The 72089-nt window shown below is 37.6% G+C and overlaps 3 protein-coding genes across 4 annotated transcripts; 2 read left to right on the forward strand and 1 right to left on the reverse strand.

Annotated features, from left to right (window-relative positions):
• The first annotated feature begins 747 nt into the window (after positions 1-747).
• On the forward strand, positions 748-4598 carry LOC134226049 (KH domain-containing, RNA-binding, signal transduction-associated protein 2-like). 2 transcript variants are annotated; one of them, XM_062706565.1, is made up of 4 exons: positions 748-1213; positions 1386-1989; positions 2096-2271; positions 4380-4598. In XM_062706565.1, exons 1-4 carry the CDS (start codon positions 1000-1002, stop codon positions 4532-4534), a joined length of 1149 nt encoding a protein of 382 aa, XP_062562549.1. In that variant the 5' UTR covers positions 748-999; the 3' UTR covers positions 4535-4598. The 2 variants fall into 2 exon arrangements, with proteins under 2 accessions (XP_062562549.1, XP_062562547.1); XM_062706563.1 differs by lacking the exon at positions 4380-4598 and adding an exon at positions 3207-3853.
• An 18620-nt stretch (positions 4599-23218) lies between these two features.
• Positions 23219-45309, forward strand: LOC134219707 (sugar transporter SWEET1-like). The gene is made up of 4 exons (XM_062698545.1): positions 23219-23547; positions 43426-43711; positions 43777-43896; positions 44937-45309. Exons 1-4 carry the CDS (start codon positions 23378-23380, stop codon positions 45027-45029), a joined length of 669 nt encoding a protein of 222 aa, XP_062554529.1. The 5' UTR covers positions 23219-23377; the 3' UTR covers positions 45030-45309.
• Positions 45310-56254: 10945 nt separating this feature from the next.
• LOC134219828 (sugar transporter SWEET1-like) lies at positions 56255-57869 on the reverse strand. The gene is made up of 4 exons (XM_062698698.1): positions 57425-57869; positions 57079-57364; positions 56895-57014; positions 56255-56780 (listed from the first exon to the last, which is right to left on the reverse strand). The coding sequence occupies exons 1-4, from the start codon at positions 57592-57594 to the stop codon at positions 56673-56675; spliced, it is 684 nt and encodes a 227-aa protein (XP_062554682.1). The 5' UTR covers positions 57595-57869; the 3' UTR covers positions 56255-56672.
• Positions 57870-72089: the final 14220 nt, after the last annotated feature.

The following is a 72089-nucleotide window of genomic DNA, read 5'->3' on the forward strand; positions in this document are numbered from 1 at the left end:
ACTAAGGTATGAAAATCTATATATTGTGTGCGTGTCTTTTGTGTATGGCGAACACGGTTAGATGACTTTACCCATTAATGGGTACTGTGTTGTTGATATTATTCACTGTGAAAAATTCACCCATTTTCTTTCAAAAGCGCCACTACTCATTAAAATGGGTAGTGGCACTTTTCAAGAAAATGGGTGAATTTTTCACGGTGGGAATAATATCAACAATAACACAGTAGCCATTAATGGGTAAAGTCATCTAACAGTGAAAAAGCTTTTACTACTACATTCGAACGAGCTTCCATAAGAAGCCATGCAAGTATGTACGTCACCATTTGCTGTTTACCTTTTTCATCATCCACAAACACTTGCATTTGGTCTTTTTCCTCACCTTCTATCTATTTTCATTGCGTGTGTATATTTATCAATCAAGACAAAATTTTTAAAACGACTTATCTGCTTTTGTAAACAAAGATTCAAACGACGATTTGACGAATCAGATAGCTCTCTCACGCAAACCAACACCATCAATAGGTATGTGAAGGTTTCCGCTACCTGTTGATGGTGTTGGTTTGCATGCAGAAGCTATCAGATTCGTCAAATCGTCGTTTGAATCTTTGTTTACAAAAGCAGATAAGTCGTTATGAAAATTTTGTCTTGCATTGATGTGTCATCATCGACATCATCAAACGTCGCCATCATCATTGAAATTGACAGTTTTCGTTGGCGTTAGCGTTAGCGAGATTTCAGATCAGATCAGTTCAGTGCAGTCCGTGCAGCGAAAAAGAAACACCGTGTCGGGTAAAAATGTCGGTTCGTTTGTGAAAGTTGGTGCATTATTATTGATTTAATTGAGATACAACCAAAGTTTTTTCGTTTCTTGCGCTCTTAAAGTAAAGATCTACTTGGTAGCATTAAAACGCGGCTAAATCTTCATCAATAAATATCGCATTTGCTGCCGAAAACAAGGAACACTTTTTCCATTACATACATCGCATTGCAATAGAAAAGATGGCCGACCAGGACGCGAACGGGTACAATGACGAGGCCAGTGATTTCAAGCGAAAGCACAACAAACCACAGCAAGACCAAGAGGGCGACATGGAAGACGACCGGGAGAGCCAACAGCAATCTCAAAAGGCACAGGAATACATTAAGGGAATGATGACCGAGCGGCAGGACCTCGAACGAAAGTATCCAATCGCCGACCGGCTGCTGGAAGTGGGTGAGTCGAGAGTGTTGGGAAAGGGGGTTGGTTGTAGCAGGGCTGGTGTTGGACTACATTTCACTTGTCAGTTTTCATCTCGAGGTTGTTTCTATTAACGAATGAATTTGTTTCTTTATTATTGTTATAAATATAAATCATATACAAAACCTTAAAATTGTGTTCTTTGCAGAAATTGAAAATGTGCAAAAGACTGGAAAACCACCCGCGCGGCGTTACATCGATATCTACAGAGAGAAACACATCAAGGTGTCGGTGAAAATTTTAGTTCCGGTTAAGGAGCATCCCCGGTTCAACTTCGTAGGAAAGTTATTGGGTCCGAAAGGAAACACATTGAAGCGCCTGCAGGAAGATACGATGTGTAAAATGGCCATTTTGGGCCGAGGATCGATGAAAGATCGCAAGAAGGAGGAAGAATTGAGGTCCGGAATGGACCCAAAATACGCTCACCTGATGGACGATTTACATGTGGAAGTTAACGCCAACGGGCCACCGGCGGAAGTTTATGCCAGAATTGCGTACGCAATGGCTGAACTACGAAAGTACCTGATTCCGGACAGCAACGATTTTATCCGGCAGGAGCAGATGCGTGAATTGATGGAGGATTCCGAGACTGAAGTTCCACCGAAGAAGCCTTACAAGAAACCAGCACCAGTGGAACCAGCTCCGCCGCCGCCGCCGACTATTTCCGTGGCCCGACCAATGCCGGCGCAGAAGAAGGTTCTTTCAATTTTGGACAAGGCACGGGCGGCGATGGAGGACATCCATGGACCTAGGTAACTTTGCTTTTGGTCAATTTCTGCAATTCTGCTAAACATAACCGCTAAAACTTTTGTGAAAGTTATGTTATAATTTAATAAATATCACACAAAACACTTTCAGACCAATGCCTCCGCAGCGCTATGAGGAACCGGCTTACGAACACGGTTACGAAACGGGCTACGCTTATCATCAGCCTGGACCACCGCCACCCCGTGCCAAGTATGCCCCTCCAGAAGCGCCCGAATACGAGCAGGAGTACCGTCGTGAGTACTACCGAGAGCCAGCCCCGTACGCAGGTAATTTATATGCTCCTTCCTCGTACTATCGTCCTCCCTATTGATGACGCTGATAGTGGTCTTTGATGTTGGAGCAGCGCGATGGGTTGCAGCGTTGCAACGAAACCATCGTCGTCGGTAGCAACGGAGGCCCGGAACCGGTTCTCTCCGATGCCGTCGGGGGACTTGTCTCCCCGAACAATCCGGAATCGGTTCCTCTGTTGTACTCGCGTTGTAATTAGTAGCGTTGTACATACTTTACTCTCATCCCGACTGATTAACGCGAAATTCGGTGATCGGTTCTTTGTGATAAATCGTTAGATATGTCTTGAAAACATCACTAACAAAGTGATTATTAAAAACGGGATGAGGTGGATTGAGATTTAAAATTTTAAACGTTACTTACAAAAGTTTAAGACGTATAAAATTTTAAACCGATAAATTTGTAACAAAACATTTCTTTTGCAACTGTGGTTAAATCAGTCAACTATTGCAACAACACAAATTCTAATGCAAACTCAAACGCGTTAAAACAGTAAACTTGATAGAAAAAGATCGACGGAGACGCTTACTTATAATTGTTAAAGCTCGACAGTATAGAACAGAAGTAAACCTAAAATTATAAATGCAGAATAAAGAATAGAACTGTTTATTCAATGCCGTACTTGTGCTCATTACGAGCAAATTATTTGGTACAGCTTAAATGGTCCTTATTTAGTGAAATTCTTTTCGTGTACATACGAGCTGAATTTTCAAAACAAAACTAACAAAATGCGATTATTTACATAAAAGTAACATTCTATCGGACTTTACGGTAAAGTAGCTTCTCTACTACGATCAAATCTGTCAAGTTTTCTACTAAAACTGTAAAATCAACATTCATAAACTAAACAACCCTGGTCTATATAAATAACCAAACCCAAATGTCAAAAAAATGCTTGTTGTGTTCGAAACAGCTGCACCGAAGCCGGCCACCGTCAACCCGAGTGGTCGCCCCTGGAAGCCCTCGTATGCAGCACCCCCGCGCAGCGCCCATCCCGCCGAAGAGATTCCAATGAAGCATGGCGTCCGCGAAGTAATGCCGCGCTACCGACATGCTCCATACTCTCGTCCAGCAAAGTAAAACTGCGAAAGTTCGATAAACTCTGAGCACCGGAACAGGCAGCCCAAACTCCATAAATCTGAATTCTAACAACAAAGAGAAAACATCGTAATAAAGAACCAGTAAACAGGGGAATTTAGTAAACGAAACAATAAAAAAAAAAAACGAAAGGCAAAGATCTTTTATCGGGTTGAAAGTAAAGCTTAACAAAATATGAAAAATGATTAAATGAACTTGAACCTATTGATAAAATTGTAACAAAAACTCTGAGTGGAGATTTAATGAATTAAAATATTACATAAATCTTATAATAATCGATTGAATAATGTTGACAAAAGGCAATTATTATAAACAACAATTTGCAAATGTCCGCTTCAATGAGGTAAAGTTAATTACATAATATCATAAAAATATAAATATGAAAAATATATGTAACTGAAAGGCAAATGAAATAATTACAAAAATAAAATGAATTTGAATGATTCAAAATTTCGTTTCTTAGTCCAGGATTTTATTTTTCAAATTTTAAATAAAAATGTATCACATAATCTTTGAAATCTATGTTCCTACATGGATGGAATTATAAAAATAAATCAGTTGCACTTGTTTGTAGTTTGTTAAATTAGAAAACAACAATTTAAATAAAACAGACATTGATGAACGAAATAATATGAACAAACAATCTCATAGATCCAATAATCGAACGTAATAAATAAAATATAAATCCTACGCATTAAAATACATACATTTCTGGTAAGCTAATCTATAAATATCAGTAATCGAACATCGTAATATTCTTCAAAACAGAAATAATCAATACAAAAAGGGAAATTCTTCAAAATATTAACAAGTCAAAGACACTGCAAATAAACGTCTCCCATCTCGGAAGAACGACACAAAAAAACGTTTGGGTACATTTTTACTACTGTAGTTGTGAAACTAACCCTCCCACCATTGAGAAAGACTAACCAACCTCCAGTACTCGAGCTCAGCGATAGATTGTCCCATTCTTGTTGTATTGTTTCAGCACGTGGATCTCCGCGAGTTATCGTTGTTAGACCCGCCGCAGCTAGAAAATCTGCATGGCCATACCAATCGAATCCGGGGGCCGCGACGACGACGACAGCACCGACGATGGTACTCAAAAGGGCTCCAAGACATGAACCGTATTCAAATTTTTAAAATTTATGTTTTACGTATAGTTTAAGTTAGGTTATTTCTACAAGATACAATATTTTTTCCATTATTTATTGAATTCTTCAATTATTATTTCAAGAGAAATCAAAAAGAAACTTAAGAACATTAAATTAACTTCGATTATTTTTACGAAACTCTTCTAAATTGTCCTTATCATCATCCATCATTGATTTATTGGAACGAATTATTAGCCGTCGCTGCCAGCATCCAGAAATTTGTATGGCGAGGACATCTAACGCGGGTTTGCTCGAAAGGAGAAACTTTTTCGTGAAAAATGACGAGATCACATTTTTTTCTCTATAAATTCATCTATTGGGGGATCAATATGTGAAATCAACTCCATTGTCGAAGCGTCGTATCAAAAATTTATTGGCATCGGCACATGCAGCGAATATATTGGTGTCGGAAAATTTCCCGAACATATGTTTTTTCCATTCCCTAACGTCTTGTGTAGACGCTAGGAGTTGGACATGTGGAACTAGAAGTGGATTATCGTTGCGTTTGCAGGGCAAACACTACCTAAACATATCGAGATAAATAGAGTGTTCTACCCAATTAAGCATTATGTGTATCCTCAACGCCAATGCACCAAATGTTGGCGTTTTGGTCACGGGGAGAAAAATTGTAAAGGCAAAGTTCGGTGCAATAGATGTAACGAATCTGATGTTAGTGCTGAATCGGAACATGGATGTGACGTTGGGAATCCCAAATGTGTAAACTGTAACGAAACTCAGGAATTCAGCGAATGACACTAAGAACTGCCCGTATGCAACTAGTCGTCGATAAGCGGATCGTAAAAGAAACGAGACACATTCTCAAGGACCTAAGGATTGGTTATCTTCTATGTAAGCATATGCGGTATTTCGAAAAATTTCGTTTCAGTTGGTTCGAAACGAAATTCCGCGGAATTTCGCGGAATTTGAGCATGGCGAAATCTGATTTCTTGATTTCGTTTCGTTTCGTAAAATTACAAAAATTTCGCTAGAAAAAACTAACCTCTAACGAAATTTAACGGAAATCCGCGGAATTTCGAAACAAATTTTAACTTAAACCATACTTCATATTATCAAAAATGTTGGCTGCGCCGCTAAACATAATCGTAAAGTTGTTTTCAAAACTTTAGGTTATACAATATTACTACACAACCTCATTCTTAGTCGACAAATTCGTATGTAGTTTTCTTCTATATGAATGCGGAAACGATCATGTGAATGCTGGTCAAAGTCCGGGAGAACGTGAAGTGAAAAAAATCTACCTCGCGTAGCAGAAATTTGTTTAACCAGTGTGCAATCGATCGTCTTGATGCTGATCACGCCAACTAGTGTGGAAGAACGTGAAGTGATAAAACTAATGTCTGCATCGAAGAGCACAAAATTATTTAGTGCGGGATCGATCGTGTTGTAGAAGATTATTAGGCGAAACACATTGATCTTGCGTTGAATTGATTTGAAACACAGTTTTCGTCTTCTTGTTTTCAAAAATAACTTACTAATACATATGTTGTCGCTTACCAAGAGGTTTCACACTAATTACTTTCTCAACTAACCAACGATTCCTTTCGCATAGCGCTCACGGAGATGCAGAGCATTCCTTGGTCTCTTATAACAATGAGTGTTAAACTAATTTTCCTCTCCTAATCCTAAATTTTATAGTCAAAATTTTATAGCACGTGACCAGCATCATTATTGGTCATGAATTGGAAACACCGAAGCAAGTATACAATAAGCATAACGAAACCATGATTTGGCGCCCCTCTTTTTATTATAAAAATGGGAAAATTTGACAACAATTTGACAATTTGAAATGCATCAACATTAAAATTAGAATGTTTAGTGGTTCAAAGATGCTTTAAACATCATTCAATACTGTGAAGAGAACAAGAACTTTTGTTCCTGAAGTTCATTTGAATTGCAGAATGTCCATTTGTTTCCATTTAGTGATACTTTTTTGATTATTTCACAAGTTATTTAAGCGACTTTCCAGAGCCGTGCTGGAAGTTCATTAAAAATGTTAAGGGTTTTTTCAGAGCCTACGCACTGCTGGGTCTAGTTGGGTCAATAAAATCCAGCTATGAAATGCGTCGGTCGATTATCGGAGTCGTTATCGGACCTATTCGCGTCAGGGAAAATCGAATTCCGGAGTGGGTCTAACGGTGTTTTGAAACCAGTTCTGGACTTGACAGAGTTAATAAAATTCCACTCTGGGGTGAGATGGTTGAAGGTCAGAGTTTCTACCGGATCTAGTCGAATCAGGGAAAACCATTTTTTGGAGTGGGTTTTGTTGGTGGCCGGGAGTTGCCATTGAACCTATTTGGATCAAGTAAAATGTAGTGTCAAGTAAAATACAGTGTACCACTGAACCCAGTTACGACAAATTAAATCTAAAATAGCTGTATGGTGTGTAGATTGATTGGTGGTCGAAATCACCAACGGATCTGTTTGGATCAAGGAAACTTAACTCAGGACTGTGTCTGTCGATAGTTTGAAGTCACTTCCTGTACATATTTGTGTTGATAAAACTCAGCAGTGGGTTGTTCAATGGTCGGAATTGCGTTCACCTCAGGACCAATATACATTTGATTATAATAAGAAGAAATACAAAAAAAAACAAAAAACGGGAAATTTACCTGAACTATAAATTACACAAAATTCATACCACTACTTCCGGATATAAGAACAAAAGGCACTTCTAAATTTTGTCAATCGGTTTATTATGAATGTAACCTTTTAAAGATGTCCACAAATGAATTTGAGTGTGAATTGTTCTTTTTTAGTTAATTAAGTTATTTATTTATCTCATATATTATTCATTGTATAGCGTCATTGTATAGAGTTACCTAATAATCGGACCACAATACAATAAAATTTTAAAGCTTAGCAAAGCTGCTAGTTTCGGATAATCCTTTTGAATTGCGAAAGCTCCATAAAAATGTCCACTTCGTTGTAGCCCTCGTTGTAAGTCTGGCATAAACGAGAAAGAGGTGCAGCTTTTCCCAGGTTTGTCCTTGATCTAGGGATGTAGAATAGATCCAACTGACGTAGACCATGTGTGGGAAACCAAAACTGGAGTTCACTAGTAATGCTGCAGTGAATAGAACCATGTACAAGTCGATGAAGCGTAGACATATCAAGGACGCGCCGACGATCAGTTAATGATATGATCTGCATGCGACTTATTCTTCTCTGATATGGTTCATAAGTGTAATAGAATTTTCTATACAAAAAACGCTTGAATGTATGCTGCACTGCTTCAATAAGTTCTACATTTCGCGAATAGTCACTGCTATCAAACATTATGGCTCCGGAAATCCCTCGGTGGCCCTAATATGTAATAGCTAAAATTTTAACCTGGCCAACCGCACGCTACGGCGCTGTATGTAAGGAACATTGCAGATTTGTGGGCATTTCTAGATCTTCGCATGGAATTTGCAAAAATAAAATCCAGAACGGGTTGAAAGATCATTAACATTGCTGGAAGTTCTTTACTTAAGATTGCTTTCAGCTTATACTGACCATAAAAGCTGTTCTCATATGTCAAGGACACACAGAAAATAGAAATCACGTTAATAAAGATTTAAAAGAAAAGAACACAGACAATAGCTCAGTTTGTCGAGCTGATTGTATATAAGACTATGGGTCTGTTGAATTCAATCGGAAATACATATCTTCGTACATTTTAGGAAGGTGCACAGGATTCTTCTAGTGAGCAAATGTATGCTATATATGTAGACGAAGAATAAGAAGGAATACATTTTGGCTGATACGCTATTTCAAATGTTGGTCTAGTAATATTAATTCTCTTTCTGTGTATACGTCTGGCAGATGTGGATACATAATTGAGTATCCCAGTAAATAAACAATAAATCCAAGCATTCATTTTCTAATTTTGACTAAGTCAGTACTTAGTCCACGCTGACAAGAAAATATGAAGTATGCTTTAGCATAATTACATAATTCTTAAGTGAACTAAGGTTTTAAACAAAATTTGAATCCGTAGGTATATAAAAAATCCCAGAATTTCTTTATTTTTATATACTTACTGATATAAAACTGATATAAAATTGATCAGATTCGGGAGCACACGGTCCACGATGAATTTCTTTGAAAGCGAAACAAATGCTGGGGTATTGTCTTATTGCCAATATTATGCGGCGAGAATGTGGCGATTTATGTGGCGATTTATCGCCTTTTCTGTTATTGTAACTCTTTTGGTCGCAAAACAGTTATTCGACTTCGAAAAAGTGAAATCAGAATTGCGTACATAATGTAAAAACAATTTAATAAAAATTCCGCGGAAAAAAAATTTAAATTTCGTTTCGTTTCGAAAAATTTCGAATTAAATGAACCTTGATTTCGTATCGTTTCGAAGTATCGAAAGAAATCTTTATTTCGTTTCGTTCCGATCCGAATCAACATAGACATTTTAAATTTCGTTTCGTTTCGTTTCGTTAGGAAAAACTGTGTTATCGCATACCCTTACTTCTATGACTCATGCATCTAACCCGATTAGTATTCCTTTCATCGTTACACAAGCATCTTTAGACGACAGTCAATAGGGAAATGAAGCTTATTCAAATTATCAACTTTCTCCGGCTCCGACAGCAAGCGTCGGCGTCCGACTACCAGCTTGGAGGAGGAGTGTCCTACTCTGGAACAACACGTAGAAAGCAGTGTGCGCTTAGTCGTGGAGGAAACCTTCAAATCTCAAGAAGTAATTGAAGTGGTCAAAGATATTATCGGAGCGTCGGCAGAAGAAAAAGCAGAAGCAGAAGCTAGCTACTATCAGCAATATTGTGAGCCAGAGGGTGCAAATCCTCATGAAATCCTTACGATTATAGCGCCATCAGCAGCCCAACTCAAGTATAATGCCTCTACATATCCTGCAATGGAATTGTAGAGGAGTAAGCAGTAAACAAGCAAATATTATCCATCTAATCAACACACTCCACTCCTCGGTCATCTGCTTATCAGAAACTCACCTTGATGCTCAAACAAGCTTCGTCATCCCAGGATTCATTATTTTTCGAAATTCCAAAGGCTGCTGCTGCAAGACAGGAATTGGACCTTGAAGAATTGACGCTCGAACTGACGCGAAACACTCTACGTGGGGAAATGCTCGCCATAATCAAAGAGGGAATTATTTACACGCCACTTTAGATCACATCCGATTTTTTTTTTACACGGAGGATGCGTTCCGTAACCCGTGTAAAAAAATTTGAAAATCCGTGTAAAAAAAGTTTTATGATTTTTCGACGAATCATGCAAAATGGAGCAACTTTGCAAAAATTTTGTATGGGATTTTTTTACACGGCCGTGTAAAAAAAATCCGTGTAAAAACAGAATCGGGTGTTCTCCGATCTGGTATAATATAGTATCACAACACTCAGCGAACTGGACTAGCGAAATTCATAACTGGCGCCTTATGAAGCTTCGACTGAATATTCCGCCAACAGTGCTTTTTATACGCAGTTACCTTCACAAGTCTTCGAGCGTCGATGGGCGTGTAGTCTACATACCGGCCTCCCGATCCTGACGTCCGTGGTTCGAACCCAGTCTGCCGAACTTTACTTTTTTTTAATGTAAATCATCATTCATAAGGCAACATATTGAAATTCATACCGATTCCTTGTGGCAAATTTTCATAAGGCGTTTGATTGGAAATCATACGTCCAGTTTCCTCAGTGAAGGTTCAACCCTTCAGAGTACTACTCTTCGAGCTCTTTAACAGAAAAATGGAAAACATGCATGTTGTAAAATGGCTGTTACGTCACTTTTCCAGATTACCGCAGTTTTGTTCTGCCGTTGGACGCATAAATGTCACATGTTACATTTTAACATTTTTGAGGTTTTGATGTCTAACGTCATAATTCCATACGTATTTTTGAAATATTTTATCATAACAAAGGGGGGAATTGCTTATCTAATCTTCCGGTCAATGTCATCATATAGTGCATATACTCCTGTATATATACGATTGTGATGCATCACCAGTGCTACGATGTGCACGTATTACCTGGCAATCTAACTGCATTGATTGTCTGCCTTTTCAGAATTCCCAATAACATTCCGTTGAAATATCACAAATGATGGTAATTGTTTGTGGAAAGGGAAAGAAAAGTGCAGTGGGTATCGGCCAAGTTCCCCCTGGCGGTGCTAAAATGATAAGCGGGAACAATACCTAATTCCATTTAAATCTTTTAGTATCATTCGTGATTAGCACACGTTATTATTTTTTGTGGGGGGCACGCAAGGAACATATACGCGGGTGTCAGGCGGCTGACCCATGCTCGACCAAAATAGTAAAATTTAGTCAGAATATATTAATTTTGTTTGATTTCTTATTTTATTTTTATTTTTTGCCATCAAATGATTAGGAGCTTATTTTCAGCATCACATAACGCAAGAGAGGGTAAAACTCTGCGTTGCATAGAACAGTTCAGGAGGTCCCCGATTCGGTGCATTGTTGCACTGTCGTGTGGAGCATGGTTGACCCATGGTTGTCGTTTATGGCGATGTCGTTCCCGCATCTATGACGCCTTTTAACTGTTTATATTGACTTTCCGCTGGTTGTTCAGCCAGTGAACCTCAAAGTGTAGATGAGTGAATAAATATTTCCCTACCATTAGCCAGACATTCATGAACACTAGCAGGAATTTCATACGCTCCGTTCTAACTAAGATATTGTTCGTCTTTACTTTTGCAATAAACATGTCGGGAATTATTGATTCCAGGAGATTTATAAATATTTACATATTATGAAATCTCATATATAGTTCTCCATCAGTAGCTAATGAATAGCTCAGAAAATTAGGTTTAGAGAATGACTCAAACCACTCAAGCCCCAAACGCATTTCAGCGGAATGGCGACGGAAACGGTAAAATTTGACAGGAAATATATGAGCGAACTGTTAAATCCTTCCGTTACCGTTGTGCTGCATTGCATTGGGGGTTTTATTCATTACTCCTTTGAAAAGTTAATTAAATGAGCTCAAATGGTTATAAATAAAGTCGAAGTTATTACCAATAAATGTATTTTGACCATACCCTTTGAGCGCATAGTTCAGTCTGACCCATTTTCAATAGGAAACGATGGGACTAGATTTCCCGTCGAATGAAACTTGTTGCGAGAAAATCGGACACAAATAAGTGTCTAAATGGCGATTGCGTTCTTTTGCGCACATACATACAGACGCGCATGCACACACATACAGACATCACCTCAATTCTTCGCGCTGAGTTAGTTGATATATACCACTAGGGGTCTCCGGGCCTTCTATCAAACATTCGTTTTGGAGTGAGCATTAACCTTGGAGTACGAGAGAGGAAAAATACGGTAAAAAACAAATGAAAAAAAAATCAGAGTGACTTAACTCTGTTAATTGCAAATACTGGCAAGAAATTCTTTCGGGACATTTTAGTCGAAGCTTTGTCCTTGATGTGTATCATAAAAGAACCTGGGATTCCTGAGGAAAAAAGTTCTTCACTATCAAAGTTGAAAATAGCGTCGTTTTTGAAAAATATTGCTTCCGCATTTTTTCAATTTTTTTCACAGTGTAACCATTAGTTTTTGCACACCATTTAAAAGCTTATACAATAACCTTTGTAATGATGTATTAACATTGAAGAAAAACATTTAAAAATATTTCAATAAATAGTTGAAAATAAAATATTTTTCAGAAAATTTGCTAACTTTTTCCCCACTTCTGTCTTTGCCCCGTTATATCTTTGGAACTAGTGCACCTAGAGACTTCAAATTCAGAATTTCTCTTAATTAGAGTATTGACAATGGAGAGAAAATATTTTAAAATAATTCGGAAGACATGACATTTTCGATTAATGACCGCCCGAAATCCTATAGTGCTTTGCTTGAACAAATCATTTTATGTAATGGCTGGACATGTTGATAATTCATTCTAGTTCTCAAATCTTTTGGTACATACTTCTGGAGGCTGTCAAGGCGGTGGGAGGGACATTGCCTATGAGTGGCAGAGGCGGCTGTGCTCGGGGCGGCAGTATGGTGAAAGCAGTTTCGGGACAGTTAGGATTCAGTTTTCATACTTAAGAGAATATCTAGAATAATACTATATTTTGATGAGCCAACTATCTTGTATCAGTACTCGTAATATACTTATTTCGGTGGGCACGCTTGGAACACATTTTTAACTCAAGTTCGACCAAAAGTGTAAAATTTAATTCAGTTTAATTATTTTAATCTTTCTGCATTAAATGGTTAGGTATTTGTTCCCCCGCCCCTCCTGCTCCCTCCTTTTCTATTTTATGTTTCCAAATTTAAACCAACGTGATCATGGTAATCCCAAACTGCACGTACCTCTATCATATCAGTCTACATAGCTTTTTCGACAATCATCAGAAAACGGATTTCAATCATTTCCTTCTACCATAAGTATAAATCATCTGAAAAATTTCTAAGCTATAACAAACTCTATCCCGAATGTCTGAACATCTATCATGTACATAAACACAACCGTTTCTATCTCTACAAACAATTCTCTAATAAATAGGTTCCATAGCAGTCGCTAGAGCCGGAAGCGGTCAACAAGCCGCTTCACACTCTCCTCCTCTATCTTCTATTCTCTCACAAGTTTACTACCCTGAAACTGAACTGTTTCGGACCCCTTTTGGGTCTGAAGCAGAGGACGGGACGCTCGAGCCTACCATACAGTGGATGGAAAGGTCCGTTGTGATAAAGGGTCTATCACAAGCCTCGGATAACCTGGAATAAGTTTTCCACGAGTCGAGTTCACATTGATTTCATGAGTTCTATATATTAATCGTCACGTTGAAAATTTAAGCCAGCAGTGTAAACGTATTGCCTAGTGTCATACAACGTAGATTGGCCACGGCCCGGGGATACGTTGAGTATAACAAGAATAACAAGAATAACAAGAATAACAAAGGTTTTATTCTAGAAAACTCGAAAAAAATCTTAAGTCAATTTGTCACATTCGAACAAATGGGCGCATACTTGTCACACTGGAATAAATGGACGTATATTTGTCACACTAAAAATAGAGATATAACTATCACACAAAAAGACACATAGCACTGGGTGATGTGTCCTGAGGACCGTCCAAAAAATGTACCATGCTTTTAGGGTCATCTAAAAACCACGTGCATAGTTTAGAAGGGTGGCTGGTAAGTGTACAAGGTCTTTCCCTACTTTCAGAATTTATATTAGAGGCCTGAATAAGAGAAACGCGGATAGGTATGTGCCGCCAATTGAACCGTCAAAAAACCAGAGGCGTCGCGTGATCAATTCTTCAACATGTACATTATTTCGAGAAAAACACATAAAAGGGACCTGAAATGATAAACAAATCATTTTCCAGCGCGTTGCTCAATATGTTTGCTTATTTTGTTGCATCTAACTGGTTCTTAGCTTCTTCTTATTTTCTGAATTAACTCAAACTTAACTAAGCTTCAAAGTGATTTAAGTAAAATAAAAATTCAAGCTCTATCTGGAATAAGGGCGAATGTCGCAAGAGAGGATTCTCTTCGTCGACTTCCTCTCTTTTTAATAAAAGTGACAAGCAACGGATTTCTTTGTGGTTTATCACCTCAGCACGATAGAAAACAATGCGAACTTGCATTCTGAGGTGATAAACTGCAAAGAAATCCGTTGCTTGTCACTTTTATTCAAAAGAGGGGAAGTCGACGAAGAGAATTCTCTCTTGCGACATTCGCCCATTTACCAGATAGAGCTTGAATTACTATCATCAGAATCGTTTTCAATGTGACAAATAAGCAATATATCTATTCGGAAATTATTGAGCTGTGTTGGAATATATCATTCATGCAAAGGCTCAAGTCTCTAATAATAATTTGTAATTAGCATGTCATATCAGAAAAATAAAGTCTGTACAATAAAGCGAACAATGAAGTTCATAGCCCTTACTCTTCTCAATTATTAATTATTCTGTTTACAATTTATATCTTTGATCAATATTCTGGACTGGACAGACAGATCAGCATGGAAACTTGCTCATAAAAAAAATCATAAATTTGTGTGGACCATTGACATTTGACGTACCCCCCTCCCTAACTAAATATATTGGATTTCTCGAAAAAAAAAACTTCAAAAATAAATTTCTTTAAAAGTGTTGACCCGTTTCATATTCGCTAATTCTGCGACAATTTAGATTTTCATCAGAAGATGAAATGTCTGTTAACAATATGTTAATATTGTCGGATACTTCAATGTCTAATACAATAGGCGTATTTGTAACTCGCGATTGCGGTTAGAGCAGATGAACCACACATACAAAATAATGCGTGTATGATGCATGACAAAACGTTCTCGGCTGAAAGTTCCGTGTTGATACAACATGTGGTGTCGGTGGGTCGGTTCGGTATCGTAGAGAAAAATATAACGCGTCTCCATCGCAGCATTTGGTTGCCTCCTCACATCACATGCCGCCTATAAAAAAAACATGCATATTTTCCGTTTATGTATCTAATAGTCAAATTTGCATGAAACATCTTTCAAATACATGCTTGGATTAGAAAGACAAGAAATCTATCTAGAGTTTAAATGTTGGGGATAAAATTGCAAGGTTGCACATGCGAACGCGACGCCTCTGCAAAAAACAGCAGCCAATCGAGCAGGAGACCTGTCAAGCAGCCAATATGTTGGCTCAAATACTGGAAACGGCTAAATTCGATTTTATTTATTTATAAACAAATTTTAATTAATTTAACATTAGTTTGCAAAAAAATATGAAAGTAATTTATAGATGATGAAATAAAATTGCTTTGTTTATTGGATTCCATTGTTATGTGATGTGGACACATTAAATAGCGGATTGTAAGATTTTATCTACATAAACCATTTCATTCTTTTCATGTGTTGGTATTTGATGAAGAAGATTAACTGCAGTGTTGGCAGAATCGTATTTTCTATCCGCGTTTCTCTTATTCAGGCCTCTAATTTATATGGACGGTTGTTCATGAAAAAAGAGGGAAGGTATTATATTGTCTAAAACCTCTCCAAGTGTATCGTGAACGGCGTCTTAGGAGAAGGCGATATGAAACTGGGGCATAATTAAAACATTCAAGGCCCGTAAAAAGTGATAAAGAGGAACCCTTTAGCAGACTCTTTTTTTATGTCTTTATTAGGGAGACTTTCAGCCCGAGGCTGGCTCGTCTCCATTCTGGCTTTAGCAAACTCATTATTTTTGTAAAACTCATAGTCATAAATTATTGTGACATGTTATTATGTTATGGCGATAAAATTTATTCAAAGTATGAAACAAGTTCAAAGATTAATCAGAAGCTTCTTGCTTCGTCGGAAGATGACTGAAAAACGATTAATTTTTCCTCTTCGATAACATGTAACAACAGGTTGAACCACTTTCATTAGAGAAGTTTTCTTTTCTTCTTAAGTTCCTTGAGAAGCTTTTCTCCAACGTACATTTGTATCAAAAGAGGACGATTCCTTTACAATCAACTTAAATTGCTTCTTGAAAAACCACTGGAAGTATTTAAGGTCTTTACTGTTGATGCTGTTTGCGTATCCAAGTTCATAACGGCCTTTTTCAAACAGCACTTCTCGCATGAAGTCCACGTACCTGCGTGGCTTGCAGTGGTTTATCGTTTCCAGTATTTTGCGCTCGATAATGGCGGCCTAGTGAGTGCCTTTTTAACATTCAAGAGGTAGAAAATATTTACAAATTTTTATCAATGTAGGCCTTGTAGGATTAGTTGAAAAATATTGGCACTCATCCGGAAAAATGCACAAATGTCAAATATTCTCCATTATGTTGTTCAAAAATCATATAGTTTTCCCATGTTTATTTTGTAATTATTTTATTTAATTTTATAAGAATGTGAAAGACATCAAGATAAGGACGAATCTATAATGATTATGATTGATGGTTTTATAAGAGGAAAGGAAATCTGCCACCAGACACTTCGGTGAAGTGATACTATTTTTGATTTCTCCAAAGCCAGAATCACCAACACTAATGTCACTGTGTAGGATGTGTAAAATAAAAGTGGGTGGTAATCCAGTTGCAGCAAAACTATCACAAACACTTTGAGAGGAATACTGCGGAATCACGCATACTTCTATTCATTTGGAAAAGTCAATAGTGTAAGGCTGAATGGACTAGGCTAGACTCACTAAAACCAACTCCCTTTTCAGTAACCAATTCCATTTGACCTAAAAACTATATTCTATGCTATTGTCCACCTAGGCCATCTTGGTTAACTTGGAGCCACTAAGCAGAAGAATATGTTCACATACTTGATACACTTGTTGTTATCCCGTAGTATATTCATTGTCATTGCCACTAAGGGTCAGCAAGTCTCATTCAGTTTAAGGTCACTCCTGACGGAATCCAAGATTAAAAGTGCTCGCGTTTTCGGGGGCACACCACTTGATTCAGAGGCGGCGCACAACTGTCATTTTTGTTGATTTAGCTTTGCTGCGTCGCAGCATGCGTGAAATAATAAAAATGACAGTTGTGCGTTGCTTCCGTATCGAGTGGTGTGCCCCCGAAAACGCGAGCACTTTTAATCTTGGATTCCGTCAGGAGTGACCTTAAGTGGTCTGCCAAAGGTGGCGACATGTCGGTAGTAAGATGCCTTAAGACCTGTAACCTGCCCATCGGCAGGGGACACTTCAGCCGCCCTGGTAGAGGAGTTGTGTAGCACAGTTAGTGTCGAAATGCTTTTGGGCACATGTAGTGTATAGGGCTCTTAAAGAATTGCCGGGGGAATTGGCAAAGAGAGGGTGCAAAGGATGTTAGTTTCGGGGGATTTCAGTGAGTCGAGGGTAGTGTATCCAGCCGTAAACTATCTGGGTATCGTCTCATCTAGGTGTCTGGTTGCAGATTTCTTTTCCTCGAGAAAAAAACACTGGTCATAATTATTATAGATTTATCTTTACCTTGTGGCTTCCATATTGCTAGAAAATAAAATAAAATATATGATTATAATTAATGCATGAGAAAATTGGTGGTGGCTGGCCCAATTATTACTTCCGGTCTTTTACTATACTTAGTATAGTAATAGTCAAGCATTCGTTCTACATATTACTAATATGGGGGTAAGCGTGGTCAATTGTTATAGAATTTAAAAAGAAAACGAATGCTAAGACCAAGTGCCACTGGATGACTCCAAACGGGCCAGTATAATGTGGGGTAGTCAGGGTTTAACTAAATTAGCTAATAGTATAACTTATTTTGCCACGCACCAATCTCAGTATAATTTGTTTCTACGAATCAAATTCCTAGAAGTTAGGTTTTCAGCATTACTTAGCGCAAGAGAGGGTTTAAACTCTGCGTTAATTTATTTATTTATTTTCAGACTAAGGCCGGAGTGGCCTGTGCTGCACATAAAAGTCTTCTCCATTCAGTTCGGTCCATGGCTGCACTTCGCCAACCACGCAGTCTGCGGAGGGTCCGCAAATCGTCCTCCACCTGATCGATCCACCTTGCCCGCTGTGCACCTCGCCTTCTTGTTCCCGTCGGATCGTTGTCGAGAACCATTTTCACCGGATTACTGTCCGACATTCTGGCTACGTGCCCGGTCCACCGCAGTCTTCCGATTTTCGCGGTGTGAACGATGGATGGTTCTCCCAACAGCTGATGCAACTCGTGGTTCAATCGCCTCCTCCACGTACCGTCTGCCATCTGCACCCCACCATAGATGGTACGTAACACTTTCCTGTCGAAAACTCCCAGTGCGCGTTGGTCCTCCACGAGCATCGTCCAGGTCTCGTGTTCGTAGAGAACTACCGGTCTTATAAGCGTTTTGTAGATAGTCAGTTTGGTACGGCGGCGAACTCTATTCGATCGGAGCGTCTTGCGGAGTCCAAAGTACGTACGATTTCCAGCCACTATGCGTCTTCTTCTTTTCAAGTCCCAAGTCCTGGTGTTAGGTGGGACGCTAAACAGCCCTGTCACGACGGCCCTCCGACGAGACAGGAGGTTTGCGCAGGCCCAATAAGCCGCCTTTAAAAACAACCATTACGAACGACATAGAAGATAAAACTCTGCGTTAAACTGCATTTTATTCGCCGATTCGGGGCGTTATCATGAGTGATCAGCACTCATGGAACACATTGTTTAACGCGAATGTCAGCCGGGTTCGATCAAAAGTGTAATATTTAGTGTAATTAGTTTAATTATTTTTATTTTTTAGGCATCAAACGTTAGGAGCATGTTTTCAGCGTCGCACAGCCCAGGAGAGGATGTAAGCTCACAACGGTATAGTGTAGGACGTCCTCGATTGGGGTCTGTGGGTCGCATGTAGTGGCTGTGCTCGGGGCAGTTATGTGTCGAAAGCGGAGCTGTTAGGATTGAGTTTTAATATAAACAGATGTAGGATTGAAAAAAGTTATAACCTTCAGGGTTCATATTGTGGAGACTATTGACAGCCAAAGCGTTGAGGATAACCTTTTAGTTAGGAACTGAATTAATTTATCCGATTTGGAATCCTAGATTAAATAGCAGGTATATATGGACAATAATAGAAACTATATATAGTTATCGTTTTATTAAGTATTGAGGATATGTTTTATAGTTAAGTTAAATATCAGATATGCATGTATGATAATCATTAATAAGACAGAATTATTAGAACTGTATTTTTGTCTTTGTAGTAAGATTAATTACTTACTAATGTTTTGCGGGCCGGCGAGTGAAAGCGGCCCAATTCTTTTATCTACCTCTTTCCAGACGACCAATGATGAAGAAAATCTCATAGTTTCGGTATCAGCAGTGGTATTCATATTCATAACAACCACCGTCAATACAGGAAGTCTGTGTTCACAACGTGATTACTTCAAGGACAATCCCAACATCTTCTGTGAATTGCAGATAAGTATTGCGTTTATATTTTAATTGCACTGAGCTCGTTCTAATCTGATCGATGAGTGAATTTACTTGTCACATATTTAGATACATCGTGAATAATCAAGATCTTTAGTAAATTTAAATATTCCCGTAGATTAGAAAATTAATAAAAAATAAATTAATAAAATTCTATTTTATTGCAACATATCACAACGAAACGGGACCCTTCGGAGCCTTAAGTATGACTCGGACCAAATGCACGCAGACAATGGGAATGCTCGTATGTAGAGGCCAGCAGGTGCAAAGCTCTTATTAAAGACCAGCAGCATTTACGAGAAAATAATGCTATTGAAGCAATTCAACCGTGGAAGCCGTATGACCTAGAAAATAAGTTCATAACTTTTAAATAATTGAGAACTTACTTTTTGCAAATCCACAGAAAAAACTTCTGCACCTGGTAGCACTTTGTCACCATCATCTCGATAAGACAGTCGTGCTTCCTTTGGATGTTGAAGATGTAGTGCATGTCCTTGTCTCGGGCAAGGAAACTATGTCACTGCCGCCAAGAACCGGTTGGTCAACATCTGGGACCGGTAATGGAACGTTTGCCGGCTCCGCAAACGGAAATAATCCATTTCCGGTTCCAGTTCTACCGGTAGCGAAAAATCACACCAAAGAAATACAATCGTCACTCGCGAAATGTAAAAACAAATTAACAACAACTATCTCTCAGTTCACGATGTGACAAATATGCATACATTTTTTGCCTGGCCAGTGAATTTTGCGGCTAAAAAAAACGCGATTAAAAAAAATGTGGGAAAAATAGTTGTTTTTGGCAATGTTTGAGTCCGGCCCAACGAATATGAATATTCTTCAATAAAGTTTATTGCGTTAAAGTCAATAAAAAAGCGAAATTTAGCGATGAATAGCATGAATGCATTTTGAAAATTCTAATGCATTTTTCTCATTTTTCTCGTTTGTAACATGCGACATTTATTCGTCCGACGGCATTGTACTCCTAGTGCAATAGACATCACCTTAATATCCTCTGCGGTTGTATGACAAACTGCGGAATGCCATTCCGCGGAATTCCATTTCGCGGAATCCGATTCCGCGGAATGCGACATATCACGGTACATTGCGCGGAAACTGACCATTTCGCGGAATTCCATATCGCGGAATGACCCATTTCGCCGAAAATTTAATTGGGACATAATTTTTTTAGCTGAATTACAAATGCCACCTCGTTTGTACTTTGTATGTAAGGCTGTCGAGGTTTTTCACAGTGTTTTATTTGCCGTCAGACTATGAGCCACATATAATACTTGATATACCGAATGCTTAAATTAGTCGTCATATGCATTACATATATCCAGTGAAATCTTGAAAATGAGATTTAAGAACATTTACATCAAGTTACTCTATCAAGTGATATAGCTCGTAGTCTGGGCGGCACATTATAGAATATAAGTGATAAAACGAACCTGACCAAAAACTTTGCCTCTCTGCCTTTTTAGCATGTATGCATTTTACCGACATACGACAAAACACTGAATTCACCCTTCTTTAAATGCGCGTATTAGGAAATCCAATATTTGTATAACATGCTCGCGTTACTTCGGTATAAGGCAAACGACGAAACGGGTTCTGATTTCTTAAAATACTGCATTTTTTAAATGAAGGCATTTGTAAAAACAGAAAAGACAGAATCGCCGTCTTCGATCAGAGGTCGCACATACTGAAGAACCCTCAACATCTTAGCATGAGACAATGGGCAGGAGCATTCACACAACACCCAGTGAACCAGTGGAGAACTTTTCGCTTTACGAAAAGTTCTCTCGTTATCGAGGCGGGAAACGAAGGCGGAAAACCATATTCCACAGCACATGGGTCTAGCTAGACGATTGTACTATGGGGAAGAGGGTAGCCATTAATCGAAAAATTTACTATCTCCTATTTGTCTAATTTGTATATCATATGAAAGTATATACCCTAGATAAGAGAATCGGAAAATATTGAAGCGCTATATTTATTCAGTCAAAAGATATGGGCTGGCGAAGTGAAAAAAGCTGATTAAAATAAAAAATCGTTCCTTACTTTGATTTGTATGTTATGAAGTCATTTTTTCTCCAAATATAAAGTTTTATATACCACTAGTCGACCCGGCAGACGTTGTCCTGCATAGTAGGCGATAAAAAGCGTTGTGAACTGCCCTTGCAAAATTTCGATATAAATCATAATTTTAGTTTTTCACTATTTTCTCAACTTTTCCCGTGATTTTCGCATGAGGAAATATCATATAAACCCGTCGGAAACGATAACCAACATACTTGCTGAAAGAATGATGAAAATCCATCCAGCCGTTTTCGAGTTATGCGGATACGAACACAGACCATTTCATTTTTATATATAAGATTTCAAAGCTGAAAATCATAGCTTTTCGATAGTCTGGCTTATTTTACACGCAAAGAATAATATCAAAAAGTTGTAGAAGAAAAACTTTAATTACCATAACTCTTCACCATAAAATGGTCCCGCAAACCTAATGTCCCCAAATGTCCCCTCATCTGTAAGTTGGGGATTGAAATATAACCCTAGTACCACGTTTTAGTGAGTTATTTGCTTGCGCATATTTGCGCTTTTACGAGAACGCTGCAATTAAACTTTACTTGGAAATTGTGGTTTTTATTCTCTATACCTCGTAATGATTAGAAAATGAGCAACATTATTACTTGAAATATGGTTGTTTGCTATCTTATGCAAGCTGTATTAGAAACAAAAAAAAAAGAAACCCAAAAAAAATTGAAAAAAAAATTTTTTTTTTCGCCGGTGACATTTTTTGAAGGGTTGACGATGGTCTTTAAAGGGTTAAAAAAAGGTTCTTAAATATTCCTTCACATAATATATGTTGCATAGAAACAGTTTCCATTGAAAAAATATTTTTGGCCGCCCATTTGTATGAGAATTCCCCATAGTGGATTGACGTCGCTAGCCGCACGGCTACGTTGTCCACGTGTATTAAAAATCTTTGGATTGGCCTTCTTTACATACACGCGCTCTCTCGATACAAGACATAAACTGGGTTCTGCGTTCTTTAAAGAAACTTGTTCGTGCTGTCTTCTTCTTCTTGAATGGATCTACATTCTTACTGGAACATGGCCGGCTTTTCAACTAAGTATTCTATTAGCATTTCCTCAGTTATTAATTGAATGCTTTTTCTATGCCCGCCATTGCATGAGTATGTGTCGAGAATGTTTCCCACCCGAAAACATCGGCCAAAACCAGGCCAAGAATCGAACTCGCCATCTCCGGATTGACAATTCTACGCCTTTGCACGAGAGGCTAACTTGAGCCCACATGTTGCACCTTATATGAATGTTCAATATATTATTTCAAGAAAAAAATATTCCAGAATTGGATACGTTTCAAACCAAGTCGTTCATGTGACGTAAGTGATGAACTAGTCGCTCCTAATCGAAATCCATGTTCTTTCTTTCAACGCCACTGAAAAATAAACCGACAGATACGTATAATCAAAGCAAATATTCAATATTCAAAATATATCCATAACAGTATTCATGCAACATCATAGGTCTTCCCGATATTGCATAACGTATTTAAATTCATTCCATAGCGATATCAACAATACGTGAACGGTAACTCACCACTCCCAAAGAAAATCGCAAAGTCACTCCGTTCTGTCCAATCAACGTGGCTCCAATGCGCGAATCACAACACATCGCGTCTCGCGACCGCGACGTCATCATTCTTGAACAGACAGAGATACCCCAATCAAGATAACACAGAGCGCAACTCATTTCATTATTTGAGTATTTACAATACACATCTATCGCAATTTTCATTCAGTATAGTTTGACCGGCCGTCGAATGCGGCGCGGCGTTTTAGCACACGAGTAGTTCCCTGATCTGAATTCAAGGTCATCTACGCGCGATCTCAGTACGGTGATTTTTGATATTAAATTCGACCGGACAGCTCAATCACCTAAACCATGGAGGCATTGTCGCAGTCCCTACAACCCTACAAGGAGCTGGTGGGAAATGTGGCCGCCGGAGTTACAGTCCTTCAGATGTTCAGTGGGGCTTTCGTGTGCAACGATATTCGCCGGAAGGGAACCTCGGACGGCTTCTCGCCTATGCCATTCATCGGCGGTATTGCACTGTAAGTAGCGGTCAATCGGGTAGCATAGATTTTGTAATGAATGGGGTACTATTAGTATTATGATATGGCATTTATGCAGGTTTCAGTCCATCTCATAGGAAACGATAACGCAATTGCTCTCTTATATAGAAAACAGGAATCACTGTCTGTAGTTAGTGACAACGAAAGCTGCAGATATCGCGGAATCCTTGAAATTTATGAATAACTAATTAAGGAAAAGGTATTCGTCTTAAGTCTCGTTAATGTTAGGAAGAAGTTTTATTTTCACAATTCTTGGAAATGTGAAGCAATAACTTTGTAATTGACAGAAGGCAAAGTTATAGTGCCCAAAAAAACATTATTGCATCATTAAATTCTAATAACTGAAAATATTTGTTTTTACGAATTATATATCCAACTAATGTTTGAAATTTATTAAGTTAATGTAATCTAAAGATAATTGTAATCAACAAACGCATGTGAATCGTCCTCACCAAATTAATTACCTACTTCTGAATTACTTCAGATATGTAAGTCACCTAGATTTCGTCACCACCGATTCAAACTCGCGGTGGGTGGCTCACATTGTCTTCACTTGACCCTCTTCCTATCATATATTTCGTCTTAGACGTGTTAGTAGGCAATTCTATTTTTTAAGATCTGCTTCACCATATATTTTTCAATCGTTTGATTCTTTTCGAAACATTAATTAATCGAAATCATCCACTGTAAAAGAACGACGACAATAAAAGTAATGTATAAATCATAAATATTTTAAGACACATCAGGAGCTTGTCTTCAAATTTCGCTTCCATATGTGTGGGCGGGATTTATGGGATTCTGTTGTAGAAAATTAGAATTTAAAATACAATCCAGCAGAAATCCGAGCTGTATGTAATTAGCCAGGATTTGTTTCATTTTTCGCGACGAAATTACATGAGCTTTTTAGAAGCACATGGGAATTAAATTAGATTTGACATTTATTCACATGCGCCAACCACATTCAAGGAAATAATTAAATTACATTTTATTAATGTTCTTTCCATGTTAAGATTCTTGTTATTCTTATTCGCAGCTTTATTCTCACTATTGCTCTTTTGGCATTTGTCTTTGGATTTCTTTTTCATAAAATTCTTTCTTCTTATGTCTTTGATGCCCAGCCCGGCTGTAATGCTGATTTATAGTGCGGAAAACGTGTCACGGGATTTGGTCCCTCACGAATTTTTAAAGGGGTGAGATTTACGGGATTTGGGCACGGAAAACGAAATGCCCGCCCCTTTGGAAATACATGGGGGACCAAATCCCGTGACACGTTTTCCGAACTGCAAACCAGCCTTTAGGCAGGATACTTTGACTTTTTTTTGTAATTTTCAATTTGTCAGATTTGGAAAGTGTTTGATATTGGATTAAAATAAAATTTCAAAACTCCACGTCTTTTGATATTAAGAAAAATGCCCCTTTGAATAGTGAAATATTTGTAGTTTAGTGTTTTTCCACAACTAACTTAATACAATAGAAGGTTATGTTGGTGAATAACTCACTCTAAATTTTTTCTCTAATTTCTTACACTGAAACTGAAAATGAAGCCCATATATTTAAAATTTTCCACAGTTCTTGAATTTTGTCACAAGGTTTTTCGACATGTCCCGTTTTGCAAGTGCGTTTGTCCCGGTTTTTCACCCAAAAGATCTGGTCAGCCTACGTGTTGATGACTATAGTTCGATCCGCTTAGCTTCCCTCTTCTGTCTGATGTAGGCTTCCTCCATATTCTCAAAGTTACATGCCATAATATCTATGTCGTCGGCGAAGCCAAATAGCTGGATGGACTTATTGAAAATTGTACCACTCGTGTTAATCCCTGCTCTTCGTATTACCCCTTCCAAACCGATGTTGAATAGCATACACGAAAGTCCATCACCTTGTCGTAATCCTCTGCGCATTTCAAAGGGACTCGAGAATGGCCCTGAAACTCGAACTACGCACATCATCCGATCCATAGTCGCCTTGATCAACCGTATCAGTTTATCCGGAAAACCGTGTTGCTGCATTAGCTGCCATAGCTGGTCCCGATCGATTGTATCATATGCGGTTTTGAAGTCGATGAATAGATGATGTGTGGGCATGTTGTATTCGCGGCATTTCTGCAGTACTTGGCTAATGACTATCATCTGGTCCGTAGTGGAGCGTTCGCCCATAAAACCCGCCTGGTACTGCATGAGGATACATGCAACTTTTTATAGAAGTAACAGTATAACAGTATAACAGAGCTCACTGTCAAACTCCACCACATTCTTGGCAAGCCACACAAATTGCCTGAGTAGAGATTTGTCAATCCCTTGGACATAGTCCATTGCTTACGATATATTCAAAAAGATTTTCAATTCAGATTATTTTTCACTATTTGTGCACACGTTTATTTTAATATGAAACCCTTGTGAACGTTTTTCGTTGAATCTACAATAATAAAGAGAGCAAGAAAACCAGTGCAAAGATGAGCCAGCTTAGGGCTGTAAATCTCTTTAATAAAGATCAGTTCTGAAGAACAAACTGCAGAACAAAATATATTGATATACAGAAGACCATTTTCACCATGCGTCACCCCAGGCCACAAGTAATAGGTAAAAGCTGTATCAATGGAGTCACAATCTAATCGACTGGAGAGGATAGTCAATTTTATAATTGTATACCTAGTAGCCGGAACATGCTACAGTCCGCATTGCATTGGCTGATAAACTCAAAACAAAAAATCTTCAGACCAAATAAGGGCATAGTAAGATATAATAGTAACTTACCAAATTTATCAATGAACCGAACTCTCCAAATAAATGATAAGACTCAATAGCTTCAAATTAGTGATAAGATCCAATGAGGCTAGACAAATATAACAAAAAGAAGGGGTATGAGTCAAACGGCTGATTAAGAACCTTGCTAAAAAAGGAAAGTCGCCAGTGAAGTCAACAGTTATAGCCGAGAAAAAATAATTGATTTCGTAATGATGATGTGGTAGTACCAACACGTTTCGTCTTTTCATATTCAAATAAATAATTATAGATAAAGGTGTGGTCTAAATTGAGAGTTAATAATATGTACTAGGACGCATTTCTGTACATCGATATAAATAATGTTATTCAGTACAGAAATGGGAGATTAGGCAGATATGTTTTAGATATGGAAAAAAATTCTTCTAATGTTTAGATGGGACCATTATGAATGTGTTTTTTCGCTTATATAATTTTGAGAAGGGGGCCAAACTAGGTCTGGAGGGAGTCACGTCAAAAAAATGAAAAAAAAGCTTTGTTCATTTCTCACCTGATTTTTGAAAACATCGAATGTCCAAAAAAATGCCCTCTTTTTCTTTCTAACATTACAAGTCATTGTAACATTTGAGTCGGATTTCTTAGCATAGATGCGAAGAAAAAAGCTTTGTCCAGTGTGCTGTGATAAAAATATTGCAACACATGCAAAACTAACTTAGGGAGTGAGTGTTAGTTATGAACCCCTTAACGATTAAAATTTACTTTAGTCGCTCCGCAAGCCTCTTGACAAATTGTAGCTCTGCTACACCAGATGCAGTGACATGCATCAGGTATCAGCTTCGCGTTTCTTACATAAAACTAGCCAAAATATTATTTTTTACTACTAAAGCAAGCATTTTATAATGATGTAGCTAGCATTCCTATTATGGCCACCCGGGTTCATAATACGCAACGTCGAGTTTGTTTATATACGTATTATATTATACCCCCCATTTGATATACATGTTCCATTCCCACATGTTCCTTGTGCCCATTATGGACCCCCGCTTGTGCGCTAGTAATGGACCCACTCTTATCATTATAAGGGTAGACCCCGAAAAAGAGTACTCTGTGATAAACAGTCAAAATTTACAAAAATTAACTTGGGACAATTATGCGTAGAAAGGTATTGTAGGTACCGCCATCGGAGGTGCCAATGGGTCTGGGGGGTAAGAATGGGTCATCGCTCTTACCGGCAGTCTGGAGGTCGAAGAACAAAATCGTTCAAAGAGGTCTCTTATATTTTAGTCTTCTTGCCCTCAAGTGGTTGAAACAGTGACCCATTCTCACCCCCATTTGACCCATTGTCACCCCCGTCGACGGTACCAATATTTTTAAACATCCTATAATTATATTACTGAAAACATATGATTAGCATGCTGATCTTCAAAAGCCCGGACAAAACAGGGATTTAAAATCAGCAATTTAAAACGCACCAAGAGAATTATAAATTTGCCTGAATTAGTAAATTCTGATGATGTAATTATTATGTAATGTGTATCAGGTATCAGGATATCACCTCTTCGATGCATCAGAATACGAAAAATTTATATAGGGGAAGGTGGGTAGACTTGATCCCCGGGGAGACTTGATCACCCCCTGTTTTATCGAGAACTAAAGTAGTTTTGTTCTAGCGTATTTTTTAGTATGGATCCTCTAGACAAATGACCTTTATGTGGTGAGTTATTTTTTGGATTGACAACCTTATTTATTCTGCAGGGCGGTTTGTATGTTTTGACCTTCCCAAAGATTTTTTTATTGGCCACGCAAAATTTGAACAACTTTTCATAACAATGCCCAAATGCTTTCGTTTTTTCACAGCACAAAACCATAAATATGCTTAATGATCTGTACTGATGAAAATGTCAACATTCCATCAAAGTTTTAAGATATTTGGATTTGAAGATATTGCCTCAATATGGGGACACTTGATCCCCCATTAGTCATCCATACAAAAATATGGCGAAAAAATTAAAAAAATATAAATCTGTTTTCAGGCTTCTTAGTTTTTTGTAGATTTGACAGATTTGATGGTTGGCAGGAAAAAATATTTATAGCGTAGATATCATAGAAAGGGGATCAAGTCTCCCCAAATTTTAAAATTGCATGTGCTGTCGAATTCAATAACAAAAATCGTTCGTAATCGCGTATTTTGAAAGGAAAATATTTTAAAAATCTGAGGGCACCTTTCTAATTTTATCAAAGCAAGTTCTTGGAAAGGGATCAATTTCCCCCAAATATTTTAAAGGTCGAGTTTTGACAGCACTCCAAAAAATTGATTGCGTATCAATAACAACAATAATTAAAGGACTGCCATACATCAGTAAAGTTAAATACTATATTTCTTAGAGAGTCTGTGTGGAAATCGCGTATGTTTATTTATTTTTGGCTGTGATACATCGGAAATCAGAAAAGGGGATCAAGTCTACCCAGTCTCCCCTACATTCGCGAATAAGTTTTAAGAGTTCCGAGAAAAATCTGTTTTGGTTTAGTAATTTTCCGAAATATCTCTAGAGTCCTAAGAGTATTTGGGGCCTTCCGTAGCTTTGGATGTACTGGAAATTCTTAAGATATATTATTCCGAGAAGCTCCTGAATTTTGTTTGTCAGAGTCCATAAATGTTTCAGAAATCACAGGGTTAAAATATAATCTTAGAGATGCAAATATACTCTCACTGTTGTTTCTTCTAGTAGTATTTTTGTAAAAATTCCAGTAGTGTGTTGAGAATCAACATTTCCTTGCATTGATGTTGATGATAACATTGATATCTGATGATATTTCCAGATTTATATACTGAGCTTCAAACTCCGTCTAGGTTTTCTTTGTAATTTCTGCTTTTTAGCATAATTTAGAACATCCTAATTGGTCATCGGGATTATCATTAAATAAACAGGCTTCTTGGGGAATTGCCAAAATTATTACATTTTTTGCTTGGATTTTGAAATCCCATCATCGCAAGATTTCTTGTCGACACCTATGTTTGCTTCATATTAATGCAGCTTCCCATTCGAATTGATTAATTTGGTGTAAACTTAATAATACCTTCAGAGTTGGAGAGTATTATTGGAGCAATTCATTTACAGCAGGGGAGTTGATCGGTTGTCGGCACCCTTTTTCTTGATTCATAACTTAGAATCCAATTGAACAAAGTGATGTTATTTGCATACCAATGGTAGCCTATAGACATAAGCTAATAACTGGTAAAAAAATTGATTTTTTTTTATTTACTAGCTGTATGTACTCGGCCTTGCTCGGAGTTGCCAGTTTAATTCGCAGTTTTTTCACAATCGGAAAATGAGTAAACCAATTGGTCAAAAGGATAATTGTGTTTTCTTATTGATACCAGAGACGTTGTTTATAGATAATACCATATAGATATATATGGATATATATATAATACCATATAGATAATACCATCGTCTCTTATTGATACTTCATCATTTGATTAAAAGAAGGCAGATTACATTTGAAAACATTGACTGATTTTGAAAAAGGGATCAAACCCAAAATCGCCTTATTACGGGCAAACGTCTATTTCTAAAGAAGGAAAAACATACACCGATGCCTTATTCCGGAAAAAAACGTCTATTTTTAAAGAAATGATCACATTTACCATCCAGAAGGAAACACTTTAATCATTGCTTTTCACTGGACAAACCATGATTTCGATGAAGTGTTGAGTTGATCGATAACTAAACAATACAACTCCCCCACACCCTCCCCTTTTCCATCCTTAACCCACTATCGTCGTCTCCTTAATATGAAGAATGTGTGATCCAAATTTGACTGAAATCGGCTAAAGGGAGATCAGAAGTTACACTGAGGTGATTGAGAGCTGAACAGTGCCAGTCCCTCCACAACCTTCCCGTTTTCAAAATATCATCCCTATCATCTTCGCCTTTTTAAGAAAAAGAATGTTTCTTCCCTATTTGGTTGAAATCAGGCAAGGGGTGGACCTGTGCGCCGAAGTATTTGTGAACGGCGGCGGCGTAAGGCCATTTTCACACCGGCGGCGGCGGCGTCACGCCGTAAGCAATGTTCGGCGGCGGCGGCGTGAATCGGCGTGAAGAACTTTGAGCAGAGAAAAAAAAATTACGCGGCATATGATGCTTTTCATGAGTTTTAGGTTTTTTTGTACAATTGCTACCTCCAGTCAGACTGATGGGGTGGACATCCTAATAGATTGTATCTTCATAGCAAAAATTTGCATTACATCCTCCACTACGACATTGCCGCTTCACAGTACATAAGCTCATTGAAAAGTAATTACAAATAAATCCAGAAATTCGTTTGGAAATTCCTCAAGATATTCCTCAGAAAAATTGAATAAGGAATTATAAGAATTAATTTAGAATTTTCCCAATGAGTTCCTTCTTAACTACCTCTAAGAATTTCCTTCGATAATTTATTTGGGTATTTATTCGGAAATTCGTTCCGAAATCTATCCAAAAGTTCCTTCAAGAATTTCCATAGAAATTACTTTGAGGATTGCATCGGAAATTCCTTTACGGGGTCTTTTGGGAATTCGAAAACCTTTTTTTAAGGTTTCCTTTGAAAATTCCTTCAAGAATTCCTTAGAAATGAATTTCTGGAGGAATGCCCGAAAGAATTCCTATAGAAAGATCGGAAAGAATTCCTGGAGAAAGTTCTAAATAAATTCCAGAGAGAAATTAAGAAAGAAAATCAAAAATACCAATTGAAAATCTTTCAAGATTTTCTACAGGAATACCTACGGACACTGGTTTAGGAATACATTCGGCAATCCTTTTAGGAGCAAAACTTTGAAATTTGAGTTAGGAATTTTTTAGAATTTTTTTTATGATTTTTTTTAGAAATTCCGCCGGGAATTTCTTCTAGGAATTTCCAATAAATATTTTCCAGTAATTCATAAAAGAATCTAGGAAGACTCTAGGAAGATATTTTTGATTTTCTTTCTAAATATCTCTCTGGAATTTATTTAGAACTTTCTCCAGGAATTCCTGGAAAACTTTCTATAGGAATTCTTTCGGGCATTCCTCCAGAAATTCATGTCATTTCAAAAGGTATCAAAAATTCGACTGGTCAGGCCAAGATCACGATTTTTATGCTAAAATAAGCCTGCTGTCGAACAATGAAGCATGGGAAATCTTCGGAAATTTCGTTTGTAAATTGCTTCAATTTTTTTGAACCGTTGTTTGAGTCAATTGAAAATAGTTTAACACTCAAATAACTTCTTCGAAAATTCATTTAAAAGTTTCTCTAAATTAGAATTCGCTCCGGAATTATTCCTGCAGGAATTTTATATGGTTTACTGAAGAAGTTTCCTAAGGATTTAGGAATTTCTTAAGGATTTCCTGGAGGAAGCTCCAAAGAAATTTCTGAAAAAAATGGCCTTTCCGGAGGGTATTCTGACGAATGTCTAAATTAATTCCTGGCTTTTCTGAAGAGATTTTCCAAGAAATTCCTAGAGGAATTCCCGAACTCCGAAAGAAAACCTGAAAAGATTTTCGAACAGAATTTTTAATTGAATTTCTGAAGGAATAGGGGTAAAGGCTCAAACCTTGGCCCATTATGCTACGGTTGAGCACATTTATCGTTATAAATCTTCATATATTGCATTTCCAACCAGAATTATTCCACCAGCCGGCTTGCTTACATTTGGTGTTGACGCCAAATAGCAAAAAACGGCGATGAATGTCCGCAATATCTTATTTAAACCAGCGAAAGTCTCGAGAGAAATTGACAAAATGTCGGCATCCTTGTCCCTATCAGGTGGATCATTTTTCAGCCCACTTGGGACGAGTGATTGTTGATTTCTAACATACGAAAGATAAAGATGGGTTGCTGTTTGTAGTACCAGTCATTTTGCTTGCGTTGAATAAAGGCAGCATGCAAACAAATAGAGAAAATCAAATCATCTTATTGAGCGTGAATTCTAATTGGTTGCATGTAAAATACTACCGCACTGATTGTGAGAGTGCGTTTTTGATTCCCCCAATAGCACGCTTACCAAGGACATGCTAACGAAAATACTATTATATGAATCATTTATTTCCCAAATATTTACCATATTTGCAAGTGAAGAAGTTTAGAAAAATGAAAACTGTATTAAAAATTGCAATTGCAAAAAGGCTACATGTTCTAGCCCTCATGTTGTGCCTTCAAACAAATTGCATACGTTAATTATTGGCTGCCGCATAATTTTGAGATTTACTGCTAGTTGAAACCATGGCAGTTGTGTTGCTCTCGCTCTCGCTTTACTCTCAAAGAAACTTTTTTCCAAAACGTAAACAATGGTTTAGGTGGGGATGATGCATAACGCACTACTGAAGAAAGCCAATTGTAAAACTTATTCTAGGCAATTCCTTGCTTTGTACTGTGCATAAACAGTTATAACTGAGCCAACTACCTGATATTATTACACAATTATTCATAAATACAATTATTGGATGCTTGTTTTCAACTCTGCCTGCATTGAAGTTTCATGATTGTTACGTGCGTTTGACTCCACTCCTCTCTATATCGATCAGCTGTTGTGAATCCTCTCAAATCTCTCACGTGTTTCAAGTTCCCGAGTTGAAGGAATACTTTTTCGGTATCATTTTACAGATCAAAATACTTTTTGCAAGCAATAGTAGATCTAAATTATGATGAAGGAATTTGTCAAGTAATTTGACTTGAAATTATTCACATGAAATGACGTTGAAAATTTATCTAATGAAATATACGATCCATTGTATCTTTCGATTATTAAATGAGAAAATGTTTGTAGGATTCGTGCGAAAGAAGATATTCATACACTAATTGAATCATTTATTTGCGAAATTATGAAGAAAATGGTGTATCGAACCCAAAAGGTTGATGCTTAAATCTCTTTCGCTTGAATCGTGTTTGGAAGCCGTAAGGTAGGCAATTATTTTTGGTATGTTCTGCGAATGAAAGCGATTATATCGTGTTTCGAGAAAAGCATCATGAGGCCCATTCACAAACTACATGACGTTTTAGGTTGTGGGAGGGTACTTGTCTGAGTGTTAAGGACTTTATAAATTTCAGAACCCTACAATACATTAAGCATTACTAGAGGCTTGGTGTGGGATGATTTTAGCGTATTGTAATGTGTGAATGAAACTTAACCGCTGAGTGGATTAACCTGTTTTTACAAAAATTCTCAGCATCTCAATCGCAAGCATCGGATATTCTATCTGCAGCTTTCGGTTATTTTCTCCAGTCCGGGTTATTGGTGAGAATGTTTGGATTTTAGAGTTTCACCTATACTAACGTAGTGCTACAAATCGAAAGCGCATGCCAACATTTGACTACGGGTGCCCCCAGTATTGTCCAGAAAAGTTTTGGTTGATAATGTCGCTATACTAATAGAAATTGTGAAATAAAAATGATAGCTGACATTGTGTGGTTGTTATCCATTCATCTGATGTGCGAACGCAGGTATGTTCATTCAGAAAACTCTTTTATTGGGCAAAAGAAAAACTCTAGTACAGCCAGCCTGCATAAGTCAACGAAACATGGCTGCTAAAAAACCGAGTCAATGTGATTTTTCACGCAACATAATTGCTGTTAATAGTTTAAGAAGTGTATAAATCTAGAGTAATGAAGGAGATATATGTTTGATACACTTTTCTAAAGAAGCAGTGGTTAATATCTCCCTACTAATCGACGTATTATCGCTGAAATATTGATTAATTTGCGTGATGAGCCAATGTTACATCCAGGGCCAACATTACCGCCAACATTACGCCGGTAAGGAATTCTAAAATGAAGTTACGAAGAAATTTTCGATGGATTTTCCAAACAGATAGCTATTGGAATGTAAATAAAAATTCCTATATTTCTCCAAAAGTTTCTTTGAAATTACAGATACAGTCAAACCTCCATGAGTCGATGTTCTATGACTCGGTATCGACTCATGGAAGCAAATTATGTCGTTACAAAAAATATACAAGTTGATAAGTCGAGTCAAGTACGAGACACTGAAGACGACCACACAGCTGTGGTCGAAATACGTATCTGCAAAGATATCGAAATAATTGGTGGAATTAAATGGAGAGTACTTAACTCTTCTTAGACGGTCAAGAAATTTATTTGGGAATACTTTATCAAAATAAAGTATTGTGAACCTATTTATTATTCTGTTGGATTACACTGTTGAAAGGAAATTCGCTCTATCCCGCGGGCTTCGCGTAAGTGTCTCTGCTCTGCTTCGGAATTTTCTCCGCCATTTCCTTTCAAAATTCATGGACGAATTTTCGGATATCTCCGTTCGAATTCCTAGAGCAATGTCCAAAGGAACTCCTAAAGAAATTACCGAAATTCTTTTAAAAAAATCTTTGGACATTCCTCTAAGAATTTCTTCGGAATTTTCTCCAGGGATTCCATCAAAAAATCCTCCAAAAATTACTACGGGGATAAATCCAGAAATTCCTCAAGACTCTAAGAATTTTCTTCATGTATTTCTTCAGATCTTTTTTCTCCAGGACTTCTTTCGGAAATTATTTCAGGAAAACCAAGAAATTTCTTTGGGAATTGTTTATCCATACCAACAACACCCTCCTTAGCCGTGCGGTAAAACGCGCGGCTACAAAGCAAGACCATGCTGAGGGTGGCTGGGTTCGATTCCCGGTGCCGGTCTAGGCAATTTTCGGATTGGAAATTGTCTCGACTTCCTTGGGCATAAAAGTATCATCGTGTTAGCCCTCACGATATACGAATGCAAAAATGGTAACTTGGCTTAGAAACCTTGTAGTTAATAACTGTGGAAGTGCTTAATGAACACTAAGCTGCGAGGCGGCTCTGTCCCAGTGTGGGGATGTAATGCCAATAAGAAGAAGAAGAAGAAGAAGAACACCCAAAAAACAAATCTATATAATTCTGTAAGCTTTTCATACAGATATTGTATTCAAATAATACAAATCTGTAAGATTTCTATACAACAATTGTATTAAAAATCTTCCGAAATTGTATATGCCAAATTATTATACAGTTTCTGTAAGGCTCTTATTCAGAACTGTATTAAAATCTGCCATCCCCTGGTTTGGAGATAAATTGAAACCAGTTTGTTTTCAATTAAAGTACAAAGTACAATGAGGAGTTAAAAAAATGGTAAATTTGGTGGGTCACATGCCCCATCGTGCTCCTGCTCCAGAAGCCAAGTTACCATTCGCATATCCCGAGGCCATCACAATGATACTCCATGCCCAGGGAAGTTTAAAAAAAATCCTACCAGACTGAGAATCTAAATCCAACATTCATACCCGAGTAGAAGAAAATAGCTCAATATCAAGATAGCAAAATGATATATGCACATGATTGATATAAGAATTAAAAGATCAGTCGACAATATCAATATTTTGCACTAAAATATTATGAGGAGATCAAGTTATGTTAATTGTAAGAAGTGATTAATATCATGTGCCATTCTTATCCATAGCATATCTTGATATTTAAATGATATTTCGGTGCAATTTCTGATATTATTGCCTGTTCTTTTATCTCTTATATAAATCAAGTCCATATCATGTTTTGTTATTTTGTTCATAGCTTCTGCCCGGGTAGTGTTGACTTGAAGCTGCGTATATAAGCACTAGACCAATCAAGATATGTAACATTAAAACCTTTAAAAAGATGATGAACCACCCAATACGACAAGAATGAGGTTATTCCACATGAAGTTACATATGAGATTAGAACTGCATCGCTACGCTCGTTGATTTGTAGGTCTGTAACCAAGAAGTTCTTAGATGACCTAACATTTAACACGCCAATGCGGGTAAAAGTGACAGAGTTAAAAGCAAACACATCTGCTAAAGGTATACTGCCGCTACTCGCATATCAGTCCCATTTCGGTATTCTTCACTTTCGAGTTAACATAATAAAAAATTAGACTTTGTTCGGGAGAATTGTGAAAAAATACCAAACCAACCTTGTCCCATATTGAATGTACCCGCATACTAGTCCCATTAAAAATTTACATAAGCTAATTGCTCAAAATTCAATTATTTTTTCATTGATCTGAATCGTTTTACATTAACTCATCGAATGAGGAATGACTGCAAAATTTGACCCAAATCGCAGAATGTTTGAATTTAATAGGTTTTTTAAGTTTTACATGGAAAATGCGTTTTGAAACTTCATCGGCTATTATCTCAGTATGCGAAAAACCAATATGGGGCTGATATGAAAGTACCGGCAGTTTAATTAATGCCTGACAAATTGCCTTGTTTCGGCAGATGCAAACGCACTGCATACTGTGATTTTTGTGTTGGCCAATCATCGGCGTGAAATACGAAATTCGGCGGCGTGGAGCTAACCGGCGTACGGCGCGCCGCCGACACCTTGACCGGCGTCGGCGTACGGCAATAAGTATCGACGGCGGCGGCGTGGCGCGGCGGCGCACAGGTCTAGCAAGGGGTACAGAAGTTATGCTGGAACATTGGCTCATTGCATACCTTGCTTTTATTTTTTAATCTTTAATCATAATCATATAATTTTCATACCTTTTAAAATTTGGAATAAAGGTTACTCGATTATGGATCACTATGCAAATCATTCAATTTGATCATTCATAATCATCAATCATTAATCATATCGATCGTTAATCATTAATCATACACATAGTGTGTCAACATTTAATCACGATCGGTAATCGTTAATCATACTCCAACGGTTTTTTTTTCATTATTCATAATCGTTAATCATTGTCAAAAATGCATTTAATCGTTAATCATTATCAGTCATCATTGTCAAACATTAATAATTCATTAATCATAATCTTTAATCATAGAGTTGAATGATTTATTCATTTATTCTAGTTGGAATTTGTCCTGGGGGTTGGGAGTTACACTGAATTGCTCGTTTTCTAAAGGCAACCCCTTCCCCTTTACCATCCCTCTTTTCTCAACGACCATTTCACCCCCTTTGTTATCTTCTCCTTGGGATAGAGAATGTGTGTACCAAATTTGGTTGAAATCGGTACAGGGGTTCAGAAGTTACACTAAATTGCCCGTTTTCAGAACAATACCCCTCCCTCCAGACCCCTCCCCCCTTGACCAAATTACCCTCCCGTACGATCGGCTCCTCATAGTGAATATATGTACAAAATTTGATTGAAATCGGTCCTGGGGGTTGGGAGTTACACTGAGTTGCTCGTTTTCCAAAGACAACACCTCCCCCTATACCCTCCCCTTTTTCCCAATGACCATCCCACCACCTTTGTTATCTTTTCCTTATGATGTAGAATGTGTGTACCAAATTTGGTTGGAATCGGTACAGGGGTTCATAACTCATAGAACCTCCGCATATCGTTCTGCTCCATTTTTTCCTGCACCTCGCTAATCACTTGTTCTTCATATTCTTTCTTCTTCCTGCGGTGGGTTCGTTTTTCGGCTGCTCTTGCTTCCTTGTACCGATCTCTATTCGATCGGGTACCCGACACCAACATCCGGCTTCTGGCTACGTTCTTCTCGTAGGTCACTCTTTGACAACCAACCCGTCCTGGTTCGCTTCTGTGCAGTGCCTACCACTTCTCGTGCTGTTGTGCTCACCGCTCCATGGATCGACTCCCATAGATCGTTGATGTTGTCGCTAACGTTGATTGCACTCATCCGTTCGTCGAGCTTCTGGCGGTACTCAGCCGATACTCCTTCCGCCGACAATCGCTGGATATTGTAACGCATCGTTCGCTGTGATTAACATGATAACATGACAAAATGTCCATACTTGTTTTCTATCAAAAATTACGTCAAGGTACCAACACTTGACCAGTGCACGATGGGCTACGCCGGGAAATTAGGAGGAAAAAATTATTTTCACTTTGAAGATGATATTTTATGAACAAAGTGTCTTCAGCAAAGTCAAAGCTAATTATTTAGGCTTTATTTTAAAGTTTGTTGCAATAGGGTGGTCCCACTACATTTTGAGATAATTTTTTTTCTCAAATTTGTGTGCTAGATCGTGAATCAGGTGGCAGGGTGAGCATCCAAGTTAGCCTTACATGGTGCATAAAAGGTGAGCAACCAAGTAAGACTCACATGGTGCGTCAGAGAGAGTGTCAGATATGGGATATTAGTGAATGTGTGAGAGTGAATGAGCATGTACATTAAGTACTGCCTATCCCCCCAGAAGTAATGCTGGAAGGCAGTTCCTGTGGGAACAAGGGTATAGCAGAGAGGGTAACTTAAGTAACTTTCCGCTATCTAGGTGGGTTTAGTGGATCGGCCTTCTATCAACCTCACTCCCTGAGTGATGATTTGTAACATGTAACACCATGAGTCTCCGGGCCTTCTATTAACAATCCATTTTTGGAGTAATCCTATAGCCTTTAGGCACAACTTTGTTGTACGAGATAGGCAAAAATATAAATGTTTTCCCTGTCTCGATACCTCCCTAACTCGATAGTTCCTTCAATATCCAGCAAGAAAGAGTTCACTGTATAAACTAATTGCTATATTGCTATAAGCTTCCAGAAACCTAGAAGAAGAACTTACTAGCCTGACCAAAGAAATAATACCAAAAATTAATATACCAAATACTCCAGGTATAACTTAATCTGTTATTACAATTTGCAATATCAAACGCCTAATAAATTATTATTCGTTTCCCGAGCAGAAACGACGACCTCAATAACAGAAATTGATATAAACTAGCCTTGCATAAGAGGGAAAATACCAAAAAATATTATCGAAAAGTTATATGCAGAATACTTTAGGCATAACATGCTTAGGTATTTCAATACAAAACGAATAAAAATTGGTTATGCATTTGGTATGAAAATAGAATTTAATAACAGAGTATGTTATGGCTCAAGTATTGTGTATTATTTTTGGTATTATTCCTTTGGTATTTTACCTCTTATGCAGGGCTAGTTCATAACAGAGTATGGTATCAATAACAGAATTAGGTATTATTGAGCCAATTTCTCCTGCTCGGGTTAGTATTCAAATACCTAAGTATGCTATGCCTAAAGTATTTTGCATATTAATTTTTGGAAAAATATATAAAGCTTTTTTAGTGGAATGTATTCAACCGTCTAAGACGAGTTAAGTACTCTCCATTAAATTCCGCCAATTATTTTCGATATCTTTGCAGATACGTATTTCAACCACAACTGTGTGGTCGTCTTCAGTGTCTCGTACTTGACTCGACTTATTAATTTTTGTTATGACAGTCGACTCTCTACATCTCGATGTTCTATATCTCGATATCTCTACCTATGTCAATGGTTTCCTCGATCTCTTCAATCTACCTACATTACGGCATTCTAAATCTCGATATCCTCCCTATCTCGATATCACGATCATATCGTGTCCTGGGTGCACTCTCCGTCGATATGTTCAAATTTTTAGGCTACTAGACAATCTTTGGACAATAGCAAACATATAATCAAGAGGAAATGACATTTGTTTTGTTGTCGTTTTTCATAGCAACGAGCATTTTTGGATCTAGTACCCATTTCAATTTTCCTTCAATATCGAGATGTGGAGAGATTCTGCTATTTTGTGTCTGATATTGAATGCTTAGAGGACAAAACCATCGATTTTTCGCCATACATTCAACGTTAGACGTTATCTTTTCCTTATTTGTCACAGCTGTTTATCATTCATACCTCGATGACTGGCGAATTATAGTCTGTATGTACATTTAAAGTGATAAGACAGTCTTACACTATTTGTCGGTTGACAGCATCAATTTACTACACAATGAAACGCAAAAAAATGTTTTTAGTCAAGGCCGCATTGAACCTGCAGAAGCATAGTAAAGATATCTCGCTCGGTGAGAATTACCAGTGTAATAAAATAAAAAACATCTTTGTAAAGTACAAAATCAACTTTCTAGCAATCATTTTTTATGCCGATGCACAGAAAAAAGCGTTACACATTACGCTTCTTCGCCATGGAAAGCATCCCATAATTATATACCCATCCAAATTCCAACTCCAGATATCTATGAGATCGCGCGAGTTCTCCGCATCTTCTTAAGCAGGTATCCTATCAACACTTCCTACCCATATCCCCAGGTGTTGAACAAAGAGGTCGTTCGTCAAGCCCCAGGTTGTTTTTCTGGCGCATCTAACGTCTCTATCGACAGCCAACCCAGGATAGTGTGCGGTCAGTTTTGCTAGCTATGCTATGAACAGCGTTGTACATACAGTCAAACTTCCATGATTCGATTCATGGAAGCAAATTATGCCATATTAAAAAATATTTTCTGTGTCCATATATGATGGTCCCTTCGATATCGTCTCATGGAGGTTTGACTGTAATAGCAAATAGCACGTTAACACTAAGGTACCCGATTTACGTTTCTACGAACAAAATTTGTCAAGACTGATGTCAAGGGTCACAATAACTTCAACTAAATTAAATTGGAAAGCCCATCATTGAATCACGTATTCACCTCTCTTTGAACGTTGTGCGTACGTAACAGAAACTGTGTGTAGGGGAGAACAGTCCAAAATGCACCCCTTAAGCTTTTTCGATGTTTTCACCAATATAAACTAGAGTATCGAACCATTTCAACGTGTAGACGAAAAATTTACAAAACCAGCTACGCAATGATCTCCTATTTGAAACAACAAGGTTTTTACGACTTTATAAACGCATTTGAAATAAGTTTCAAAAATGGCCCTGGGGCAAAACGCCCAAATGGTGGTGTAAAATGACTCAATTGCATGTAAAATAATGGTGAACGCATGGTTGTTTGTTTTGATTTAATGAATTGAACGACAATCTCACGGGTGCACAATGGTCGGATTCGTCAAATTTCACGACATAAATCAATAACTCGAAAACCATCAGTGTTAGAGTTTTGACGTCTTCAGAAGAAATGATCTACAAGAAGAGATCTATTTTTGGTGTAAGTTGTCATTAGGGTGGCCCACCGCTGAATTTTTTTTGGAAATGTATTTTTTTACCCTTTTGAGTTAGGAGTTCATATAGTTCTACAAAGTTGTAGAGAATTTAATTCTAAGCATTTTGCTTAATAAACATTTATTTTATCTCATATAGGTGATGTTTTATGACAAAATTGCTAAATTTAGATAGGGTGGCCCCGAAAAAATAGTTTTTAGCTTCCACTTTCATCAATTCTGAGTATTTTCAAAAACTGTCTTAGCATCGCTTCAAGGTCTTTGGATGGCGCATCTTTTGGTTACATAAGATGGTTGATAGCTTCATTTTCAAGCATATTATAAGCGTTTTTTCATGAAAAAGTGATATTTTTCTGAGCATTCTACTGCAGCTAGTAGCAAATATTAGCAAAAATGTCAATCGTTATCTGAAAGTATACATGCAGGCCCATCAAATCCATGATATTTCGTTTGTCCATCTTTGTCCACTTTTGTTTGATGATAGTATTATTTTTGTACGAAAAATTAGGGTGAAACACATCTATCATCTTTTGGATTTTCGCAATATTTGGTAGAATAAAAGACAAGAACACCGTCTTCGACCAGGGATCGTACAGACTGAACACTTAACACCTAGACAACTGACAGGACACATAATACCCAGTGGACCGGTGGAGAATTTTTCGATCACGAAAGTTTCCTTCTTACCGAGGCGGAAATCGAGCCCACGCTCCATAGTCCATGCCTCTAGACTATTGACGGCGCTAACCGCACGGCCACAAAGCCTACAAAGAATCGTTCTTTATCTAAAATATTTAAATCAACTCGTATAAAAAAGAGGTCGAAAAAATCATTTTGACATTTTAACTACTGGAACGATTTTCAAGGTGTTCTCATGAAATAAATGCTTAAGAGCGCTACTTTTGTGGCGAAATACAAAATCATAAAATTCAAGTTGGTTTTTCATGGCTAATTCTCATGGCTAATTTCATTTTCACAGTTTTTAAGTGAGGATCGCCAGTGGCGTAGCCAGAAAATTAGTCTGGGGGGGGTTTTCTGAACATTTTTTTTTTCGAAAAAAAAAATTTCTTCTAAAAATTTTGTCTCTGGGGGGGGGGGGGGTTATGCCCAAAACCACCCCCGTGGCTACGCCACTGAGGGTCGCCAATGACTACATGAGATTCCATGAAGATTGATATTTGGTCCAGTAGTTCAAAAATTATGTTTTAAAATTTTTTTTTTCAAAAATGTTGATTTTTTCGACCACCCTGGATCGAAATCGGACAAAATTAAAAAGTGAGTTTATTTATTTTCAAAAAAGAATGATTCTACCAAATATTGCGAAAATCAGAGATATGGTATATGTGTTTCCCATTGAATAGCTGATTTTTCATACAAAAACTAATATGATTATCAAACAAAAGTGGACAAACATGGACAAATGAAATACCATGGATTTGATGGGCCTGCATGTATACTTTCAGATTACGATTGAAATTTTTGCTAATATTTGCTACTAGCTGCAGTAGAATGCTCAGAAAAATATCACTTTTTCATGAAAAAACGCTTATAATATGCTTGAAAATGAAGCTATCAACCATCTTATGTAACCAAAAGATGCGCCATCCAAAGACCTTGAAGCGATGCTAAGACAGTTTTTGAAAATATTCTGAATTGATGAAAGTGGAAGCTAAAAACTATTTTTTCGGGACCACCCTATCTAAATTTAGTAATTTTGTCATAAAACATCACCTATATGAGATAAAATAAATGTTTATTAAGCAAAAATGCTCAGAATTAAATTTTCTACAACTTTGTAGAACTATATGAACTCCTAACTCAAAAGGGTAAAAAAATACAATCCCAAAAAATTTTTACCGAAGGGCCACCCTAATGACAACTTACACCAAAAATAGATCTCTTGTTGTAGATCATTTCTACTGCAGACGTCAAAACTCTAGCACTGATAGTTTTCGAGTTATCGATTTATGTCGCGAAATTTGACGAATCCGACCATTGTGGGGTGAGGTGAATAATTCGCAAATTGTTGAATTTAAGTAAAAGTAAAAGGATTGTGCTCGTTTTTTTCATTGCTGCTCAATAATGAATAACTAATAATATTTAAATGTGATGGTAATATTTGTTCATAAATGTCCTAAAATAGTTTTCTTGTTCCTTGTCCCTTTATATGAATTGCATCAATCTTTGAGAATACGTATTTTGATACTAATAGAAAAGTTTTCATTTATTCTCGTGCCAAACCAGCACGCTTCTCTTCTTCCAGCATGCCCTGCTGATGAACGACCCGGCCATGATCCGGGCCAACGTGATCGGGTTGGGGATCAGCGTGGTCTACGCGGTGTTCTTCTATCTGTACACGCCACGACAAAGCAAAGGTGCGTTCTGGAAGCAAACGGGAATTTCCGGAGCCGTGGTGGCCGTTTTGTTGGGCTACGCACAAATTGAAAATCCGGACGTGGTGGAGGACCGTTTCGGGTTCATCGTAACAATTTTGATGTTACTGCTGATTGGACAACCATTGTTCGGATTGGTAAGACGATTTGATTTTTATAATGTACTCATCTAAAGCAAAACAAAATGGTGTTTTTATTCCAGCCGGAAATTATTCGTAAGAAGAGCACCGAAGGATTGCCGTTTCCAATGATACTATCCGGTACGGTGGTCGGATCTTTGTGGCTGCTATACGGAATCATTTTGAACAATGTCTTCATGATCGTAAGTAGATATAGGTATAGGGCGTGAACTGATTATTGATTTTAGAAGAAAAGTGGATTTTGTTATTACCTAAATACATTTTAATCCTTTATTTTATTAGAAAGAAGTAAAAAAGGTCGAGTAGATCTGACTACACACTTAAAATAAATCGCCGAATTCGGTAAAATTTTACCGAAATCTCAACAGCAGAACTGTTCGGTAAATAATTTTAATGATTTTCGGTGATTTTGACAGTTGAGCAATGGAAAAAATTACAAAAAATCTGTAAAAAAATTACCGAACAGTTCTGCTGTTAAGATTTCGGTAAAATTTACCGAATACTGTGAAATGAGTTAAGTGTGTATATTTGTAGTGGAATAACCCAAAAACTTGTTTCTTAGAATAGTTCTTTTTACATGTGTTCATTAAGTTTGCCCTTTTCTTGTCATAAGACGAGTTCGTACTATCCCATTTAATTCCACCACTAGATTGTACGTTTGACGTATGTCGACCTCAACCGCCGCTCATAGTGCCTTGGCTCGACTGAAGACGGACGTATTGTTGAGGTCGAAATACGTAGCTGTCAAAAGCACAATTAAGTGGTGGAATTAAATGAGATAATACGACAAGTCAAGACAAAATTTTCGAAACGACTTATCTGCTTTTGTAAACAAAGATTCAAACGACGATTTGACGAATCTGATAGCTCTCCCACGCAAACCAACACCATCAACAGATAGCGGAAGCCTTCACCTACCGATTGATGGTGTTAGTTTGCGTGGGAGAGCTATCAGATTCGTCAAATCGTCGTTTGAATCTTTGTTTATAAAAGCAGATAAGTCGTTTTGAAAATTTTGCGTTGAAGTGCAGCCATTCCACTTAAAGCTCAAAACAATTTTCTTATCATTAAGTTCGATTCAACATGGAAAGTTTCCTTTTATTTGCAATCAAAAACCGTATTATTACAACGTTGCAAGATCACTGAGAATAATCATTTTACAATTATAAATGTTCGTCACGGTTACACCAAAATTAATGTTTGTTTACGATTTTTATTTCAGCTGCAAAACCTCGTAGCAGTTTCGTTGAGTGGAGTTCAACTGGCCTTATTTGTGATATACCCATCGAAAGATTCGCAGAAGAAGAAGCAATAAACAGTTGGCTTGTCATTAAGTAGCTTAAGTTCAAAACAGATCCAGTATCAGCTTAGTCATCCGTTAGTTTTTTAGCAATCAGTCATAAAATGTAAGAATAGGAAACAACTTTTAAAAATGAGATTTGATTAGAAAGTCTAGTGCAATCTTGTCTCGTAGGACATTCTAATGATGCTTTAAAGTTGAGTATTAATTGAGTAGAATTGCGAATTATTTCATAATTAGTTGACACCTCAAATTATGTATTTTACATAAATAAATAGTAAAAATCTCACATAAATCGTACTTTCATTACGTATTTGTATATTTGAAAGCAAATTATATTGTAATTATAAACTAGACGTTGGGAGTGACCATGCTAAGAGTTTTGTTACTTCTTCCTCCTGGGTGATAATCCCCTGGGATGGAGAGAAGCTATTAAACTTGCCCTGGCTAATTAGGCTAGGTTAAAGCGCCATTGCTCGCTCTCTGAAACGAGAAAAAAGAGAAAACATCCTTCCTCATATTATATGATTCGAATAATGTATGATTTTTACTGACGTCTCTGATTAATGAAGAAATGCACAATTATTGTTGTGGTAGCTAGATGTACCAGTCGTGGCTATAGTTGTCGCACTAGTGCCTTATATGCCAAATAGCCAATCAAATCACCGCAAACCCAGTTCATATCGATAAACCATACTCATATGATACGATAACACCTTTGATCTTGGGCTTGAGCTTGAGCTTGATTGACTGCCCGTAGTTGCTACTCCATTATGACCAGATCAGCTGTTCTTGCACAGAGAACCAACAGATGTTTGCTTGGGACTAGCACTCATCTTCAATGTACAAGTACTGGTGATCTCATTTGTTAGGTCATACTGGCGCCTGCCACGTCAGAATGCAAGTCAATGTAGGGAAGGGGGAGGAAATGGGGGAGGTAATGATGATGGTCCATTTCCAGTTCTAGCGATTGCTAGAACACGAGAAATAAAGAGAAAGATACAAAGTAGGAGAATGGAACGGACCTGGGATTGAACCCACGACGTCCTGCGTTTGAGGCAGAAGCAGTAGCCATATGACTACCAAGCCCGTCTTTGATACGATAACACCTTTGATCTCCAAAACAAGGAAAGCATAGTTGTAAAAATTGATTTTGCTTAATTTTTTACGTTCTTTGCACCAGTTTTCGCACTAGTGACCCCAATTTGGCCAATCCCATAAGAAATCAATGGGATTTGCCAAATAAGGAACCAAAATTAAGAATAGTGCCACAACTGGTGCATGCGTTCCTATTATGCAATAATCAATTTTGAGGATTATAACAAATTTTATTTTGGTTTTCACAGCTGTTCTAAGGAGCAGGAAGTAAAACCCTTTGCTTGATATATTTTCTTATGTATGGGGACAATTGGTTGGACAATTGGGGACAATCAAATGACCTTCGGACAAACGGCCTTTCTCATATGTCGATTCGTGAGTTGGCGAGAAGAGCGAAATAGTGCACAGCCCAAGAGTTGATCAAAAGCTTCACCCAACACTTGGATATTGGAATAACTGGGTCAGGACCAATAAAGTCATGTGATGCTCTATTACGAGTTAACTCATCAGCCAATTCGTTTCCAGATATGGAAGAATGGCCAGGTACCCATATAAGGTGTAAAGTATTAACTGAATTCAGTTCCTCAATTTGAGTTCGACATGCGATTACTTACTTCGACCTTGAGTTGGCCGAGGCGAGAGCTTTAATAGCTGCTTGGCTATCTGAACAGAAGTATATTACTTTGCCCATAATGCGTTGCTGCAGTGCAGATTGCACTCCACACATGATGGCAAATGGGGCCCTCCTTAGCCGTGTGGTAAGACGCGCGGCTACAAAGCAAGACCATGCTGAGGGTGGCTGGGTTCGATTCCCGGTGCCGGTCTAGGCAATTTTGCGTATTGGAAATTGACTCGACTTCCCTGGGCGCATAAAAGTATCATCGTGTTAGCCTCATGATATACGAATGCAAAAATAGTAACTTGGCTTAGAAACCTCGCAGTTAATAACTGTGGAAGTGCTTAATGAATACTAAGCTCCGAGGCGGCTCTGTCCCAGTATGGGGATTAGAGTGGCCCAGCCTAGTATGGGAAGAAAAAAAAGTCGTCGGATTCTACGGGGCACCCTCCAGGATTTTGCCTTTAGGTAAGAAAATCATTCTCTGAAAATTTCAGTCTGATCGGTTATTGCATAAGGTGGCGCAATTGATTTGAAGTTAATATGGGGGTTTCAGCCGAAATATATGGGAAAATACACCTCTGTTACTATTTCGTACAGGAAATTGGATGGAAGAGCCCGATTGAGCCCAGATTTGCAAGAAATGAAGTTAACATGCCCATGAACAATTCGACATAAAATTCTACTATTACTAAATAAACTTTAAATCAGTTTTTGGCTGATTTATTTGGAGTTGGGTTGAGCACTTTGAAATTCATTAATTGCCATGAAAACATACGCATGCAATCAAAGGTGCCTGCGCGCGCGCCACAACACATATCGCAGCTACCTTCGATTACATGCGCTTGTTTTCAAGGCAATTAATGAATTTAAAAGTGCTGAACCAAACTCCAAATAAATCAGCTAAAAACTAATTTAAAGTTTATTTAGTAATAGTAGAATTTTATGTCGAATTGTTCATGGGCATGTTAACTTCATTTCCTGCAAATCTGGGCTCAATCGGGCCTTTCCATCCAATTTCTTGTACGAAATAGTTTATTTATTTATTTATTATCAGACTAAGGCCGGAGTGGCCTGTGCTGCACATAAAAGTCTTCTCCATTCGGCTCGGTCCATGGCTACACGTCGCCAACCACGCAGTCTACGGAGGGTCCGCAAGTCATCTTCCACCTGATCGATCCACCTTGCCCGCTGCGCACCTCGCCTTCTTGAGCCCGTCGGATCGTTGTCGAGAATAATTTTCACCGGGTTACTGTCCGACATTCTGGCTACGTGCCCGGCCCACCGCAGTCGTCCCGGTGTGAACGATGGATGGTTCTCCCAACAGCTGATGCAACTCGTGGTTCATTCGCCTCCTCCACGTACCGTCCGCCATCTGTACCCCACCATATATGGTACGCAGCACTTTCCTTTCAAAAACTCCCAGTGCGCGTTGGTCCTCCACGAGCATCGTCCAGGTCTCATGCCCGTAGAGAACTACCGGTCTTATAAGCGTTTTGTAGATAGTCAGTTCAGTACGGCGGCGAACTCTATTCGATCGGAGCGTCTTACGGAGTCCAAAGTACGTACGATTTCCAGCCACTATGCGCCTCCGAATTTCTCTGCTGGTATCGTTATCGGCGGTCACGAGTGAGCCCAAGTACACGAATTCTTCAACCACCTCGATTTCGTCACCACCGATAGAAACTCGTGGTGGGTGGCTTACATTGACCTCTCTTGAGCCTCTTCCTATATTACTCGCCGGCTGGCAAAGGGTTAATTAATCAAAGGGTCGCTTATTGGCTTGCGCTCACAATACCTCCTATACGCTTGAAGGAACTCAATTCGCAGGAACGACTGGAAATGAACTCACTTACCCATTGGTTTCACACGTGTCGAATAAGCTGAAACAACATCAATGATTTACACCGAGATAAAACCGAATCCGAAATATTATTGGCAAGGGGAATGTGCAAGTGAAATTAATAGGTTCCTTTCTGAACCAAAACTAGGCGAAAATACCGAAAAGAGGTGGAAACGCTATACCTCAGGGCAATGCACTTTTAAATTAATCAATCGAGCTCAATTTCGACTACATTACAAATTTATTGAGTTAAGTGTGACGTCAGGGGTACTTGCGTGACTCTCTACGAGTAATAGTCCATGCGATGGCTGCTAACACTGCTCGGCGGGTTGATGACCGAATGTTTCCGATCGGTGTTGGCCTCGAAAGGGTTGCGATGGCCACGAGGTTCTCGGCGGGGTGCCCGAAGAAGGTAACGATGGGCACGTGGCTCCCGGCGGATTGCCAGAAAGTCGAACCACTAAATCTCGACAAAGGCGGTATTCGATGAGGCCAGTGATGATGCGATGGCACTGCAATCGAGGATGATGACCACCGCTTGGCTTGGAAGATGGCGACGTATACGGTGGCTGTCGTCCCGGACAATTGAGGAGCGTGTCCGTTTTGTTAAGGGTCTTACGGGACGTCCAAAATGGCGACTTATCCCAACCCGGCCTGGATGCCTCTCGAGATGGTCACTTCTCACCGCGTACACTTTTCACCACTGTCCTTCTGCCTGTCTAGATTGTGGAGAGAAAGAAAAAGGCCCGCTTCGAGGACCTGCGCACTGTATTAGTCCCCTATGACGTCATCACTACTAGCTTCCAATCTCTTCCCCCATTGTCACAAAACTAATTACCTTTTTCTTAAACTAACAATGTTCGTTTTTGTGTTTCTCACTTTTTTTGTTCTCCGTGTTAGCTATAATTAGATACTAATTTGCATGGACATTAATTATAGGTTTAGGCTTTAACATTACATTAACACTTTTTCATGTTTTAATGACACTAACCGTACTAATCAACTAACACACTTTGAATCACTAACTTTTAATAGCTACTAACAATTCTTCCACTCAAAAGAGGGTTCAACTTTCACCTCTAAAAGAAAATCTATGGCGCACTACTTTCACTTTCCAAATTCCAAGCACAAAGAGGGCTTGATCTTCTCGGAACAAGCCTTTTAAAGGAATTCGGATCCCCGATGGAGCGGGAGGTTACCAAAACCCGTTTATGATTGTTAATCATAAACGTTTTTTGACAGTTATGCTCGTACCCTTAATGTGTTCAACCCTTCGACCTGTGCAAATTAGTATGGGGAAATTTATTTTTTCAGGAATTATATTACAAGAAGCCGCTAGGAACAAAAATCTTGAAAAGTACGTTTTCTATCTTTAATCATCATAAAAAATATAAAAAACGATATGATGGAAATAATGGGATTTATCCCAATTAATTACTGTTCTGACTTCTCTAACTTTTCGCGATATATTTTATGATGATCGAGAAAGGCATCATCACCGCTAGGTGGATTAATCTGGGTTTTATATAGGGGTAACGGCTCAAACCTTGGCCCATTATGCTACGGTTGAGTGCATTTATCGTTATAAATCTTCATATATTGCATTTACAACCAGAATTATTCAACCAGCCACCTTGCTTACATTTGGTTTTGACGCCAAATAGCAAAAAACGACGATGAATGTCCGCAATATTTCATTTAAACCAGCAAAAGTGTCGAGAGAAATGGACAAAATGTCGGCATCCTTGTCCCTATCATGTGGATAATTTTTCAGCCCACTTGGGACGAGTGATTGTTGATTTGGAGCATACGAGAGAAAAAGATGGGTTGCTGTTTATAGTACCAATCATTTTGCTTGCGTTAAATAAAGGCAGCATGCAAACAAATAGAGAAAATCAAATCATCTTATTGAGCGTGAATTATAATTGGTTGTATGTAAAATACTACCACACTAATTGTGAGAGTGCGTTTCAGATTCCCCCAGTAGCACGCTTACCAAGGACATGCTAACGAAAATACTATTATATGAATCATTTATATCCCAAATATTTACCATATTGGCAAGTGAAGAAGTTTAGAAAAATGAAAACTGTTTTAAAATCTGCACTTGCAAAAAGGCTACATGTTCTAGCCCTCATGTTGTGGCTTCAAACAAATTGCATACGTTAATTATTGGCTGCCGCATAATTTTGAGATTTACTGCTAGTTGAAACCATGGCAGTTGTGTTGCTCTCACTCTCAAAGAAACTTTTTTCCAAAACGTAAACAATGCTTTAGGTGGAGATGATGCATAACGCACTACTGAAGAAAGCCAATTGTAAAACTTATTCTAGACAATTCCTTGCTTTGTACTGTGCACAAACAGTAATGTGTGCCAACTACCTGATATTATTACACAATTATCCATAAATACAATTATTGGATGCTTGTTTTTAACTCTGTGTGCATTGAAGTTTTATTATTGGTACGTGCGTTTGATTCCATTCCTCTCTATATCGATCAGCTGTTGTGAATCCTCTCAAAACTCACGTGTTTCAACTTCCCGAGTTGTAAGAATACTTTTTCAGTATCATTTTGCAGATCAAAATACTTTTTGCAAGCAATAATAAATCTAAATTATGATGAAGGTATTTGTCAAGTAATTTGACTTGAAATTATTCACATGAAATGACGTTGAAAGTTTATCTAATGAAACATACGATCCATTGTAGGGAAGGGGGGGCAATATACCCTAGCTAAGCAAACACTGCTCTAGCTTCTTATTTGTAACGCTATTCGTGGGCATTTTTACATTATGCATCAGTTAAACAAGATAGCTAGTTGATGCCATTCAAAAATTGTCAAAAATCTCAATCATATTGATAATATTCACATTTCAAAAAAGTGGTGATATTTTGTTGCCGGAAAACTCATGAGGCAAAACGCCTTTTAGCTGGCAGCTCCTAGGGAACAAAGTACCACGCGTCGGCGAATCAGCATTCTAGTATGGATAGTCGGTGGAGACGCAAGTACTTTGTAGGTTATTGCCACTAGGGCGTTTTGCCTCGCCAAAATGTTAGATGTTTCTTCAAAATGTGGAAATTTTCGGTTTTTCCGACCTTCCCATGCACTATTTTGAAACTTTCTTCGCCTATCCTACATAATTTTAGCTCTAGTTTTGTTACGGACATATTAATGACGGTAAATATGAGGGAAACCACAAAAGACGTTTTGCATCGGGGGGGCGTTTTGGGGCCTCTTCCCCTATCTTTCCATTATTAAATGAGAAAATGTTTGAAGGATTCGTGCGGAAGATGATAAAACTAATTATTCTTACACTAATTGAATCATTAATTTGCGAAATTATGAAGAAAATGGTGTATCGAACCACGAAAGGTTGATGCTTGAATCGTGTTTGGAAGCCGTAAGGTAGGCAATTATTTTTGGTATGTTCTGCGAATAAAATCGATTATATCGTGATTCGAGAAAAGCATCATGAGGGCCCATTTACAAACTACATGACGTTTTAGGTTGTGGGAGGGTACTTGTTTGAGCTTCAAGGACTTTATAAATTTCGAAACACTACCATACATGAAGCAATACAGAGACTTGGTGTGGGTTGAGTTTAGCGTTATGTAATTTGCGAATGAAACTTAACCGCTGAGTGGATTAACCTGTTTTAACAAAAATTCTTAGCAGCCTAATCGCAAGCATCGGATATTCTATCTGCAGCTTTCGGTTATTTTTTCCAGTACGGGTTATTGGTGAAAATGCACTATGGTCCAGGATACAGATTTACGCGGAAAGATGAATTTTACGCCAAAACTATATTTTTTAGAAAAAACTGTTGTTCTACAAAATTGTTCGAAATAGTAAGGCCATCATTATGGTTCTACCAAAAAATAGGGTGGCCCATCATATAAAAAAAATTAGAAAATATTTTTTTTATTTCTCGGAACAAAGTTGTAGCGCAGCTTATTCCAATCAATTTTGCTAAAAAAAACTTTTTCTGTAGCTCTTAAGTTGGCTGATTTAGAGCAATTTTACCTAATTGGATTAGGGTGTACCTCACAAAAACAGTATTTTTTATCTCCTTTTTTTGTTTTACATTTCTCGAAAAAGTCGTCTTCAGGTGACTTTTAGAGCTCAAAAAAATGCAACTTTTTATGGATAAATACGCTCAATATCTTTTTCCGATCAAAAGTTATAATCGTTTTTCTGTCAAAATTACATTTTTTTCATGAGTTGATATCTCCGGTTAGGGCAGACCAAAAAAATATATTCACACGGCATCTGAAAGAGAAATTAATATTCTTTATTATGTCAAAAAATTGGGGATATGTTATTTTTTTATCCCAAGTTTTATCAATTTTACTAAAATCATGTTTTTTCAAATAAATCAAAAAAATTAATGTAATTCGACAACGGAAGAAGATACAGACGATATTCTTATAGCAAAACACGCGTTTTGAAAAGCCGCAAAAGTCTTCAGAAGAAGACATTCATGAGAAATGAAAGATAAAAAATCTACAGCTTAAACACTTTTTATAAATTTTATCATTATCATCGTATTGCAAGATTTACGAGAAAAGATGCAAAAAAGGTAGATCAAAAATACTGTTTTTTTTAGGTACACCCTAATCCAATTAGGTAAAATTGCTCTAAATCAGTCAACTTAAGAGCTATACAAAAAGTTTTCTTGGAAAAATTGATTGGAATAAGCTGCGCTACAACTTTGTAGAACATAATAAGTCAATATTCCGAGAAATAAAAAAAAATTCTTATTTTGTTTATATGATGGACCACCCTATTTTTTGGTAGTACCATAATGATGGCCTTACTATTTCGAACAATTTTGTAGAACAACAGTTTTTTCTAAAAAATATAGTTTTGGCGTAAAATGCATCTTTCCGCGTAAATCTGTATCCTGAACCATAGTGGAATGTTTTGATTTTAGAGTTTCACCTATACTAACGCAGTGCTACAAATCTAAAGCGCATGCCATCATTTGGCTACGGGTGCCCCCAGCATTGTCCAAAAAAGTTTTGGTTAACTATAACGCTATACTAATGGAAATTGTGAAATAAAATTGATAGCTGCCATAGTGTGGTTGTTACCCGATCAGGAATACATAACAAAATTATAACTCAATTCTATCAATGGTTGTTATTCAAAACAACGTGTGTTATAATTAGATAATTCGATAAAAATGTGTCTTCGGCCAGTTTTATTTTATATCAAAATTATAACATCATTAGTTATGTTTATTTACACAAAATAATTGCCTACATTTTTTGATATTGGAAAAAAGCGGAGGTAATCACCTCCAGTATAACTTGAATCAATGTTCGATGTTAATAGCTAGTAAAAGTTAATTGCCTACATTATGGATGGAAATCCGGCTACAACGCCGCAACCGTACCACATTTTTATACGTGATGTAGGCAATTACCATGAAAGTAGATTTTTTACCTCATAATCATATCAACGGTTGTTATAATGTTGAAATGAAGGTAACAACCTCTGATATAATTATGTTACGGCTAGAGGGAATTTTGATATAATTTTTGTTATTTTAACAACTAACCAGCCAATTTTATAACACATATTGTTACATTATTTTTCTGAAATGAATAACTCCCCTTGTTATAATTTTGTTATGCATTCTTGATCGGGTAACCATTCATCTGATGTGCAAAAGCAGGTATGTTCATTCAGAAAACTCTTTTATTGGGCAAAAGAAAACCACTAGCACAGCCAGCCTGCATACGTCATGGCTGGTAAAAAAACCGAGTCAAAGTGATTTTTCACGCAATATAATTGCTTTTAATAGTTTAAGAAGTGTATAAATCTATAGTTATGAAGCAGCATTAATTTGCGTGATGAGCCAATGTTGCATACAGGGCCAACATTACCGCCGGTTACCCTATAACAAGAAGAAGAAGAAAAAGATGTTCATACGGCACTTATGTCAAGCTATGTCACATATATGTTGCAATGCAACCATTAGAGCATGAGTTATACTTTCAATTACTTAAATAAAATTCTGCCCCATTTTGCCCCTACATGTAGCAGATAGAAATAAAATTTAAACAGCAAAATTTTTCGTAGAAACTTTTTCTACAACTTTCTCGAAGACACCAATGATGTATCTTCATAATTGAAGGAAAGAGAATTTCCATCTCACTTTTAGGGGGATTAGCCAAAAAAAAAAAAAATTCCAGAATATGGAGCTTAACATACTGAAACTTTTCTCCGAAGTCACTGAGACTCTAAAATCAACTTTTCATGGCCAAAACATTTTCGATCACGAATTCCTGGGTTAGAAAACACTGTGCACCGTGTTTAAACAGCTCTCCTGGTAGTTGGTCAACTCCAGGGGCTTTGTTGTTTTTCAGCCGGCCGATCTCCTCCTGGATTTCCTGGAGACATCAGGATCATTCGAAGATGTTATATCGACACATCCAGGGAAGTGCGTATCAAATAAGTGCTTTAACGATCCTTCATCAGAAGAAGTGTAGTCGCCATTTGGCTTGCGAATTTCGTCAACTTGGAATGGACCCTTGGATCTCGCAAGAATTTTATTCAATCGACTAGCTTCACTCAAATTAGAAACATTTACACAAAGGTTTTTCCAGCCGGATCGTTCAGCAGATCGTAGAACCTTATTATAAGCTTTGCGAGCTAACGCATCAGTCAAGTATTGCCGTCTCTGGCCGTCATCTAAGTGCTAATGGCGTAAGCCCACCTATCGCATCAAGACAACATTTTTGAGGGGAGGGCATTATAATTTATTATAGTTGAGATCGTTTTTCGAGTTAAATACTGAGGAAAATAATAAAATGAATGGATATTAGTAAATGTTATTTTATTATTTATGAGGTTCGTTTAAATGGGATTTTAAAATTAGTCTAGTGTTATATTCAATCAGTCGGATCTAATGAAGTAGCTTTTTTCTCTAATTTCAGTTTGTGATTTATACAATCGGTGAATACGTTGACTACGATAAACGTTGACTAACGGTAATATTATGAGAAGCCTCTTCTAAAGTAACTCTCTTGTAGAAAATGCCACACTTGAATCAGCTAAATATTATCTTCAAAACTACATCGTAAAGGACATTTTAAGCTATGGAGTCAATGTTGAATACATTCAAATGAATTGTAGATTGTTGTGAAAGAAGGTGTCTGTTTTAGCTGATTACATCTTTTGACAGTATTCAATTACAACACAATAGGAGGTTAAGTACAATTGTCTAACTATTAAAAGGCTCTTCATTCAATAAATTCAGTCGAATTCTACCTCATCTCCCATAGCTTATATCCGCGACATGTAGCACGCACCCTGTTGGACATTTAGGAAACTGCATAGGATTAATCGAGTTTACAATTCTATTCTCAAAATCTTGACCACTTTCTTCATGTGTGTTCAAATCATGTGTGTATTTATTTATTTATTATCAGACTAAGGCCGGAGTGGCCTGTGCTGCACATAAAAGTCTTCTCCATTCAGCTCGGTCCATGGCTGAGTCCAATCATGTGTGTACAACCCCCAGTACGTTAACTTCTACCAGCACAGATTACAATTCTCCTAGAATATATCAATATTTGTGGAGAATTAAAAACCAAAGCCCAAAGATATCTACTTTTAAATTATATCTAAATTTTTGAAACATTATTCAATGAAAAAAAAAAGATTATTCAATATCTTCTATATTTTTTTATTTCTATTTCTTTTAATAATGGTAATTAATAGGTAATTATCGCTCCAAGAGTATTATTGCTTATAAATATTTTTTTATGCAGAATACTTGTAACAATCTAAGCTTAATTTTTCATATCGCTTCAATTTTTATATGTACAAATGTGTATGTATGATAACGGTCTCAAACATCGAATAAATTAAATGCCGAAACGAATATCTGTATATAAATATCTCACCTGCAGCATTAGTAGGCAGGCAATTGCTCCATTAATGTTTCCGTTCATTTCCTCCAGTTGAGACTATTTTCCCACATAACAAACGACATACATGCCCTTATCGGTCGCCCAGCACTTTGCGTAAACGCCCTTATCTCAGCACGCTCGGTTGACTTTCCATTGAATACTTTACGGAGCTTGTTCTATTCGTCTTTGCGTTTCTGTTGCTTCGGCCCTGCAGCTGGTGCTGGATAAATCACAAACAACGACAACTGTGCTGCACACAAACCGAGGGCTATCACTTTCTGAACCTGGAATGAAGAGGAAATTGAAATAATTTTGAAGTCATCGAAACAAGCTAATGAGCAAGTTGGAAAGTTTTGCGGCTACCAAAGTTTGTGCCCAAATTGCAATCAAGTACTTACAATGATGAAGTAGTTATGCAGGATGATTCCGTACAGTAGCCACAGGATGGAGGCTCCAGTACTGGCCAGAATCACCGGTAGGGGTAGCCCTTCACTGCTCTTATTTCTGATTACTTCACCCTGCAAGGGACAAAACTTACAAAACTTTCATCCAACAGAAAACCAACTGCCACTATCTATGTACCAATTTCAGTAATGGCAATCCAATATAGCATAGGGTCAGAATTGTAACTAACAATCCAAAACGGTCTTTCACCAGGACAGGATCTTCAAAACCTGTATAGAGTAGTGCTCCTCCCACCAGTAAAATTGTTTGCATCACTAACTTCCAGAAGTCACTTCGTTTACTGCTGGGGGTGTAGAACAGAAACCATCCTGAATAAACCAAGCAAATGGCAAGTGCGTAGGAACTGGTTCGAATCAGTGCGGCCGCCCTCAGCATCTGCGAGTACTTGAGTTGCAGGACCGTTCTGCAAAACGTAAAACTTAGTTCGCAGTAATGATTTTTTGTACATTCTGAAGCAACTTACAGTCCACACCCAAAGACGAACTGCAATGGCGAGAATCCTTCCGAGCTGCCCTTGTGTCGAATTTTGTTGCATGTGAAGCAACCACTGAGGAACTGAGCGATGGTCAAAATTCCCGCCACATTGCCGATCACATCCCGGTAGGGCAATAGAGCACGTGCTAGCGAGTCCATTGAACCTGATTTTTCTTTCTCGCTGCACTTTCTTGATCTGATTCCAGAGCACGACTGACAGATCTTATGTGTAAGTATTTGAATTCAAATTTCAACGCCAACCATGAGAATAAGATAGTCTTCTTATTTTTTTAAGCATTCGAGAACGCCGGCTCTAAACCTTGTGTTCTGGATGCCTTTTCACGCACTATTGAATCAACAGCTTTGGATGCCAACACACATGCACGATTTTATTAAGTAATCACAATCATTCAAATATATTCAGAGTACTTGTGCAAATATTAATAAATTTCCAATCAATCGGAAATCGAACCCGCCATCTCAGAATTGGTAATTTACCGAACCCGCCTTCACCGACCGGACTATATGAGGTCTCAAGTCAAGCGACTGATTAAATATTTTGTTAAGAGCCCATCGTCTCATCCATCGAGCTCGTCTAGCGAGACTTCTTTTAGCACCTTCGGTGCTGCAAACAAGACGAATCGGGTGGTGCTTTGAACGGACGGTGCGTTTTGCCTCAGGTTATACATATTTTGTAAGAAGCACAAATAGAACCTCTCTAGTAGTGTCTGGTGAGTGGTGAGATAAGATTATAGTCACTAAGGCTACTACAGGCTGGTGAATATAAAATCGATCAATTTGGAAACACGTTCTAAAAAATACATCACGACAAAATAATCTACCGCGAAGTGCATGATGTACATAGGTATGAAAATTTATTTGATTTTATAAATCATAGAATGTTTTGCATATTTTCTGCTTAATTTTTTTGTGGCAACGATACTTGTAACCTGAAAATTATTTGTGTGAAATTTTGAGCGGAAATCACGACATGCTCAAAATATCTTTCGACTTTTCAGAGCAAGTTTTCTATTTTTCACCTAACCAGTTGATTTACAATTTACAATTACATATTAAAATAAGCATGAGCATGAGCATGATGACCGTGCATTTCTTAGTTGACCAGAAGAATCGCAGTTGCACAGAAAACCAATGGAAGGAAGCATGGGGGATTTTCTACCCAACCTCAATGTGCACAGTCCGAGAGCTCTAGATTTTTTTAATGGTCAATAACGGCGCTGGCCATGTCCTCACGTTCTAACGAACGCTAGAACATGATAAATATAAGATACGAAGTAGGAGGAATGGAATGGGCCTGGGGTTGAAGAAGTGGTTGTAAACGATAATGCATTGGTCAAAAATACATGAACCTATGTTATTTAGATTCTATCAATAATTTGAGTTCGTAAATTACAATTTTTGTGTTAGGGGCCGTACACTAATTACGTAAGCACTTATGGGGGGAGGGTCGGCCATTTTCTTACGCTGCATAGAAATAAAAATTTATTTGTATGGGAAAAATCTTACATGAGGGGAGGGGGGGTTTAAAAACCCAGAAAAACTGCTTACGTAATTAGTGTACGGCCCCTTAGCGATATTTCATGACATGATGCCCATATAACAACTGCCAAAGGTTGAATTATGTGCTCTGCGATGTTTTGCTATTGTGTACCTCAAACAAAACCAAAAATGTCGAGAAATAATATATAAATTGATTCCCGTCATTCAATCTGCCAGACTATAATAAAACGACTATTGATAAGGTTGGTCCGTGTGGCGAGACATTTGTTATAGCCTTAAATTTCGTTCAGTAGAATAAACTTTGTTTTCTTCACCTAGCGATGATGTTGACTATCATATTCCTGAAGTTTATCCGGTGCATTTGGATTAGGATGGCTAAACAGGGGCTACGTTTCGAATAAGTAATCCCAGCGATATGAAGGAGGGTATCTTTTTCAAGGTGAATTAGCAACGTTGCTACTTTCGTGAGTAAACACTGCTGACACTTGCCACAATATTCAATGCTGGAAAAAGATGCTTTTTGATGTGAACCCCTTCGATTTGCACATTGTTCTAAACCAAAATGGTTTAAACGTTATTTGGCACAAGGGATGAAGAGAAGTGAATATGTAGGGTAACGGGTAACACTTCTTCAACTGATAAACCCAAAAATCTTGCGAGCGTGAAAAATTAAACTAAACCCAGCATTGAAATTATAAATTTTCATGAAGTCGAAAATTTTGATTATGTTATCATGTTGTAATGTGTATCAGGTATTAGGATATCTAGAACTCGCACACCTTCAATGCATCAGGAGGATACAAAAAAATGTGGACTCGCGAATATCTTATAAAAATTTCGAGAAAAATTTATAATGGTTTAGAAATTTTCCAAAATTTTAATTTTTTTGAAATTGTTTTATTAGTGTTTTTTTAAATAACTATAAAGTTCATCACTGAATATCCCTATAGATTCCTTAGAGTATTTGGGACCTTCCATAGCTCTGGAGCTACTGGAAATTCTTAAGATATTAACCTCAGCGAAGCATCTGAACTGAACTCCTACAACGAAAAGTTTATCAGAGAATCACAAAGTTAATATATAATCTTAGAGATGCAAATAAAACCTCCTACTGTTGTTTCTTTTGAGTAGCATTCCTGTAAAAATTTCAGTATTGTTTTCAGAATCATCAATATTAGAAATAAATAATTATATTTTTTTTTTAATTGTTTATTGTTAATTTATATTTTTTTCTCTACTAAAGAGATTGTCAATCCAGTGCTGGCTAATCTCTCAAAATTTCTAATTCTTCATTGAAATTTTATTTTGATGTCGACTCGTGGAAGCCAATGATTCCATACTAAAAATATTTTCTCGGTCCCTCTGATGGTACTTTGGAATAGTTTTCCAAGGAACTTCTATTCCGCATCTCGAATATGCTTCAGTCAATGGTCCTTTCATAAGCGACTCATAGAGGAATGGATGAATTATAGACCAATTATTATTTTGGAGTTCGGATCATTTAGGTCCGCTATTGTTTATTTTGTTTGTAAACGACTTGTCCTTCATTCTAAAGCATCTAAAAGTATTGATTTACGCTGACGATATGAAACTTTTTATTGAGATCAAAGACGCTGAAGACATGAACACATTCAAACACGAGATCCAGATATTTCATAACTGGTGTATAAAAAGTTTGTTACAGCTCAATATAAAGAAATGCAACTTAATTACTATAAGCAGAAAACGAAGTATTCCAAATATGACAATCACTTTAGGTAGCCAAAAGGTGACAAGATGTGATAGAGTTAGGGATCTTGGCGTAATTATAGACTCTAAGCTTACGTTCATTGACCATTATAATACTATTATAAACAAAGCTAATAATATGTTAGGATTCATAAAAAGGTTTGGCTACAACTTCCACGATCCATACACTATAAAAACATTATATATTGCTTATGTCAGATCGATACTTGAATATTGCAGCATAGTTTGGTCACCTTACACAGTCACGCATGACACAAGAATTGAGTCGGTACAAAAGCAATTTTTATTATATGCACTACGCAAGTTGGGGTGGACTCAACTTCCACTCCCGTCTTATAAAGCACGATGCATGCTAATTAGTATACAAACATTGAAGGAACGACGGAATATGCGATGCTATCTTTCATTAATGATGTTATCTCGAACAAGGTCGACTCAGAGGCAATATTATCTAAATTAAATTTTATATCCCACAAAGACCTTTGCGAAATCGAACTTTATTTGCCTGTAGTAGTCATCGTACAAACTATGCGAAATTCGGACCCATAAATCAAATGATGGCTGCTTATAATAAACATTGGAATGCTATTGATTTCAATACATCTAAGACTAAATTGAAACAATACTTGCGTACTCAGTAAATGCTTGGTGTGTATAATTTTCATATCGGATAAAAGTGTTTAGTAATTTTAAGTAACGGAGAACTATATTATAAGACTAAATCTGTATCAAACGGTCTACAAACATGATTGACGACAATAAATAAATAAATAAATACATTCGATTTATCCAATTAACCAACTTATGAATGATGTATATATAATATCCCAGTAGGTTCATTGGGTTAATATGACTTCAATTATTATTTATACAAGCTACTACAGACTTTTTAGGTTATACAAAACGTCCTGGAAGTCGTAATGTTTGAACTACTCAAGTCCGTGAACCCAGTGCTTCTAAGGCCCTACAAAACAGTTTGCGAACAAACCTCATAATCATTGTGCAACTTGCTGTTGACTCAATTTTGGGTACCTTGTCTCTTGGATCTCATGTTAATGGAAATTAGGATCATATGCTTATTTCATCGGATTGGGTATATACCGATGATGAGAACATTGCAAATGTCTTGATTGATCTGGTAGATTCGTGGGCTGAACTTGATTGCATTTTGAAGTACCTTGAGCATCTCGTATTCCTGAATATTAATCACTGGCTTAACGTTCAGGATGACCCATCTTATCTGACCACACATCTGTTTAGAATGATTCAAACATTTAAACTTTATTTAGACGCTCTTAGAATCCAAATTTTCCCAAGGTTTCGGATATCTGTGTTTTCATGGTCAGTCAAATTTGAGCTCCCATATTTTTTCTATAAAGCGAATATCTAGATGAACAATTTTACTGAACAAAATGGTGGCCTAGCTCTCTTTTGTGATTTTATATAGACAATCTAAAACGCTGGGCATCGTTCCTGAAAGGGTTGAGATTTGTTTTGGAATTCAATTTCAATCGTTATTATAACACTATTTTTTAACCTAGATTGTTTTAGGAATTGGAGAGTTTTTTTCTGGAACACTGCCACTTTTTTCATATCGCAGGAATCTCCTTAGTTCTAAAACCCTTTTATGAATTTAAAAAGCATTTTATTTAGAATTTCATGTTTACTTTTTAAATGCAAGCTTCTCAATGTCATAACCTTTTTCATGCGCACTATTAGAATTTTGTGCAATCAGAACATTTAGGTGCATTATTAATTTTTTCGATCAAATCTAGAGTGCTTTGAAAATAGGTCGTATGTGCAAAAGAGAGTCTCTCTTTGGATATATTCTCTTTCGATTATTACGAAACTATACAAAAGTTTAATTCGAATTTCTTGACCGATATCCAAAGACAATAGCTTTGTCTATCTTGCTGAAGTGGAAATGTAGCAAAACATGTAAAACTATATTAGCGAAAGAGGGCGTGATCAAAGAGAATTTCTCGTTTGCACATACGACCTATTCTCAAAGCAATCTAGAATTATGATAATTATTCAATATCATAAAAAGTAGGCTTCTTAAGCCTAAATTATTGCCTACAATTATTGCTTGGATTAATTTTAAATGCCAAGATCTTCTTAATTTTCAAGAATAATTATTCTGGATTTGCAAGGGAAACCCTTCGGAATATTGATAAGAAATTCTTCGGAAACTCCCCGGAAAATCTTTAGAATTTCAACGACATTTTTTCCGAAATTCTGTGGAAGAGTTCCGAAAACTGTTCGGTAGAAATTTTGAAGAACTAGAAGAATCCGTAGAAGGATCCGAAATGCATATTTACGATGAAAATTCCAATAAACATCATATTCGAAGAATTTCCAGTGTAAATTAGAAAAAAAATCCAGCTTACTTTTTTACAGAATCTCTAAAGATTTTTTTTTATAAATCCTGGGCAACTTTAATGAATCTTCAAAGGAAATTTCCAATGGATTTTTTTTCGTTGTCCAAAAGAAATTCTTAGAAATTTTCAGCAGTTTTTTTTTTAATTTCCAAAAGAAATTATTCGGAATATGCCAAAATGTTTCCGATGGAAATTCCTAAGATTTTCCAGTAGAAAATCGAAAAAAGTTCATCTGAATCACCAATAATGAATTTCCCGAGGAAATTCCGATGTTTTTACAAGTGGAAATAACGAAAAAATTCTACTTTTGTAGTACTTGTAAAGGTTATACTTTTGAAGCATTTCCAGTAGGAATTCCTTAAAAAATTAAATCAAAATTTTAAAGTTTTTCTGATGTGAAAATTTCTTAAACCTTCTAAATCATTTCCTGTGCATCTTTGCATGGTAAAGATTTAAAGCAATGTTTAGCTGAACCTACAAAGAAATCAAAATGACATCCCGAAGAAGAATGAATTCCCGATGAAATTTTGAAATGATTGCTGGTTCAAATTCAAAAAACATGAACCTTGAGAATTCTAAAGATTTATTTTTTGAAAATCCAAAGAATTTTTTGAAGACTCTTCCGTGGAAATTCTAAATAATGCCTCGAATAAAAAAATACTTGGAAAATTAAAAAAAAATGTGATAGAACTCACAAAGAGCGTAAAAAAGTATTCCGAAAAAATTTTCATTTCAAAATTCCAAAATTGAAAAAAAAAATCAACGGAAATATTTAAGTGTTTCATGTGGCATTGACTTCATATTCCAACTGGAAGTTGGTCTGCTTTCCAACTTAGTATATTCTATTAGCATTTCCTCAGTTATAAATTGAAAGCTTTTATATGCCAGCCATTGCACGATTATTTATCTTGTGTAGCAAGTATGATGGATACACTATACCTAGGGTGTCGAGAATGTTTCCCACCCGAAAACATCCTAGGCAGGAACGAGAATCGAACTCGTCATCTCCGGATTGGCAATCCTACGCCTTTGCTCGCAAGACTAACTGGAGACTGAACATTTTGAAGTGCACTCCTTAAAATGTTCGAAAAACTTCTTATGTAAATGAAGAAGAATTTCTGGTGAAGATTCGGAAGAACTTGTCGAAGAAATTCATTAAAATGTTTTCCACCGAAAATTATATGTATTTCCCACGGACTGTTTTAAATTTTCAGACAGAATTCACATGGAATTTTTCGGAGTTTTAAGGATTTTTTCGGAATTGACACTGGATCTTTTGTTTTTTTTCATTATCAATTTGTAGCAAAATTTCCAAGCAAAACTTTTCAGAGAGAATTGTTCAAAAAATTCTGAATGCCAGCATTTTATCAGGATTGTATGAAGTAATGTCAAAGTTTTTACAGGAAATTTCTTTACTTGATTTTTCCTGAATATCCACAAGAAATTCTTTTGAATTTTTCTTTTAAGATTTTTTCTTGGATTATTGTAAAAACATGAACATTTTTCAAAATTGTAGCTACAGTCCGTTGATGAAAAAGTGTCGGCGGCGTGATGCCAAAACCATCTGCAGCGGATTTTTTTTAAATATTTTTCCATTTTTCCCATCCAATTTTTTTTTTTGCGGAAATTGAGACTGAATCGACACCTGTTTTTTCGTTCATTTATGTATGGATATAGGATCTTAGACTAAGATGGTCAAATAATGCAGATATGCATCAGCGAGCGTTGCGACCGACGCTGCGTTATCGATTTTTCTCGATGCACACCTACGTCTTTTTAACGCTGAGTTGAAAAGACGCTACGTGGGCATCGGCCCTTAGATGCGCTTTGCGTTTAATGATTTAATCATTAAATTTTAATGATTTGTATTTTTTGCACCGCTATTGTTATTCACCAAAAGTTTTTCGTGTAAAAAAAAACCACGTGGTTCGAGAGCAACACCCCCCTCCCCCCATGTGGCTTATCGTGGTCATTTTCCAAACCCCCCCCTCCCCCCATATATGACCACGTGGTTTCTGGACGGCCCCTATAGGTACAGGCATAGGATTAACTGTTTTTGAATGTTATTGAAATAGGTGCATGGCGGTGATGATATTTTTTAGCTAAATACTTCTATAATGTGATGAAAATTTCATTTTTGAAGTTACCAAATTGTTTTCAATTAAAAATTACATGAGCCGAGCATAATTATTCACATGTTTCTTGATTATTGGGTGAGAAATCAATGCATTTCCTATGCGCATTGCCCTATTGTTATTGATATAGGAACAGATACCCTAGGTAGAATGTAGAATTGTGCTACCCGGAATTGCCAAAACCTTAGGAGATACTTGGTCAATAAGGGGTTTTATTAGCTGTTGCATCGAATGTAGTTTTCTATAATGAACTGTCATCTACTTAATATCGAAACGATCATCTAACACAGGAAAATATAGAGTTAACCCTTATGCGGCCGACGGAGTACCCGTGTTCCTTTTTCAAATTCAAGTGTCGATATTTCAATGAATTTTTATAGCTGAAAGCTGAAACTCGGTGACATCTAAGAACTCCATAAAATGTAGCATCTGTGAGAAAATCACGTTGATACAGTGAGGAGGGACGTGGGGAGGGGCATCTGATTTTTTTTACCACGTGGATGGCCGACAGGGTACCCGTGTTCCACTAAATTGATATTTTCATAACTTTAACAATTTTCAACCGATTTAGATAATTTTGACAGTTTTGGAAACAGAAACTCATATACTTTTTGCCCATTGTTAAGGTTTACAGCTTTTGTCCATGGTTATACAAGAAATCTTTGAAGTAAGGCTTAAGAGTCTACACACGTAACCGAAGGACTATCAACAAGTTTCAAATATATTACATGCTCATTGCGCTTCTTAGAATAGTCGGTGTTCACAGTATATATTCTGGGGCTTTAAAAACCCCTGGAGTAAGGCCTAAGTCATCCAAAAAATCCCTGGAATAAGATCTTATGGTCTGCAAACGTAACCAAAGGTCTATCGTGTAAATTCAAAAAACGGTACATGCTCTTTATGGTGCTTAGCATATAATGCTTTCACAGTATATGTTCCGGGTCATTTGCATTCCAAGTAGTTCTTGTTGCTGTCATTGATTCCAGGTGGTCTACGAACTCCATACAGTCAAGGTCTTCGGATCAATCTCCGTAATGGAAGCAGTTAACGAAGAATAAATAAGTTGCGTGACCCCTTTTTGGTATATTCTAAGTAGTTCTTGTTGTTATCGTGGGCCCCAGGTAGTCTACAAACTCCATAGAGTCAAGATCTGTGGATCAACCTCAGTAACGGAGGCATTTATTGAAGAATAAACAAGTTGTGTGACCCCTTCTTGGTATTTGTTTGTATTCCAAGTAATTCTTGTTGTTGTTATTGGTTCCAGGTTGTCTACAAACTCCATAAATTCAAGGTCTGTGGATCAACCTCCGTAATGGAGGTAGTTAATGAAGAATAAACAAGTTGTGTGACCCCTTCTTGATATATGTATATATCTGTTTTTAATGTAGCTCTTGTTGTTGTCGTGAGTTCCAGGAAGTCTACGAACTCCATACAGTCAAGGTCTTCGAATCAATCTCCGTAATGGAGGCAGTTATCGAAGAATAAACAAGTTGTGTGACCTCTTCTTAGTATATGTTTGTATTTCATGTAGTTCTTGTTGTTGTCGTGAGTTCCAGGTAGTCTACGAATTCCATACAGTCAAGGTCTTTGGAACAATCTCCGTAATGGAGGCGTTTATCGAAGAATAAACAAGTTGCGTGACCCCTTCTTGGTATATGTGTGTATTCCAAGTAGTTCTTGTTGTTGTTGAGGACTCCAGGTAGTCTACGAACTCCATAGAGTCAAGGTCTGGGGATCGACCTCGGTAACGGAGGCAGCGTTTAAAGAATAAACAAGTTTTGTGACCCCTTCTTGATATATGTTTGTATTCCAAGTAGTTCTTGTTGTTGTCGTTGGCTCCAGGTAGTCTACGAACGGAGGCAGTTATTGAAGAAAAAACAAGTTGTGTGACCCCTTCTTGGTATATGTTTGTATTCCAAGTAGTTTTCGTTGTCGTGGGCTCCAGGTAGTCTACGAACTCCATTGATTCAAGGTATGTGGATCAACCTCCGTAATGGAGGCAGTTATTGAATAATAAACAAGTTGTGTAACCCCTTCTTGGTATATGTTTGTATTCCATGTAGTTCTTGTTGTTGTCGTGAGTTCCAGGTAGTCTACGAACTCCATACAGTCAAGATCTTCGGATCAATCTCCGTAATGGAGGCAGATATCGAAGAATAAACAAGTAGCGTGACCCTTTCTTGGTTTATGTTTGTATTCCAAGTAGTTCTTGTTGTTGTCGTGGGCTCCAGCTAGTCTTCGAACTCCATAGAGTCAAGGTCGGTGGATCAACCTCCGTAACGGATGCAGTTGAAGAACAACTGGGAGGGACGGAAGGTAGCGGTTTTCCTCTAATACCTTTTCCGAACTTAATCTATCACATGTTGTGCATATGCATAATCGAATTTCAGACATTGTAATTAATTTCCACTCCGGGTGGCTCAATACCCGGAACATAGGCAATTAACTTTGAATGTACTGAACTCGAAAGGCGATCTTTCTTCGCTTATGTGGTCGGGTTGGGATCTGACGACCAACTGGCACAATCTCACACAACCCTACTTCATCGAGCGCCATTGGTGATGAAGCAAGTGTGTAGGAGCCAGATAATACTAAATACTCATCCTACGTGGTTGGCATTGTACAAAAACATATATGAGATAGTTAGTTCTGATAATGTATTGCGAGAGTTCGGCTACATGCCCGGTGCTGTGAATTTGGTTTCATCAGTACCCGCTAAGCTGCGGAGGACGACGGAGGTCCTGTCAAGCGTACTGGTTTCGTGGGATCAAACCCCACCGAAGTTCTGTAGATCAATCTCCGTAATGGAGGCAGTTATCAAAGAATAAACAAGTTTTGTGACCCCATCTTGGTATATGTTTGTATTCCAAGTAGTTCTTGTTGTTGTCCTGATCTCCTTCTTCTTCTTCTTATTGGCATTACATCCCCACACTGGGACAGAGCCGCCTCGCAGCTTAGTGTTCATTAAGCACTTCCACAGTTATTAACTGCGAGGTTTCTAAGCCAGGCTACCATTTTTGCATTCGTATATCATGAAGCTAGCACGATGATACTTTTATGCCCAGGGAAGTCGAGACAATTTCCAATCCGAAAATTGCCTACACCGGGACCGGGAATCGAACCCAGCCACCCTCAGCATGGTCTTGCTTTGTAGCCGCGCGTCTTACCGCACGGCTAAGGAGGTCTTGATCTCCAGGTAGTCTATGAAATAGAGTCAAGGTCGATGGATCAACCTCCTTAATGGAGGCAGTTATTTGAAAATAAACAAGTTGTGAGACCCCTTCTTGGTATATGTTTGTATTTTAAGTAGTTATTTGCATAGTCGTGGGCTCCCTAATTAAGGCAAGGCAAAATACGTGAATGGAATATTTTTTTGTCGAAGAGACTTACAAACTTATTAACAGGTACTCATAAATAATTCATAATAAGCTGTAGGCAGTGAAAGTTATTTCATGAAAATCTTTATTGTTTGCGGCAAATTGGGTCGAGTGACAAAATCGGGTCAACCTCATCTCAGTGAATGTACGCATTCCTAGTACAGTAGCCGTTCGATAACTGCAAAATGTTTACTTTTCAGTTATCGAATGCCGTTCGATAACTGCAACGCACTCTAGACGTCAAACGGTTGTCAATCGACGTCAGATGCAATAAAAGTGCATCTAAATGTACAGCGCAATGCAGCTGTCATTGAGTCTGATATCGGTTTGAAGTTTAGCAGTCCGATAACTGTAAAACTGTTGCAACTAACGAATTACAGTTAAAAAGCATTGCAGTTAAATGGCTTGCAGTTATTGAACGTCTGCTGTAGTTTTTGTTTTTGCCATGGTACTAGGTAGTCTGTGAACTCCATATAAGAATGATCTGCAGATCAACCCACGAACGGAAGGCTATTGGTATATGTTTGCATTTCAAGTAGTTCAAGTTGTTGTCATTAGCTCTGGGCAGTTATTGAAGAATAAACAAGATGTGAAATATATAGTTATTGTTGTCTTGTTGTTGTTGGTTCCAGGTAGTATACAAACTTCATTCATATCAATAATATGAAGTTGTCTATTCTTTGGAAATGCAAAATGTAAATAAATTGGAACGATACAACTTTACGCCGAGAACGTGAGGGAAAAAACGGCATATATCGCAAAAATCGGGGGCACGTTTTCGGGGGCACACCAATCGATACGGAGGCGGCGCAAGGAGTGACCTTAAAGACCCTCTAGATATTCGTATAAGCCTAGAAGTCTTACTCCATAAATTTCTAGGATGATCATTAGCATATGCCATGAACGTATTTTATTCATGGACCCCAAAGGCATGTACCAAACTTAAAACAGGCTGATATATCTCTGGTGTAGATCCTAATGCCTTACTTCGGGGTTTTTTGGATGATCATGAACATTTGAAATGGGTGCATTCTATTCTACGTACCATAAAGGCATGTATAACTATTCAAATAGGCCGAAAGAACTCTTGTTATGCGTGAAGTTTTTGAGGATTGTTCAAGTGTTCTCTTGGATACCCATGAACATATGCAATGAAAGCGGTATATTCTATGTACCACAAAGGGCATGTACCACTTCTGAAACAAGCCAAAAGATCTCTGGGTACCCATGTAGATTTAAAGGCCTATTCCAGGGTTTTCTTGGATGACCATGAACCTATGCAATGGACGCAATCTAATCTATGTACCACAAAGGGCATGTAACACTTTTGAAAAAAATTTAAAGATCTTTGGTTACTCGTGTAGATCTTAAGGCCTTTTCCAGGGTTATCTTGGATGACCATGAACATATGCAATAAAGGCGTTCTATTCTATGTACCACAAAGGGCATGTACCAGTTTTGAAACAATCTAAAAGATCTCTGATTACGCGTGTAGATCTTAAGGCCTTTTCCAGGATTTTCTTGGATGACCATCAACATATGCAATGAAAGCGCTCTTTTCTATGTACCACAAAGGGCATGCACCACTTTTGAAACAATCTAAAAGCTCTGGTTACGCGTGTAGACCTGAAAGCCTTTTCCAGGGTTTTCTTGGATGACCATGAACATATGCAATGAAGGCGCCAGAGGACTTATCCGAGAGATTTCTTCGATAGCGCAGAACATATGTAGTGATCACATTTGATTTCAAGATGCGCAAAGAGCATGTGCCACTTTTGAGACAAGTCCATAGACCCATGGTTACGAGTGTAGACCTTAAGGCCTTACTCCAGAGATTTCTTGGATGTCTCGGAACATATACTGTGAACGCATTCTATGCTAAGTACCACAAAGATCAAAGGGGTAATGACGGCTTTGGCAGGTTTTGTTCTATTATTGGCAGGGGGGTTTTTTATGACTGATTATGCTCAAATTTGGCCCAAACATTTTTTGCATATCAAAGAATATTGTGGCCAAATTTCATAAAATTCGGTCGACAAAAACCCCCCTGCCAATAATAGAACAAAACCTGCCAAAGCCGTCTGTTCCCCTACCGTATTTGAATTTGCATTATTGGCCTTTGGTTACGCGAGTAGATCTTTAGGCTTTACTCCAGAGATTTCTCGGATGGCTAAGACCTCATTTCAGGGATTTTTGCATTACCCGAAGCATATACTGCGAGCACCTTCAATTCTAAGAAGCGCAAAGAGCTTGTAGCATATTTGAAACTGGTTGAAAGGCCTTTGGTTACGCGTGTAGACTCTTAAGCCTTACTTCAAAGATTTCTTGTATAACCATGGGCATAAGTTGTAAACCTTGACAATGGGCAGAAAGTATATGAGTTTCTGTTTCCAAAACTGTCAAAATTATCCAAATCGGTTGAAAATTGTTGAAGTTATGAGAATATCAATTTATGGGAACACGGGTACCCTGTCGGCCATCCACGTGTGTTTTTTTTTGTTGGCCGCATAAGGGTTAAGGAGGTAAAACTTTGACACCTTTTTCAGGATTTACATCGGACTAGAAAACATATTAAGTCACAGCACATAAAAAAAGAATTTTTACTGTATGATCATAACTTTTAATGTTTCTTACCGCGTATCAAATAACCCTATTTTGATAAATTTACGATATTTTGGGAATAAATTAATTAACTAGCTTGTTATTACGTTTGATACTGCTCCCTCTTTTATCCCATCTTTCAAGGATTCAAGATTAATATTTTCAAGATGTAGACAACTCATCTGATTCTAAACAAGATATTTTGGACTCGATTTTGGAGAGAACAATTTATTCCAAAACAAATGGTGCGGATGAAAGGACCAGGACAAACGATGAAAGATGTATTTTTCAAGCGCGGAAATCTGGTGAGGAAATTCCATTACATATATTTTTTTATTTTTATTGAAACTGTATGATTATATACATAAAAAATAACCATCAGGGCATCCGATTGAAGCGATTTGGATAGGAAGAGTGGAATCACCAACTTCCTATTGTTAACATCTCGTGGATAAAGGGCTGGCTCTTCTGCCCATCTATTGGGTCAATCTGGGAAACGAGGGCTAGATTATAATATTGTATGTACGAACTTTCTTCTGGAAGGATTTTCTCTATTCATCCCGTGGATTCGCATAAGCGTCTTTGCTTATGGAACCACCCCACCCATTTTTGGCCCTTCATACAGGAGTCTGATGAAATACAAACAATAGCATAATCATGATCAAATCGTTTCTCAGATATGGCCAGTGCTATCGGCAGGTGCCTTGCTACAATAGATGGTAGTATCATCATCATCATCATCATCATATTCCGCAAAATAAAAATAATAAAAATTTCACATTTTCATAAAATGGCCCACCCTATTTTTAGGTAACTCTATAATGAAGGCTCAAGTATCCAGAACAACTTTGTTGAACAAATTTTGTTTCTTAAAAGTATGCTTCAGACCG

Source organism: Armigeres subalbatus, chromosome 3 (assembly GCF_024139115.2).
Source record: "Armigeres subalbatus isolate Guangzhou_Male chromosome 3, GZ_Asu_2, whole genome shotgun sequence".
NCBI classification, from domain to species: Eukaryota; Metazoa; Arthropoda; class Insecta; order Diptera; family Culicidae; genus Armigeres; species Armigeres subalbatus.

Bases quoted from the DNA above. Each gene is read 5' to 3' on its own strand.
- LOC134226049 (XM_062706563.1), top strand. From the start codon at position 1,000: ATGGCCGACCAGGACGCGAACGGGTACAATGACGAGGCCAGTGATTTC. The intron at 1,214-1,385 runs GTGAGTCGAGAG...TGTTCTTTGCAG, and splicing joins CGACCGGCTGCTGGAAGTGG to AAATTGAAAATGTGCAAAAG. The intron at 2,272-3,206 runs GTAATTTATATG...TGTTCGAAACAG, and splicing joins AGAGCCAGCCCCGTACGCAG to CTGCACCGAAGCCGGCCACC.
- LOC134219707 (XM_062698545.1), top strand. From the start codon at position 23,378: ATGGAGGCATTGTCGCAGTCCCTACAACCCTACAAGGAGCTGGTGGGA. The intron at 43,712-43,776 runs GTAAGACGATTT...TTTTTATTCCAG, and splicing joins GACAACCATTGTTCGGATTG to CCGGAAATTATTCGTAAGAA. The intron at 43,897-44,936 runs GTAAGTAGATAT...TTTTTATTTCAG, and splicing joins TGAACAATGTCTTCATGATC to CTGCAAAACCTCGTAGCAGT.
- LOC134219828 (XM_062698698.1), bottom strand. From the start codon at position 57,594: ATGGACTCGCTAGCACGTGCTCTATTGCCCTACCGGGATGTGATCGGC. The intron at 57,015-57,078 runs GTACATAGATAG...TGTCCCTTGCAG, and splicing joins GATTGCCATTACTGAAATTG to GGTGAAGTAATCAGAAATAA. The intron at 56,781-56,894 runs GTAAGTACTTGA...TCTTCATTCCAG, and splicing joins TGCATAACTACTTCATCATT to GTTCAGAAAGTGATAGCCCT.